The sequence below is a fragment of the Telmatherina bonti genome, assembly GCF_933228915.1.
Source record: "Telmatherina bonti genome assembly, chromosome: 4".
In the NCBI taxonomy this organism is placed as follows: domain Eukaryota; kingdom Metazoa; phylum Chordata; class Actinopteri; order Atheriniformes; family Telmatherinidae; genus Telmatherina; species Telmatherina bonti.
The window spans coordinates 12,384,750-12,439,322 of NC_136622.1; the positions used below are offsets into that span (position 1 = coordinate 12,384,750).

The 54,573-nt window shown below is 38.7% G+C and overlaps 1 protein-coding gene across 1 annotated transcript; it reads left to right on the forward strand.

Moving 5' to 3' along the window:
- The first annotated feature begins 6,575 nt into the window (after window positions 1-6,575).
- On the forward strand, window positions 6,576-38,551 carry LOC306754912 (solute carrier family 41 member 1). Its single transcript, XM_079239075.1, has 11 exons — window positions 6,576-6,731; window positions 9,543-9,895; window positions 20,881-20,988; window positions 24,428-24,499; window positions 25,568-25,712; window positions 29,166-29,312; window positions 30,125-30,269; window positions 31,727-31,806; window positions 34,158-34,292; window positions 35,759-35,907; window positions 38,344-38,551. The coding sequence occupies exons 2-11, from the start codon at window positions 9,587-9,589 to the stop codon at window positions 38,515-38,517; spliced, it is 1,464 nt and encodes a 487-aa protein (XP_079095201.1). The 5' UTR covers window positions 6,576-6,731; window positions 9,543-9,586; the 3' UTR covers window positions 38,518-38,551.
- Window positions 38,552-54,573: the final 16,022 nt, after the last annotated feature.

Below are 54,573 nucleotides of genomic sequence, written 5' to 3' on the forward strand. Positions count from 1 at the left end.
CATGTGATTGTTCTGTTTTCCTCACATGAACTGTTGTAAATCCAAATCTTCTCCAACATGTTGCAACCTTCTTCAGCCTGACAGGCTTCAACAACAGGCTTGAGAACTAATAGTTCCACCCTGATACATGACACAATGCATAAATGTACATTGTAAAGCACACAAACACCAGTAAATCCCTCTTCATTATATGAACGCACATGTAAATTAAGAGTCCACAAACACTGAAAGAAAACACTGAAAGTGTCTGCTGCTGAAGTCACCTTCAAGTAAACTGTTAATCCCAGATGTTCAGATGCTTTTGCAACAAAGAGATTCTCTATAAGTACATTATTTTAAACAATTCCTCAGTAGTGTATTGAGATATTCACCTTTCAATAAGTTTAATTTGAGACGCCTCCATGTGTCGTGACCAGCCCATATGAAAGCTGTCTCTCTTACCACCTTAACTGTGAGTGTGTGTGTATGAGAAGGGGGGGAGGGTGATGAAGTTGCTGAAGTAAGAGTATCACAAGGCCAACAGCTGCTGGTGTGAGCAGAAACAGGTGCTCCAAGGTAAAACTTTAAATATGTACACTGATAGCTTCACACTTGAAAAGCAGCATGTCTCTCCAGCTGCAGCCAATGCGTCAATAAACAAGGCAGTATGTAGTTATTGAAGGATATTAGGCTCAGACATTTAAACCATTCAGTCCTTGTTTCAGAGTGACAGTTTAACGACTTACAAGCCTGCAGACAGAGTAACAGAAAGCTTGAGATGAGAAGGACGGGACAGGACACAGGCAGACCAGTCACTGACAGACTGATAGCCAGGCTGGCAACAGAGGGCAGGGAAGTGTATTTATAGCAGCATTACAAGTTTCCATGATGGTTTCCACAACACGGGCCAGAGACATAACTATCTATCAACCACTTATCATCACACAAGTACCATGCTCCTGGTGGGAGAGTTTATAAAACGCAGTGTGGACAGTTTTGACTTGTCCTTAATTGCAGGTCATTCTTTTATTTTTCTTAGTGGATGAAATTATCAGGACAATCTGTTGTGTCCAGACTGCAGCACTCCTTTTCCAGTCTTACAACAACGCATAGCATTTCTTTACTGAATCAACCGTGGTGCACTTTCAAAACAACCAATGTGTTGATATCCAGTTGCTAGGATGTGATAAGATGCTGCAAAGCAAAATGCAATGGTCGCTTGTTGCTCTTGGCTGGAACAACATGTAGTCAAGTGGGTTTTTTAAGCCTCAGGCATCTAAATGAGTCATAAAGTTGAAAAATGATGTAGTGCTTTAACTTGCGGCCAGGTTGTTTTTAAGTTGAATAGATGAAAAGAGTATTTCTAGTACCTTTATCTTTTAATTGAGCATTAAAAACTCCTTTTATAGTATTCATAGATCAGAGTGGAAAAAAGGAAAATGGACTGATAAAGCAGTTACTTTTAGTGGAGTGACAACTGCCATCTATCCTCCCAGAACCCATCCTAAGATTACCTGCAGGTGTCGTCCGCCTCTTCCCAGAAGACTGAAGCTGTTCATCGCGAGTCCCTCTGGAACTGGGGTGGGACACTACAGTCCTGCCAGTGTTGGGAGTTTCCCTGCTGCAACACACCTGACTCAAATCAACGTGTGATCAGCAGACTTGTGTAGAGTTTGATGTCGAGCTCTGCTAATTAAGTCTGATGTGTATCAGGTGTGTGGCAGCAGGGAAACACTGGCAGGACTGCAGTTCTCCAGTTGGCCACCTCTGCTGTGGAACATCGTTTAACAGAGACGGACCACCTGTTGTCATAATGGTACCAGTGAAGACAGACAGGCTCATGGCAGTTGAGCCCTCAGCTGAGGAAAAATATAAACAGTTTCGGATAAAATTGTGGATGTAATCATCTCTAAGTCCTAAATCAGTCTAGATAATCTGTTTGGTGAGTTGTAGCATTTTATCTTACGAAAAAAAAGAAACTCAAGGCCCTTGTTGATATGTTGAAAGATAAGTGAAGCAATGAGTTCAGACAGGGGATCATGTGGGAACACTAGATGCTTCTTTGGTTTCTGTCCGGCGTTAATTCTGCAGGCACAAGGTCCAACATGGAATTTATTTATAGGTAAAACAGTGGGTATCTTATCTGGTTAAACATGTGATCCATGTGGATCCGGGTTGGATGTCTGAAACAAAAGATTCCATACCTGGGCAACAAAAATGGAGCCAGATCAGCTTTTCTGCCTTTTTATTACAAACAGGGGCCAAACTTAACCCAGCCTTGCAAGACCAGTATGGTAGGAAACTGCCCAGATATGTGCAGGGTCAAAATATTGCTTCTCAGTAATAATAGCTTAATAAAGTAAACTGTGAAATTAAAAATTCTGTTAATAACATTAGATTTTAATCATTAATATATAAGTCAAATAACACTAAACTCCTGCTGCTTGATTTTCAATGAGGTTGAAAGTTTTTGGTTAGAAAATGTAAGAGTGAGTTGAGAGAATTATTTTTAATAAGCGTGTCCATCTGCACAAATGATGGGTTCTTGCCTCAGATGTTTCTCTTAGTTCAGTTTCACAGAAATAACTCAACTTTCTTTTACATTATTATTATTATTTTCCAGACTACACAAACATGGTGTGTGAAAGAAACTCTCACACACATGCACACACACCAAAAAAGTGTGTCAAGTAAAATATGTTTACATTCAGCAGATAACCTGCTCAAGAGGCGGCTGAAGAAACCCACCCAGATATGTACAAACCCAATTTTGTATAAAAAGCTCCTTTATATTGAAAGAAAACTTAAACAAGATAAACATTACATACCATCGACCATCAGTTTCGATTCATTTAAATCTATGTTTTCAGTGATTTAGTGCCATTTAAAATGATTATATATTTAATTGTAAATGTTTATTAGATATGTTTCTGTATTTGTCTCATGTGGTGACAATATTTGGTGTAACTGCCGGTTATTGAAATGTCTTCTTTGAGTTGGGAAGTTGGGGTCAGAACTAGTCATGGAACAGCCTCCCTGCAGCCGAATGGCTCCATGGTGGCAGGTTGGACCCCTGACATGCTGATCGGAGACCTACAGCCACAACTGCTAGCAGAGGCTTGTTGGAGTGTTGCTGTTAACACTTTGAGGAGGGATTTTTACTTATTTTTGAAGATAGGAAATAAAATATTGCAACAGGTGGCTTAACCAATCTATGTGTGTGTGTGTGTGTGTGTACTTGCCAATTTGATACTGAAACTAGTCACTGAAAACTATTATTAAATGAGGTCAACATTTATCTTTTCTTGTGGTTCATTCTACTTTTCTTTTTCATTATTTTCCCTCTTTAATTGATATTTCATGACATGACAGAGACAGAAATGTCTTTGTTTCTGTATGAAAGCGTGAAAAATGGCACATCTCAAAGAAACCCGCAAATTCCATCCAGCAAAAATAAAGAAAGCACATCAGACAGAACGTACAGGGAAGCACATGGACCGGCAATAGGTGATTCCTGGTTTTCATTATATTTAATATGAGTTAAAAGTGTAGCGTAAAGAACTGTAAAACAGATTTCTATAACTTCCAGGAGATTTCCACCTCTGAAAAGAGGGATAAAGTATTCCATAACTATAACATGGCTCAAGTTACTGTAAACCTACAGTGAATAAGACCCAGGTTTAAAGCCTATTAGAGACAGATCATCCTAACAGACCACCATGTACAGTCGCTGCACCTGAAGCCTTTTCCTTTGCTTCTTCTTTTTCAAAGGTCTTGGAAAACTCCTCATCATACTTGTCAACTCTAATATATATTGTGCATTTTTACAAGCCTCTTTGTTTTGATTACAGCAATTTGAGAAAAGCCTAAAGAGTTAAAGTACACTTATAAAAACAAAGTTTCTTCTCTGGGGTCTGTTTGTAGCTTTAGTATGGTGTTTCAAGCGAGTAGGAATTTTAACAGCAGTATCCTGAAAGTCCATGTTTGGGTCTTCTCACTCTTTGATCCAGGGCACCACCTAGTGGTGGAGCTGTGTGTTACCAGTGTGGGCATGAGGCAAGACCGCTGTCATCAAGGTGGTCCAAGATGGAGCAACAGAGTAGAATGACTGGAGTTGAGTTTATTTGTTGAAAGTATGAAAAAAGGTAGAAAAAGACATCATATATATATATATATATATATATATATATATATATATATATATATATATATATATATATATATATATATATATATATATATATACAGTATATGTATATATATATGCTATATATATATATATATATATATATATATATATATATATATATATATATATATATATATATATATATATATACAGTATATGTATATATATATGCTATATATATATATATATATATATATATATATATATATATATATATATATATATGATGTCTTTTTCTACCTTTTTTCATACTTTCAACAAATAAACTCAGTATATGTATATATATATGCTATATATATATATATATATATATATATATATATATATATATATATATATATATATATATATATATATATATATATATATATATATATATACAGTATATGTATATATATATGCTATATATATATATATATATATATATATATATATATATATATATATATATATATATAGCATATATATATATATACATATATATATAGCAAATATAGCATATATATATATATACATATATATATAGCATATATAGCATATATATATATATATATACATATATATATAGCATATATATATATACATATATATATAGCATATATAGCATATATATATATATATATATATATATATATATATATATATATATATATATATATATATATATATATATATATATATACAGTCTATGTTTATACAAACAGAAATTTTCCTAAACTGAGTTTTTCCTCTCCTGTTTTCTCTACATAAAAAATAAAAATTGAAAAAAACAAAAAGGAAAAATCATGTTTACATGGTACTGCTGACAAAATTATTAATCTTGCCAACACCGCCTGAAAGTGTGCTGGTCAATCAAAAGGCCAAAAAAAATCTTTACCGCCTCCAGAAAACCCAAACAATCAGCCTTCTTTTATGCAGCGATATCCTCCTTAATTACATGTCATGGCAGCTTTGTTGTTTACTATAACCAGAAACAAATTTCTATGCAAGCATATAAAACATGCTACTCACAATCTTGCCTGCTTCTCCCATATAGATAAGGAAATTAATGTTGAAGTAAGTCGTACAGATGGTGACCCTGCAAAGAAACACTTCCAGTTATCCTGTTCACTCATATAGAAAACAGAGAGATTGTCCAAAAGATGCTTTCCTAACAGTTAAATAACCCGATTCCCTCGCTTGGCTCTATCCTTCATATTGTAAGGTTAAGTGTCCTTTTTTTTATCAAGAAGAAATGTTCATCAAACCCCTATGGTGGATGTGTCTAAGGGGCCATGGGTGTAAACTATAAGTTGACCCTAAAAAGAAAAGGGGTTCCTAGTCTACCTTCAAGAATAAAAAGTGTAAATGGTAGGCCACTGGCATTAGGCAATTTAAGTAGTGGTGTTTATAAAATCAAATAAAAGATCCTTTATTCATCCCCGAGGGGAAATTCAAGGTTCAAGCCAGCTCGTACAAGGTTTGACATACAGAGATGTAACATTAATGACAAAACACAAGCACAAAAAGCACAAATTTAGACAATAGACAACACACACATGGCAATATTTTTTCTAGCCAGAGTAGTACCCACATCATTAACCACAGTGATGTCTTCCATATGACTCATCTTCATTATGCTAAATATACAGAAAGGCAAAATGAATTTATACAATCCAGTCCAGTTGCCATTACATCACTGGTGTGATGATATGAAGCTGGTAATGTGATATGTTTCATTATAAATATAGAGGGAATTCCCACCTTTACACACAGGAATGAAACTGACGTTTCAATTTAGACACACACCGCTAACGTATTAGCAACATGGCTGTGACATACCACAGCAAACACATGGTGTGGTGTCATTTTGCAAGCAGCAGTATAGCAGACCAACATGCTGTTCAGTGTGAGATAAATGTCAGTGGACGTCTCATGATTTGACTAAATTACCACAACACATATCCAGAAGTGCGCTTCCACTTGATATTGTCCACTAAATAGAAACCACACAAACGGAACTGGATACTTCTTATTTTAAAAAGATGTAGAAAAACAAGGAGTAACATGGTTTAAATTTAGTTTTACAATATGTGCAAGTTATTATGAAGCAAGAAGATGAGTTTTGTGTTCTTGTTTTAAAAAAAACAAAACAAAAAAAAACCTTCTAAATTTCACTTAAAGAATGATTAAATGCAAGAAAAAAAAATCTGAAGAATTCCCCAGCGGTGATTAAAAATCAGATTGTTGTGATGAATGAAGCAGTGGCATATGGTGGCCTCTTGCTGTCAGGCAAGCCTAGCAGAGATGGAAAGAGACAGCGGGGGGATATCCTTATCTGCAAATGCCATGTAATTTAAGAAGCTGCCCTATGATACATGCGCACTAGCTCACACACTCATTCACACAGAGCCTGATGAACAAACGTAACAAAATGGAAGACAGATCAGACATGTACCTTTAATTTAGACACTTAAAAAGATACACACAGCAGCATAGCAGAGATAGTTATTTTTGGGAGCTAGTGTTGACCTCAGCTTTGCACAGGCTCAGTCACAAGCTGAAGCAGAAGCCAAATCCAAAGGTAAGGACCATACATCAGAAACTAGTTAGCAATGTGTATATTTGAGTTTTCTTTTGACTATTTGTATCCAGTACTGTCGTTTCCTTGTAAAAGTTGGTAAATGTATGCTGAATGAGCCTCTGGAAATCACACACCTGCTCTAGTTATACCACGTTGTATTATTTGGTCTCAACATCTATAATACAGCCATGAGATATATTCCCATGACACGTGTGTTCCCTGACAGGTTATATTTTTAGTTTTCACCACTTCCTTGCATAAAACAGCGTATTTTTTCCCCCAACAAATCACAGTTGTTTCTCACATGTAAGCAGCTGCTCACTCACTTCTCGGGAAGGCGGAGCCACATGTCGTAGCTGATCCAATCAGAAGGTTCTTCGTTGTGTCACCGTGGTTACCGGAGCAGATGTATTATGGGATGTACACATGGCAGAGGGAATGAACGTCAACAGAAGGATTTTACTCGCGTTTATTGCAGCTTCGTGGCATTTGCAGATGAGTTTGGACGTTTCAAACGTGTTTCAGGAGAGCTGGTGGATAATGTGTGTATCTGTAATGTTTTAATTTAGCTTTCAACCGATTGTAGCACATCATTGATCTTTTTTGTTTCTTTTTATAGTCAGTTTGGCTCATTTCTACAGAATAGCGTGCGGTACGGTCACTTATCGGTTTGGGCTTTTTTTTTTTTCTCGTTAAAACGGCATACTAGTTAGGTCTAAGTCAAACCGTATTCCTAACCTAAAAGACATAACAGAGAAACTGTAATGTTTGTATTCTGTCACGTTTTGTGAGCGTGGTTTAGCCACATTCTGTTGTACACATGCTCTGTTTGGACCACTCCACACAGGGCCGGATTAAAAGTGCACAGGCCCCAGGGCCCAGAGTGTTCCAGGGCCCCCTTCCCCACCGCAGCATTTTGAAAATTGTGAATGATACAATGGAAAAAGGGACATTTCTAACATTTCTCAGCCAATGGTACCAACAGCAATACACTACCCACTGTGGTGTAACAATCTGGCTTTTATGTACATTTTGTTTCATGTCCAAACTGCTGGTATACGCCCCACATGGGCCCAAAGTGGGTGTGGGCCCCTAGGCCTGTGCCCATAATGAATGGATAATCTGGCCTTGACTCCACATACAGTCTATGCTCCTCACTGAATAAATCAGAATATTGACAACTATGCACCAGAACTTGACATACTCAAAGTAATCAATAATATGTAAAAAAAAAATTAATATTTGTTAATGTTGAGCCTGTTATGCTTTTTCCTTTTATTTTTTAGCTGGTAATGGTAATGTAATGTAGTAATGTCTTACTGAATTACTGCCTTCAATTATGAAGGGAAAATCACTGAATAATTTAGGTTGATAATCTAATCCACTTGATTAATTTTCTTTTTACACTAAACAAAACGTACAGTGTGCTGATCCCATCCAAAGCAGTTATGGTGATCGATGATGTAAACACTTGTAAACACAATTGGTTCACAGCATCCAGTTTAGGAGATAAAAAAACATTAGTACTAAATTAAATTGATACAACCAATCATTTTTTGTGAAACATAGAAGAAAGAAATGGTAAAGTAACTGGAACAAACATTAATTCAGGTAAATGCAATATCAGAGCAAGAAAGTGATGAAAGGGAAAAATGATTAATACCATTTGCGAATACCAAAGTACAAATTTTTGTATCCAAAGATAAAAAGAAAACACAAATTACTTACTATTAGTTGATGAAATATCTTTAAGTGTAATTTTGTTTTTCAGCTCTTTAGTCTTTCATATTTTAGTTTCTTTTGTGGCACAGCATTCTGTATGGGGTCTGACATGTTTTGAGATAAGCTAGCTTTTTTAATTTAGCCAAACAAGTTGAGCACTAGCTTTTTAGCTAATGGAAACTGAAACATTAATATTTAATTGCAATGTAACAATTTACCCAGCTCACATGTCCATGTGGGACCCATAATGGTTAAATTTGGGCTTCAGATAAGAGCCCCACAGGGTTCGACTGCAATTTCCACAGTGCCCGCATCTCTGTTTTTCCAAATGAGTTTCAAGTTAGTTGTTCCTGGGTTTCAGCAGGGGTCCAACTCTTGGCCCATTTAACCAGCGCTTGTGGGCTTTTTAGCTTGCCCTGTGTATGCCCATTCCCACTTAACCCACCTGGATCCCTTATGAGGTTCCTACAGACATCACACATAGGCTTCATGGGGTCTAAGTAATTGAAACCACATCAGATTTGCAAAATTTGCTCAGTTAAAGCCCATACCCACTCAGTACCCACATCGTTTATATGTAACCCTTATGGGGCATGAACATGCTATCTTGGGTGTGGTGCTTACGTGGGTCTTGTGCAACTCAACAAGTTGGGCCCCACTCAGCTTATACATTCATTCATTCATTCATTATCCTAACCGACCAGTTCGATCAAGGATTGCGGGAAAGCCGGAGCCCACCCTAGCAGTCCCTGGGTCAAAGGCAGGGCACACCCCGGACAACCCGCCAGTCCATTGCAGGCAACTTATACAGTTAATAAAAAAACGTATGTTGAAACTTTTATGTATTAACCCTTCTTAAAAGAAGTCAAAGTAAATATTGGTCTCAAGTCGAATGAATGTTGGTTTTTAAAGCAGTTTATTGTAAAATAGAGCAACAGTTGACTTAAAAGCAACTTAAATGAACACACAGCTTTACAAGGATTAATTAGTTGACAATCCTTGCACATCATTACACTGTCTGAGAGATAGAGGCAAGTGATCAGACCAGATCTGATCCAGAGTGTGTCCCTTTGTGTCCTCTTTTCTCAGATTAAGCCAACACAGCTTCACTTGTCACGTCAACCTCTGACATCATGCCCGGTGAGGATAAACCGCCACAACCGACCCGCCACAGGAAAAAGAACAAGAAGTCCCGCTCCCAGGGAAAGGGTCCTAGTGGAAGTCTCAGTTCCCACCTTGGAGGCACCTTAGATGGACAAGATGACTTGCTCTTACCCCCAGTTCTCCAGCCTTCTAAAAAGATAGCACAGGAGAGGCCAAAAGCTCCTGATGCTAAAGCTGAGGAGGAGTCCTCCATGGCTATCTGTCTTCAAGTGCTTTTCCCTTACCTGCTGGCTGGGATGGGCATGGTCATGGCTGGCATGGTGCTGGACAGCGTACAGGTGAGTTCCTGCTTACAAAAATCAACTCAGTCATACAATTTCAGGTTAATACCTTTTCTCAGCAAAATTAGCATGCACACCATGGCGTTTTTGATGTTTGCAGCCATTAATACCTAAAATCGAGTCCTTTAACATCATCAAGATCAGGATGTGTTTCCTTCAATACTTCCTCTGTAGCCAGAAAGGCTGTCTGCTTTATGATATGCTGGTCCATCTGTCCTCTGCTGATAATTCCATGTTTATCCTCACATGGCTTACTCTCCTCTCTGCATCTGTTGCTCATCAGTATTTCCTCCACCCTCCAGTCTAGAGTATCTGTTACCTCCTGTGCTGATGGAGGGCAATTAGTCATGAATTTGGCTGAGAGCTGTGTCCCAAAGCACAGAGGACATTAAAGGACATGAGACAATCAGATTGGAAGTCAGATAAAAACAAAACACGACACTAAGCCACGCATTGGCTCCTGACTTCGAACATCCACGTCTTGTTGTCAGTCCTGCCAATTTTTATCTTACTTGTTACATCTTGCTTCTCAACTGACTTGTTCGGCTTTTGACCTCAGTTTGTTTAACTTATTTTTATTAGATTTTGTCAGCATTACATTACTAAGCGTCACTCATATGCGTCCATAAAAATATCTGTTGGACTACAGTTGCAACACTTCATCGTCTTTACAGGAAGATAATATAGACATTATGTGCTTAGTAAACTGAAATTGTGGTGTTAAACTAAGATGTAAAGCTGTCTATTGTTGCAAAGCCTCCCAGAAATCAGGCTGTAAATGTTTTGACAAAACCTCGATGTATGTTTTATGCCAGACAACCGCTGTCAGGCTACAGCACGCTTTTCTCATTCACCTGTTAAAAGACAGCTGATTTGAACCAGCTGATTAACTCACTGAACTATGTATACGAAAATAATGCAGCCAGTTCTCACTGACAATGGTATAAACTGTTGTAGTAAACCTCCACAACCTACTGCTATTATTCTACATTGACCTGCAGCCGGAGCCGGCTGAGACTGGCCGCCTGGGAGTGCTTGAGGACGGGACGGGTTCCCACTGCTCCTTCCTTACAGTAACTGCAGAACAATATGTGCCTTCAAGTCAGTCGCCAAAACACCAGAAAGGTCTCTTAAAAACTCCACTAAAAGTTGCTAGATTTGTCGCTAGTCGCTTTTAACAAAAAAAGTTGCCAGATTTAGCAAGAACAGTGGCTGAAAGAAACCAAAGCGGCTGTGGGAGGAGTTTACAGCACAGTGGTGCAATGCCAGTGACGCTTGATTAGCAACTGAAGACAGCAGGAGAGGAAACTGCAAAGAGAAAAATAATCGCACCCTTTTATTTTTATGATCGCTGAAAACCCAGACCGTGATCGAGATTAAAATCCGATTGATTGCCCAACTATATATATATATATATATATATATATATATATATATATATATATATATATATATATATATATATATATATATATATATATATGTATATATATATATATATATATATATGTATATATATATATATATATATATATAATATATATATATATGTATATATTATATATATATATATATATATATATATATATATATATTTATATGTGTAGCGTTCATTTATCACTCAACATTTTCCATACAGCGCGGGCTGTTGGAGAAATAGTTACACGAAGGGATCTCATAATTATTTTCCAGTGTTGTGGTGCAGCTGTATTTTCTATTCTTGACATGACTTGCTCTGATCAGTCTTAAGCTTGTTACATCCTCCACGAGAAGCTTCGTCTGAAGCCAGGAGGGATCAATGCGGGCAGCGATGTCTGTTTTTTGTGCAATGAAGCTGGTTATTTCATATTTAACGAGCAACTTCGTCCGTGACAGGGAAAGTTGTGCACATGGCAGGGTTTGTGTATTTTAATGACAGGTGTTGTAAAAATGTTCATATTTTTTGTGACCTCGATTAGCTGTTCAATCAAAACAATCCGTTTTACCTGCAACAGGCAAAATGCGGACCTCAAATGTCTACCTCAAACATCCAGCCAATCTAATGACACTTAACTGGCTCCTCATAAAAGGTGTGCGCGGTTGGTATTTAGGCAGCTTAATGAAGCTTTAACCACGCGTTCACCCCCTGGTGGTTGGCAGACTACTGGTTAAGAAACTGAGTGATGAGATGCATGCAGCAGAGCTCGCGTTTTAAATGTAAATATTGTTGATGATCAAGTTTATTTAATTGTGGCCACCAAAACCATGATCATAATCAAAATCCGCTTAATTGTGCAGCCCTAGTTTGTTCTTGTTGTTTTGCAAAAGACAGGTGGAAAATGAATCAAATAGATAGAAGATATTTGTGCAGCCTAGTGGTGCAGCATTGGCAATTCTATGTTGATTCTTTTATATTTGGACTTGTTGGGCTTCTTTTGTAAAATAAGAAATTGAGATTTATAGACATATCAGTAGTTAATGACAACAAATGAATTTTTCATTGTTTAAATCTTCTTAATCTCCTTTGTTATTTAGTGGTGGGATTATTCATGTTTCTAAAATGATAGTGAAGGACTCGGTAGGTTTGTGTCCTTTGACTAAAATTAAACTATGTTGATCTTGAGAGTCAGCACCAGATATAGAAAAAAAGAAAAATATAGTATTTGTGAAAGCAAACTGGAACTTTGAAAACTTAAGTAAACGTGTTAGTCTGACTAAACCTGCACCAAACAAAACCTCTCTTTAAATATTTATTATTGATGACATTTAAATATTGAAAAGCCTGTAACATTATGATTTTCCCTTCAGATTCATTTGCTCGTTCATTCATTTTTTTTCTCTCATAGCTGAACTGGAAAAAACCCAGATAGAGTTGACTGGCTTAATCACTCTGGTATGTTTATGCACAAACAGGCTGAATGCCGAATGTAACACGGTGATAATCCACTTGCTGCATTATAATAAAATATCCACATTTTCTGAAATAGAAAAATATAAAAACAATCTATGCGCACCAATAAATGTCAGTGTTACCTATGAAACACTGATATTTAGCAAACAATTTTAAATTTGAAGTTAAAACATTGTGTTTGATGGGTTCTGAAATGTGCTTGAAAATATACCTGATATTAGGGCTATAAAGAGTGAGACTCTGGATTTGGGATTCAACAGTAAATGAGATGCATCACAGCTTCAGTTTGTAAATCTAGAAAAGGTCACAATTCAAAGTGAGATAAAGGGAGTAAAAGAAGAGAGAAAAGCAACGAGAGCATCTGACGCAGACAGAGGGATGTCACATGGTTTTGGAGAGAGGAAGGATGAGAGCCATACACGCAGCAAGAAATGACGAAGCGCGTGTGAAGCGGTAAGCCGGTCGCTTGCACAGTGCAGACAACCTGCTACGTCACGACTGAGCGGAGTCGAGGGAGCAGGACTGCCGCGATGCTGACAGGAGGGAAGGAGCACTTAAGCCTGCCAGAAGCCGGCTGCTGCATCTTTTCAGTGGATCTTTTTTTGGCTTTACCGAGCTCATTTTGTTTTTCACTGGGAGCCTTTCAAACAAGACAATAGACTGGAATAGAGAGGACATAAGGACTTCCTTATGAACTGAAGACATATTTGGACTATTCCTCATCTTCTGATCCCTCTGCCTGTCAGTCACTGAGCTGCAGGGAACAGCAGTGCCTTCAAACTGGAGTTAAAGTGGATTTCAGACTGGATCAAATTGACACTTTACTCATCTGAAAGGATTTTGAACTGAATCAAACAAATTTGGGAGCAACTGAAGCTTAATTAGACCTACTTGAAACCTGTGTTTGGATGTTAGAAGCGTAGTTGAGTTTTTGGCAAACCTGCCTTTTTAAGCCAAGACTATACATCGATTGCAGATGTTCAGCATCTGCGTATGTTGAACACCATGACTTATGTATTAGAGATGGTGTCGGTGACTCTATTGTCCAATAGTGATGACAAATAGATGCCTCATCACTGCTGACTCACCACTGGCCAATGATGTCTTGCTCCACTGCCCTCAAGTCAGATTGAATGTCTCAAACTTTGATTTTGACTGGAAAAAGGGTTCATTAATTGGAGGGAATGGAAAAGGGATCAGTATCTGAGGACATTGGCAAACACAGCAACAGCTCATTACCTTTGATTTTCTCTTAGGAGCTGATTTTTTAAGTCATCTTGTAAACCCTTTGATTGCCTTAGTGGCTGTTAAAAATATTGCTCTAGGCTTGTTTTAGACCAAAGACTGCAAAGTTAATTAACATCCTATTCAGCACTCTCCCCGCTTACCTCTTTAGGCTTTTTAAGCTTATTTCAACATATTAGGAGCAAATATCTCTTTACATTTTGGACTGATGTCATCATCATGAGATAACCACAGAGGTGCATGAAGCAGCCACTCATTCAACATGGTGGTAACTCGCCTGGAGCTGGAGCTTCGATACCAGGGCAAGAAGCTGCGTGGGGTGACGTGGAAGCTAACTCGATCAGAACATGGTTTCTTACCGGAGAGCTCCTGGCTTATTGCAGCACAGGTTATGGTCCCTTACCTGATATCAGGACTTGGAATGGTCTCTGCTGGAATCGTAATGGATCTTATGCAAGTATGGAAATCTAAAAATTAAAAAAAACTTTTTTTTCTTTTCTCGGAGAATTTTACTAAATGGATGGATTTGGATATTGCTTGAAAAGTTTAGATACTAGAAGTCGGAATAGCTGAGTTTCGGTGCTATTCCATCCTGCTTCTTGTCAGACTTTAGTACACATAATCTATGCTTTTACTAATCTTTGGTTTTCATTTTCAAAATGTCAAAGTTTTACTTAATAGATTGATAGTGTTTTAACAAAATTGCCAGTAAAATTCAGTATCAATCTGTTGTGTAGTAGCAGCAATCTCTAGCATCTCATACACATTCAGAAGGTTGTGAAAACGTTATACTGTAAATGATTATTGATGCATCTCTTTTTGTGTACAGGACTTTTTTGGCAATCCATAAGTAATTTATTCCTGATATTCTTTAAAGCAAATGGAACAGATGTGGCCAATTAATGATTTGTAATGTATAGTCAAGCTTAGAAAGATATTCGTAGTGAATTCATACAGTAATCAGAATATTGTGAATCTTTGATATAAGGTGTGGTGTTGGCCATTATAATAAAATAATGTATGTCAACACCAAAATATGCAACATCAAGCAAATCATTGGTTCTAAGACTAAATTTAGATAGAAATCCGAAGTGAAGTTGGGATGGAACTTTAAAAAGGCTTGATTAATGTTGTTGCTTGGTAGCAACTAGTTTTTAGCTTTTAATGCAACCAAGTAGCTGTTCAGGAGCTGCACTTTTGGTTTTCCAAGTTCCTCATTTTGTCTTTTCTCAGTGTTACTGAATCAATTTACCTTAAGAAAATCCAATTTTGGAATTTGTGAACTGAATCTTTGTTAACTGAATTTTTACATATTAATTATTATGGTTGTTAAAAAACACATGGTTGAGGTTAGATAAGAAAAATATAGTAGTTGAGGGAAAACAAATTCAATCCTGATTTCAGTATCAAACCTAAAATCTGGTAATGGGACCACTTTACCTTTAAGTGGGACCAGTTTATTTCTGCACCATTAGGTTGCCAAAAATAATCCAAATAGGATGTCATTTGAAGCATCCCACCAAAAAAAATGTCTGAATTTACCATAAACAAAGATGTTGGATGAAGACCAATGAAAATCAGAATGGGCTGCACAGTAGCGTAGTGGTTGGCTCTGTGACCTCACAGCAAGAAGGTCACCGGTTTTAGCCTCGTCTGGGGGGATGTTTGAACAATGGCCCCTCTGTGCAGAGTTTGCATGTTCTCCCAGTGTATTCATGAGTTCTCTACAGGTATTCCGGTCTCCTCCCACCATTCATGTCAGGTTAATTGCTCCAGTCCTTAATATCTAGCAGCTTTTTGTTGTTTCCCGGGTCCATTGCACCTGATTCAAATCAGATGGATCCAACAGCTTTTCTCAACCCTATCACTCATTTTGATCAAGTGTGTTGGAGCATGGAAACAACAAAAATCTGCAGGATACTGGCCCTTAAGGACTGAAGTTTGACACCTGTGCTCTAAACTCTCTATAGAAGTGATCCCCAACCCTGGTCCTCGAGAACTGGTGTCCTGCTGGTTTTCCTTGTGTCCCTGCTAGAACACACTTGACTCAGACTTAGACAAGCTCTGCACATGTCTGCGTAATACACATTGATTTGAATCAGGTGTGGTGAAGCTGGGACTCTTAAAAAAAACCTGCAAGACACTGGTCCTCAAGGTACAGGATCCCTGCTCCATAGGAATGAATGTGAGTGTTTGTACCTGTGATGCACTGGTAACCTGTCCGGGGTCTACCTGTCTTTCCTTGTTTGGATGTGCTTCAGCTGAATTGGACTAAGTGGTTAGAAAAATGGATGGATGGATGGTTGGTTGGTATAGAAAATGAATGATAAAGCAGAATGAGTTTTTGATCCTTGACATGTGCTACTTATACCTCAGAACTATTTGCTTGGTATAATAGAAATACAAGGTTTGATACAGAACCTTATGGATGTGTTGGCAAGCAGTTGAAATGATTGATCTTACATAAACAATATGCATAAATAAAAGTGAGATTGTGTCGAGATGTGGGGGCTCATCCATACCACATACAGACAGCTGAATTGATCCCTGATTTCTGAGACTGTAGACAAGAGTTAGAGGCAGATGAAACTGGTCTTGGCTGACATAATTTTACATCTACAAGTTGAAATCAGGAACATATTGCCTTTGGTCTTTTAATGCCAGTCAAGCTAAATTGCCTTTTTTATGAGTAGGGATTCTGGCAGAAAAATACATCTTAGTTGCAGACACTAAGAAAACAGAAGGTTCATATAAAAATAAGGAACATTTTAAGACTGACAGAAAACCAAATGTATGAATATGATTAGGGTTCATGCCACCATAGCCTCAACACATCTCCTTCCCAGTTTTTTATGCTTATATGTAGCATTGTGTAATGTCTACCCCTCTGAGCTTCCTAAATCAGATTCAACCGTGAGATAGAGAAGAGCCTTGGATAAGTAAATCACATAAGCGGTTCCCAGGAAGAGAAAAGAAACGATCAAGGGAAGAGGTATAGATATATTTCATGTAATGGGGAGATTTAGAAGAAAAGCTTTGTATTTTAGAGATATCTGGCTCATAAGGAATCATTTTTACAGTCCAGATAGCCTAAAATATCAAATTGTTGAGTGTCAAAAGACCAGGTGATGATTGACATTGGTGTCAGCAACAGCACCGGCAGTAACATCAGGAATATTTCCTAACATTGTTCACTTTGAGGAATCTGGAATAAAAGCATGTTGGATCCTGACACATCACTCTCTGCTTTCCACAGAAGTGGGCCATGTCCCGAGATAGCCTCTATGTATGACAGCCATCAGCTCGATGTGCAAGTCCAGAACCTGAGCAGAAGGTTTTTATGCCTATAAATAGACACACACATACATATAGAGTGCAGAGATTACAAGCCAAGTTTTGTTGAAAGTGTAGTTCAGTTTAAAGAGAAAATGAAAGTGTTGTGTTTTGTGCGCCAGCTTCCTTATGATGTGCAGGTGGAAGGGATCGAGGCATTGATAATAATTTACTAACGTTTCTCCTCTAGTGACCACACTGAGCCCTAGTCACTGGCCAAATCACTGCACGTGAAATAATGTTGGAATAGGCTGTCCTAGTTCTTCCACAAAGGCACAGCTAAGGTTGGGGAGGCGTATATGATAACTGATGTTGTTTCATTCACCTATATGAATTTTAATTAAACCTGGTGGATTATTGGGGCATAAGCAGAGAAAGAACCTATTAAACTTTGGTTTGCATTATTTTAGTTGGTGATGAACATGTTGGTTTTTGTTGAAGATGCTCTCTATCTGCAGAAATGGAATATTATTCTACTGCTTTTCTCATATTAGAGCAGCTTGAAAATAATTTTTATTTCCTTCGAATGAGCAGTTTACACCCCAGTGTATGAGCAGGTTGTTCTCCTAATGAAGATTACCCTTTTAATGACTAACCCTTTCTCCTCCCAGTTTGCCACCCAGCATAACTCGTTATCTACTTGTTGAAGTGGAGCCTTTTTAATTTTAACTTTCCATTTTCTATTGGCCAAGTTCAATTCATTCTCTGCAAGATACCTTTATGGTCCAGTCTCATTAAGATGACGACCACCCTTCCTTAAACACCTCTCCTATGGCGGTCTGTAACTGTGCAGTGAAATACTGAAAAGTTTAACTGATTTTTGGAGTTTGATATTTTAATTTGGGTGAAAAACACACAATCTTCCAACACACACACACTCCCATTTATGTAGACACCATTCTGTAACTTTTTGACCTTAAAACAGCACATCCTGGACTTGTTTGATGACACAGTGACATCTATCGTGTGCATTTCTAGAGCCGCTGCTACCAAGCAGCATCCCGAGGCTGAGAAACCGCACCACCAACTTTTACATCTGGGACACGACGTGACGTTTCGCTTTGCGGTAAAATAACAAACTGGCTGTTTTGAACAATCTGTATTTGTACAGAGATTAGATTTCACACAGGTATACTCTATTTAGTCATTTGGCCAACATTCAATCATTCAGGAGTCACCGGGCAACTTCTGAAGAGAAAAGGGAGCTGAAAACCTTTTGCACACTACACTTCTCAGTTTACTTGTTAAAAATATAAAATCATGTGTAGTTTTTATTGTACTTCACAATTGTGTGACACTTGGTGTTCTTTCACATAAGATTCCTATAAAATATATTTATGATTGTGTCGTGTAATGTATCAAAATATAAAAAAGTTCAAGGGGTACAAATACTTTTGCAAGCCACCGTATTTGCTTTAATTCCAATTTCAGATTTTTGCTACTCACATGTTTGTGTCAGATACGACACAAAAGGCCCATTTGTGTTCCTTTTCAAACGCCACTGGGGACACCCGTTTCAAACGTCATGGTGTGTTGTCGCCCTCATGCTGTACTTTCATCCCTCCACAAGTGGGCAGCGCTGCGTTCAGAGTCGGTGTTTTAGCACCGGTTCATGGTTTTAGTTGCAGACACAATCACACAGCCTCTCTGCAAATATCCCTGCCATGTCTACTAGGGCTGTGACGATATACTTTTGTCCTGTTTTGATTCAATTCCAGTTTTTTGGGTGCCGGTTCAATTGCGACTCTCACAATTCTTTTATATTGCTGATTATTATAGACTTAGTAGAAAAAGTACAAAACTTTTTTTTGGTTTCAGTTTCCTTGATTTAAATGAGGAAAAAACAACACAGTAGCCAAACCATCATTGTGCTGCTATAATACCCAAGAAGACAAGTAAAAAGGTCAATAAAACCAATAAAAACAACAAAAATTTTATAATGGATTGTTTTTATTTATTTGAAAAAATAAATAAAAACTGATTTTCTAATTGTGAAGCACAAAATCCCGATATTTAAGTTTTTGGGTTCGATTTCCCACCTCTAATGTCTACAGTTGACGTTGTTGTTCTCCCCAATTTATCCTTCTTTGGGTGTTGTTTATTTGGTGCATTCTGTGTTGTTTTTCTTCATGTTCCTCTTCTTCTTCTCTGGTTTCTTCCTTTCGTTTATTCCCGGTCAGCTATTCAACTCAACACCACTACAGTGATTTCCCGTGGTATTGCTCCATTTTCTGCGTGAAGTGGCGGATAGCTAAACCACGTAAAATTGAATCAAATAATACATGTAATCGAAACAGAAGGTGGATGAAACTGTCCCTCCGTCTGCACATAAATGGGCCTTTACTGGAGTGAACCTGCTGATCTCTGAAGCCCTTCTTTCCATTCTCCCTATATGCTCTCTGTTCTTCTTTCAATATCCACCCAAACCACATCCCTGAAATATTCAGTGCTTCTGTGATATTATCTATTTTTATCTGTGGATTATCTAGTGTGAAATCTATTTTGAGAATTACTCAGGAAATGTATTTATCAGTAGAAGTGATGAAGTGTCTTTGCCATCTTTCATTCTAATGGAGCTTAACTCTGTCAGATAAGCTTACTTGCCAATCTAACAAAGAGGAAATTACTTTGACTCAAGTAATAATGTTGTCCATGTAATAAACAGCTTTATATGTTGTAACAATGTGAGCATTAATGTTTGCCCCCCCCCCCCTCACCTTGTGCATAATGAGGGACTTTTAATCAGTTTCAGTAGTTTTGTCTTTCTACTTTTTACATTTCATTATATAAGTTCTGATTCTACTGAACCTCCGTTTAGACGTTGAAACGTGAGAAGCACCTTTCAGATCAAGCTGTGGTCTCTGGGCAGCCATATTTGCTGAAGAAAGGAATAATTTTAACTTTATGCATTGGCACATTGTCTGGAAAAACACGAGAACGAAGCAACTTTCTTCTAACACTCAGATCGAGCTTGTTCACACTCACACATGCCAAACATGAATAATGCATGAAGCTTTTTTTCTATATTTTTTACTGAGGTGTGTTTCTGCTTTGCTCTCATTCTGTCATGGAGATCTCTATATATCAGTACTTTATCCCATTTTCACCTCTTTTATTTGTCACGTTTCTGATTGCTCTGTAAATCCCTGCTTCCTTACCCGACGGTGAATCACATCACTCTGCTTTGTGTGTGTGTGTGTATTTTTGCCATCTTGGACCTGCCAACTGGAGCAGCAGTCAAGAAACGTGCCAGAATCTGTGAATCTCAGGAGTGTTGAACACACTGAACCTGTGTGGCATGATGGTGCTCAGAGATGTAGAAAGTAGGCTACTGGGTTAGTCTTGAATATGTGATGGCCTTATTTAACTGCATTAAAGTTCAGACGGTACACGTTAGGAGGCGGAAGCTTTTTAGGACACCAACAAGTCAGCTATAATCTGAAATGACTGCTGTCTTTGGGTGTTTTTCTGCTTAGTAACAGTGTCTTTAATATTTCCCACATGTCTGTTCCAGCACTGGGAAGTGTTCAAGGTGATAACAGAGGTTTTCATCCTGGTTCCTGCTCTGGTTGGACTCAAAGGAAACCTGGAGATGACTCTAGCTGCTCGCCTCTCCACTGCCGTAAGAACTTACTTACTTTTAGGACAAAAACAAAAGTAAAGTAATAATTTCTTCAATGGACTTTAATCAGTATCATCCTTAAAACTTCCTCCTATAAAACTGTATCTTTTTAAAACTGCATTAGTAAATGTACCACCATACATATTTATACAGATAATATATATGCATACTTGTAGAGTCTATGACATTACATAGTAACTAGGGCTTTTCAATGTATTTAATTTTGATCTGGTAAGGATTTTTACTTTAATTACAAAAACAGCAATGTTGCCAAAAAATTATTTTTACCCTCTTTTTTTTTTTTTTTTTTTAAATCACCTAATGACAACCTAGCTATTTTCTCTGGTGTTATAGAGATTTATGGAGACTGATGTGAAAGCATGTATTGTTCATAAAGCAAAAATCCTTAAGCAGGGGTGGTCCTGACTTGAGTTATACCCTGATGTAGTGACTCAGCATAATGAGTAATTATGTTGTTGAGCAGAGCTTGATGTTGTGCACAAGTTTTCTAATTAACCTCTGATTTGAGGCAGGTGTGTTGTAGCAGGGAAACTACAGGGTGCCAGCACTCAAAGACCAGGATTGAGGATCCCTGAAGTAAAAGTAAATGTAAATGTTTTGAGTTTAACCTACTTATGTTAATCATTTAGGTCAGCGGCTGTCAGTTTGACCCTTGTTGCAAATTTACAACAAAGTGCTTCTGACCTGTTCTTTATTTCTTTCTTTTGATCTAATTTTATATTTTATTTTACTATATATCAGGTTTTTACTGTATTTACTTTTGTTTTATGTAATAAATAAATAAATTTTGACATTAATAGGGGTTAAATGAATTTTTGAGTCCATGTCTTTGTTAATGCTTCCACACTGTCAAACGTAACTAAACAATAAATATTCAGCTGATAGGACGTAGTGACGTAGTCGGACGAGTCTGTGTATGAACCACACACTTATCGTTTATGTCTTGTGAACCACAGTCTGCTGGTTTCATACAATCTCCAACATGCAGTGTGACCCACAGGCTGCATGGTGGCATAGTGGTTAGTACTGTGGCCTCTCGGTAAAGAGTCACTGTTTGAGCCTCAGCCGGGGGGCGACTTGAACTGTGGTCTTCGTCGTGTATACGTGGGTTCTCTCCAGGTACTTTGGCTTCTTCGCACCTGCTATGCATGTTGGCTTAACTGATCACTCTAAATTCTCCTGAGGAATGAGTGTGAATGGTTGTTTGGATCCGCTGGACTGGCCTTTCGCCCAGTGATTGCTGGGATAGACTCCAGCTGCCCTGTGACCCTTAATTGAACTAAGCAGTTAAGAAAATCAATAAATTAATTCAACTTACAGCCAAACTGTCATTTAAATGTCAGCTTACTTTCATTTCTTGAACAAAAAAATCAATATTATTGTTTTGATTGTAGTGAACCAGGGCAACTTTTCTAATTAACTTAGTGGAAATTCCATTTTGATGCAGGACTCACAAGCAAAAATGGATGATGTCCAAAGAGAGTTTAACTAAACAAAAAAAGCATTGTGGCAGGAGTGGGAACACTGGAAACATAACTGACCAAACTGGTGAAACAGATTGGACCAACCGGTGACAAATGACAAACACAGTGGCAGTGAAGCAATTAAACAAAGGGGTAAATTTACACCAATGTGAACTAAGACCAATCTCCATGTTGGAGATTGGATGAAACCAGCAGACTTTGGTTCACAAGATGTGAATTAAGTCTGTGATTCATTGAAAGACTTGGTGGAAAGCAGCATGGACGGCTAGTAGATGACCAACAAAAGGAAAAGTTTTCAATGTGGAAAAATAAACTAATGTGTCATTTTTGTTGTTACATCTTAAAACTCCAATTGAATTTCAACCTTTCCAAACTGTTTTTAGTTGTCCATGCAAGCCGACAACCATTTATGCCAAATGTTGTTTTAGCTCAGCTTCAAATCAAGTCCCCATCTAGAGAGAAATGTTCAACTGTGTGTTGAAGCAAGATCAGTTATTCAGAATGACAGAATTATGTTTCTTATGTTATGTTTACAGTTTCCACAGCATTATTACCGTTCTAACATCCCTCCTGTCTCTTATTCTTTTCTCTTTTTTGGCCGTCTTCTTTTTGCAGACTGTCGTTCCAAATGTTACAACATTACACCAACACAGTCCTGCTGGACTACAGTCATGACTGTCACAGTTTTATGAATCAAATTCCCCCGATGTTTTTATTTTTTAAAGCCCACATATTGTGTTGGTATTCGTTTTAAATGGAAATTAAACTAATCATTTGCTACCCCTAGTTAAAAAGGTTATGATTGGAGAGTGAGAGCAATGCTTTGTAAGTAAAAGATATAAAAATATATTATTTTTTGCATATTCGATCATTTCAATGTTAATTATTCTTTTAATACTGATTTATAGTGTATAGGGTAATTAAGGGCAGATAATAGAGTGCTTAAAAATAAAGAACAGCAGGATGTGGTTGGAAAAGTGTTTTTAGCCTCAAAGATAAAACTGCAAAACGGTCATGGTGCAAATGAGCATGTATGCTGGTTTGGGGTCCAGTGGAAGTTTGGATGACCTGCCATAGTTTCTGCAAAAGCACTACTGGCCAAGTCTGAAGGCGTTTAAAGCCTCATTTACTGTTTAACCGCTGATTTATAGTTGGAAGTTAAATGGTTCAACCTCTACTGCATATTAAGTTTATGCGCCTCCACACACCCGGTCTGTCCAGTTATTTGGGGTTTTTTAATCCTCCTGTCTTGCTAGTTAGTTGTTAAAGCATCCAATAGCAAAAGTACATTTGACTTTTAACTGTGAAGCTTTCATCTTAAGCTTTTGAAAGTGCATCTTCTGTCATTTTTCCCTGCTTGTGATATGAAAACACATCTTCTTTCAATCATGTGGAACATTCTGTTGTCTTAGCCATGTGCTATGCACTTCTAAACAGGCCAGTCATAAAGGATGGTGTGCTTATATTCTGACATAAATCGTTTGACAGGCTTTGTTTCATGGAAGATACAGTATGAAGAGAAAGCACAGGTGTATTAACTACATTTGTCTCCTGCTCCTGTGAACATGCGGAAAATAAAACATCCTCATTAATACGGCTGCTGTGAAAAGGGATAGTTATTTTCCAGGGTGCTGAAAGATCGGTCATGTTTAATTTGGTAAAACGTGAAAGATTGTCTATTTTATTGTCTTTTTTTTAGCTGTTTATAATGCCATGTGTGATGCGCTTGTAGGAAACTGCTGAAAAGTATTCTGTTTTTACTTTAAACTTTGTCTGCAATAAAGGATTGAATCATTTTCATATAAACATATTTTTTATTAGCTTTTGCTTTTCCATTAGCTTTCCAATTACTGTTTCATTGAAACTTTGTATGAAGTGATGCCACACTAAGCTCTGCATTGCCATTAAAAAGACTTTTGTTTCCGTGTTTTCAGGCAAACACCGGCCAAATGGACGACCCTGATAAACAGTGGACCATGGCGTGCAGCAATCTGGCGCTTATACAGGTAGCAAACTGGGCAAACTGGGAATTTGCAACATGAGATGATGCAAATGCAGGAACCTGATTGAATAATTAACTCATTGGTCAGGGCATTAGATGTGTTTCCACTACACCTAGGATTGTGAAAAAACTAAATATTACACTAAATGGAAACAACTGGATTTTGAAAAAAGGCTCAAACATCACCAAACGTTTTTACTCTCTCATGAGATGGTTTTTCAGACGTTTTGAATCAGAAATATAGCACAAAAGTGTAATGGAAACTCTTTTTTTGTATTTGTGTGTCCTTGAATGTAACGTAAGTGGTTCATGAGCAGTTTCTGGTAAAAATGCCACAGTGTGGAACATATAACAGCTAATTTCAGAGTTTTAGAAAATAAAATGAGGGAGAAAAGCTTTGAAAAACTGTAGAAAATTTTCCGCATCAACTAGAAAATCCCAAAATAATGCTACGTGTCTACCCTGCATCAGCCGCAATTCTTGTAAAATCTCATGAGACGGACGAGATTTATGAGAACTGAGGCTTATGCGCTAAACACTGTTCAATAAAAACACCAAGGTTAGTGTTGTTTGTCAAAATTTACAAATATTGCTTTTATTTAGCAAAAAAATGTAATGGAAACACAGCTATTGTTGCAGCAGAAAGCCCCGTGCGTTCTGGAGAATTTTATCGGTCTTGACTGGGAATGTGGGGGGGCCGGTTTGACCAGGTGCGAGCGTCCGAACATCTTCGGGGTTCACCCTCTTAGCGCATTCACAACATGTTGGGTGTGCTCTGAGTACAGGCTCAGGGAGCACATTTTTGAGGAGTTTTGATGCGCGCCCGGTCAAATCAGCTTTCCACACATGGAAACAGCAATAGTGCAAAAAGAAGTCTTTGGCAGCCAATGACTTAACAGCTTTTTTTTTTTTAAGCAGCCCAACAGGACGACGTTGCATCTAATAACATTTCTACTTTTACTTCCGACATTTGCTGTTTTTAAACTTGCTGAAAAAAAACAGCTCACTTCATTGATGTCAGCTTTCTGAATGTTTAAAGTCCTCGGTGTGTGAATTTGGTCTCTTTCTGCAGGTTCAGGCCACAGTGGTGGGATTCCTGGCAGCAGTGGCAGCTGTCTGTTTAGGGGCAATTTCTCGAGGAGGTGTTGAACTGGATCAGGCAGCTGTCCTGTGCGCCAGCAGCATCACCACTGCCTTTGTTGCTGCTTTGTCCTTAGGTAAGGTCATGCATCTCTCTTTATCTATGATATACTACTTGTTCCCGTGCAGGGATTTACAATCATGCACAGTACACTGGTTAAAGGTGGGCATTACAGCTCTATAACCATATACATCTCATATAATCATATATTTAGCATCATAAAGGGTAAATGGCCCTTTTTCAATGTGCGCAAAGCACATGTGCACAACAAAGTAGATAGTGAGGTAATAAAGGCTGGCAGAATAAGCACAAATGTGAGAAGTGTTTGTGAGAGTATCATGTAAAGGAATAAAACTTTATCTCCATCATTTATATCCTCAAACTAATAGTATTAATATTCATGATGAAGTTATTAATCTCATGATGAAGTCAAAGAAAAATGTCAAGTAATGCATAATTGATAATGGTGATATTAGTAACAATAATCAGTACATCAGTACAATAATATTAACTTTTATTGTAATCAATATATCTAATTAATATCTCAATCACTTTACAAACTGTAGATGGTGTGTGTTTTTGTGGGTGTGGGTGTGGAGGTGGTCTCCTCTGCCATGCGATGTGATTGCTGTTAAGTGTTATGTGATTATACTTTTGCTTATTATATCATAATCACTATTACTGTTGTGATGGAGTTGTACAGGGTATTTTTAGTTATGTCATCGGGTTTTACTCTGTATCCCTGTGTGTGTGTGTGTGTGTGTGTGTGTGTGTGTGTGTGTGTGTGTGTGTGTGCATGTGCATTAGGACAAAAGCTCATTTCAAATAAACCCCTGTGTTTTGTAAACAAGGACCAAAGGACAGAAACACATTACACCAGTGATAAAACGGCTGCGTTGGGTCCCTGTGTGCTCCTGGGTTGATTTTAGGATTCTTTTATTTGTTTTTAACAGCCTTAATGGTTTATTTATTTATTTTGTTTGTTTTATTTAGTCTATATCTATTTATTTATTTATTTTGCAGGTTTTCCCTCTCACAGGTTACTTCTTCCTTCCAGCTTGTACAGACACTGTTTCAAGCTTGTGGACTCCTTTCTCACTGTTCATTTTTTTGGCATCTCAAAGAATTGCCATGCCAGCCAAGAAAGTAGTACTTCCAGCACATCCAGACCCTCCTCCCAGTTGGAGGTGCAGGACCACCTCACCAGAAATTCAGGGGGAATCTTTAACAGATGTGACCTTTTACCCCATAATAATGAAAGTTTGACAGTCTACAGTCATAATCAACGAAACACATGGCATTTAGCACAAACTTCTCCTTGCTTTTGGCTCTTCAGGGAGGTTTTTTTTAAAAATGTATTTTCTTCCTATTGGTCTATCAGCATGCCAGTCAAGATGTGGAAGCTGTAATTTACAGATGGCTTCAATAGAATCTCTTTATTTAACCCACATTCTCACTTTTTCACTATTTCATTTAGATACTGAATAAATACTAGTTAGGCTCTAAAATGTAGTTGAAATATTAAAAAAAAGGTAATTTTACCCTCCTTTATACCTCAGCAAACCGGACAATCAACCAGACTATAGCCACTTTATTTAATAAAAGTTTATGTCTCAGATAAACATCATGTGTTTTCAAAACCCTAGCTCAAGAACTGTTCTGAAAAGCAGAAAACTACAATCATGGTGCAGATTTATTTTGATTTATATACACATTTGCATACACACACAAATACACATACAAGCCAATCATAGATTAATTGTGCCTCAAAGGAAGAACAAAGCCATCAACTGTCAAGAGCACCAGAAACTAACAAGTTAAATCAGAAAGACAGAAAGAAAACAAGCTGCTGTTAGTGAATAAACCTGCAGGTGACTCAGTGACTGTGTCACATGCAGAACGTACAGAGTGGAACGTGTTCAGAGAAGAGTGATCATGCCAATGTGACCCCGCCTACTTAAAAAAAAAGAGGCAGACCAGGAGAACCCTGAGACCTGGGCAACCGGCAACCACCCCCGAGCACAGACCCCAACCGCCCCACTCCAGAGCCAGCCACACATCCGCCCAGGAGGTGGCGGAGGGGGTCCCCAGCTGGAGTCCCCCGTAGTCAGGGGGAAAAGGCCCAAGCAGGGCCCAGACTGGCAAGACACTGGCCAACCGGGCCAGACAAAGTGCGGGCGCCAGAGCCTCAAGAGCCCGAAGGCAACCCCCCCACCCCCAGCAGGCAGAGGGCCTATCCATGCGAAAGAGGGCCAGGACCCCCAGATCGCCACCGAGCAGCAGCCAGGCCGCACCCCAGTGCACCAGTCGCATTCCCCAGGCTCAAGAACCCCCCCCCAACCACACTCACAAACACACCTGCACATACTCCCTCCCTGCACACACCCTACCCGTCCAATCCCTAACACACGCTTTATCTCACATTCCCCCACCCCATCTGCCCCCACTCACATACTCCCCTGTACACACATACACCCCCCCCCTCACAAGCCCTTCTACACACCCTCACACGCTTCGACAGGCACCTTCCCTACTCAACCCCATTCACACATTCCTCTCTTTACACACACACGCCCCATGACAAATACACCCCCATCCCACCACCACTCACCCACTCCTTCCTACACACACACACACACACACACACAAACACACCAACACTCCCCTGAACATCCACTCATACATTTACATGCATCCCTCAACTTCTAATACCCACACACACCCCATCAAACACCCCCCTACTCCGCCCCCACTTACACACTCCACTCTACACAAACACACACACTCCTATACCCCCTCTATCTACATTCACGGTCCTCCTTGAACACAAACACACTCCATCATACACACACCCAACCCATCACGCCCCCCACCCACTAACATACCCCCTACATACACACCCCCACCCAATCACAAAGACTCACCCCGTACCTAAATTCTTTCACCTTGATTTCTCCCCTTATCTTCCCCTCAATTCTCTCATCTTTCATTTGCAACTTCATCCATTGCTCGATCAGGGCCCCCATGACCACCGCCCACCACTCCCAGCATCCCATCACCGCCCCGCAAATGCAGCTGACCCAGCACCCCCCAAAGCCAGCAATCAACTTTGATCGCTGCACCCGGTATCGGCTCACCTCCCAGTTTTAATTACACTTAGTCATCATAACACAATAAACTGACAACACATGGACATGTTTTGGGGGACATGCCATGCAGTGTATGGTGGCTTAGGTGGTCCCTCTTCCAACTCGGTGTGGTTACTCCTCCTCAATTTTAATTGCAAATAACCCACACTTCACAATCATTCATTAGCCGGGAGAGGCAGGGGTGATGGGGTCCTCCCATGCCCCTATTTCAGGGCTTTTCCTGGGGGGTTCAGGCGGAGGAAAAGTGCTGTCCAATAGGCCTGGGTCTGGGCTGGCTTGGGTTGGGGGAGTGCTGCTGATTTTAATAATCAATCCAGTTTTTTTAGCCTTACATATTCTGTCATCATTCTCCTTGTCTCTCCTCCATCCTCTCCCTGCAGGTCTTGTAATGATTGGAGTGATCATAGGCTCCAGGAAGGTGGGGATCAACCCCGACAACGTAGCCACCCCCATCGCTGCCAGTCTGGGGGATTTAATCACACTATCGCTGCTGGCTGGAGTAAGCAGCACTCTGTATGAATACATAGGTGAGGAAGCCCTAATTGATGCTTCTGGATTTTTTCTTCCTTTTTTGCTTTCTTATTTCTTTCCAAATATTTTGTGAGAAATAAGATGATTGGTGGATGAAATCTGATCTAACCCTATCATGACATGATATGACATGGGATCATGTCATGTTCATCAGATATGCTCAACTCAAATCTCTCCACATGATGGCAGCAAAAATCAGCTTTAATAACTCAGATCATTATTATGATAGTGTGCATGTTGTGTGCAGGTTGTGCTTTAACATCAGAAACTGTGCCTGCATTCGCTGGATGCTTTCTCAGGTGCTTTTTATAAATGAGTTGTGCTCTAACTGCTACATCCTTTGAGTCCTAAACCGACCCTCAGTTTGTGAGAGGGTACATTATCGCTTGTGTTGAAATGTGTTTATGTTGCTTTTACACCACAGATGCATGTTTAGGATCAAACTGAACCTTGTAAAAGCACCTTTTAAAGTGATTTTAATATTCATGGTTTGAAAATGTGGTTGGAAATCTATTAATGTAAAATGGTGTTGAAAGTAGTCATTAAAGCTGTAGTTGCATAGCGTTATATATGACCATGGCTCAGGTGCTGGAGCCAGCCTGAAGCAAATGCTGAAGTGTGGCTGCTACCTTGTGTGGCTACACACAGTGTTAGTATCTATGCATAGTGACTGTAAGGTGCTTTTAGTAGCGTATTCTCTCCTGTCTGTAGGTATAGCTGACTGTTAGCATCTAGGCAATAAAGACTAAGTATGCTAGTTTATTTATTATTCAGATTTTTTATTCACTTCTACCTTGTTTCTCCACAGATATTTGGTACCTGTCCCCCCTGGTGTGCCTGGTCTTTTTGGCTCTGATCCCACTCTGGGTGGCAGTAGCACGACAGAGTCCACAGATCAGAGAAGTTCTTCGCTCAGGGTGGCAGCCTGTTATTGTAGCCATGTCCATTAGCAGGTAATACACTTAAATTCGTCTGTTCAGTTTAATCATTATTATCCATAACTTCACACCAAAGTTAATAATTAAGAAGCAGCGCTTTGCAGAAGTTTATTTATCACTGGATCCTTGCTTGATTTGTGCTTTACATGCTGGATCTGTGTATATGTGAAGCCTTTCTGCTACTGGTTTCAGAGTACTGGCCTGATGTTGACGCTGATCTGCGGTGATAATCTGTCATATAAAGCAGTTTGACACATTAAAGGAGACGTTTCAGTCTATTCTTACGCAAGCTGACACAATTTCCACTGGTGTCAACATTTGTCTGACATGGTTTGGCCCAAATACCCAGAAGAGACGCTGCAGTAGCTACTTTTCATTCCATCAGTGTACACCTCTTTTCATGCAGGTTATTTTGGGAGTGTGGGGTGACCCACCAGACTGCTTTAAAGATCTGTAGTATTTAATGACATTGCGGACTACACAGCACACTGATAGAAAAAATGCTTCATTGTAAGTTTATTCTCCTATGTGCATTTAAGCCATAGACAGTTATTAGGTTACTGATTTGGTCTCATTGGGGGTCACAGGTTGAATGGATCCATGTTGTTAAAACACACCCTGCCGACCAGCTGGACGCTTTCTACGCATCATAATTATTTTCTTGCTCTGTGTTAAGTTTTGTGATGATTGTTACTGTACTTAATGGTGCATTCAATGACCAATTAGAAGTCAGAATTTTCAACCATTTTCAATCAGTCATTTATTTCTTTATATCTGTTGTGTGAACTTTATAACTCATGAATTTGATGTTAAGCAAGAAAATAAAATTAGAGTTTCAAGTTTCCAGGCATCACGAATGTTTAACCATATGAAGTTGAAGATAGGTGGAGAAACTGAGGGATGAGGTTGGGTAACTCTGTAGACGTTTTACCCTGAAAATGTTTTAGTTTTGGAGCTAGCAGTGACTTCACAACACAGACAAATGATCCCTTTAAACATCTGTCTTTCCATTTGTTTTATGATGACAGAAATACAGTACATTGATCACATCTGTTAGAACATTTTGATGGCTAATGATGATAAAAACTGTAGCTTCTACCAGGATGCAGGGCACTTAAACTATGTTGAAAAAATACCCAGAATCCTTTACTCTGCAGCGGCTGAAAGAGACACAAATATATTCACTAAGGTACGAAAAAGCCTTTTGAAAAGACGGGATGGCAACAAAATGTGATGGAAGGTGTCAAACTTCAGTCCTCCATGGCCAGTATCCTGCAGTTTGATGTTTAATCAAGTGTGTTGGTGCAGGGAAACAACAAAAACCTGACGGATATCCGTCCTCGAGGAGCTGAATTTTGACGCACCTGTGAGAAAAGCAGCGCTCCCCCCTCCCTCCTTCTCCTCCCAAAGAAATAAAAACACAAAGTTATACAGTGTCTGATATTTTCATTTCTTTTTTGTGGTTTTTCTAGTTTTGGAGGTCTCATACTGGACAAGACAGTAAGTGATCCCAACTTTGAGGGGATGGCGGTTTTTACACCTGTCATCAATGGTAAGCTGAAGGGTTCGGATGTCATCATTGTAGACTGTTTATACAGCAGCGTTTGCTGGCATTTGGTGTGTTTTCTGGGTGTTTGCTGTGTAATTCTGGGAGGGATTTTGTTCCTTCTGCCTGAACAAAACCGATGCACTTTCATAAAATTTCTACAAGTTAGAGATACAGAGAGGGACGATTAGATTCTGTGTGACTGGATCTGAAAAGCTTATTAACAATGAATTAAAGGTTTAACATGTGTCATACATGACAAGACGCAGTGATGACTTATAAAAACCACCATGACCTTATTTTCTGAACTGTTCTCTTAATTTTGTGTGAATGTGAAAGGGCGTTTCCCGTCATTCGACGCTGGTTGTTCCAGTAGTGCCTTGCCAAGTCATCTGGTTGAGGCAAAGATAACAGAAACCCAACAGTTTCCTCTGCTGCTGGTGATCTGGATGAGTCATACACAAACCAGCATCTGATTTACAAGTCTGTGCAGAGCAGGAGGAAGGGTTAGGTTAAAGCAGGCATAACTTGTTCATGTTTCGGTTGTAATTGCACAATTTTCCTAAATTAAACAGTGAATATTCATGCCTGCTGATTACATGAAAGAAAACATGGTCAGGATCTTCTTATTTATCTTCTCTTGTGGCCTCACAAATGGATGACATGGAAGTTGGTTCCAAACATATTGTTGAATAATGGATCTGTCTCTGACATCCAATAACTACAAAGAAGCCTCTAAACTATGTCAAATAAAGCTATGAAACTAAAGGTTTGTGCAATAACATTTTTTATGATCTTCATGCACAGGGAGCAAGTCTTGCAACTTGTGCATGAGATGGTGATTTAGGGAAGCGTGATTAGCTTGTTGCACAATCAGTTTTATTTAGTCAAAGGAAGCCAAAATCTTGATAGAAATAAAAGCGCCAAACTGATTATTCCTGTTTTATTTTGGTAACTATACAGTCTGTAAATGTCATCAGTAGCTAAAATCTCTATTAAAGCCCCCCTACTATACTTTGTCAGATTTTGTTACCAAGGCGTCCCCCAACGAAGGCTAATTCAGCATCTTGTGTCCTGTCTCTTCTCTGAGCTCTTTCTAGCCAGTAAAAGTCAGTTTAATGATGATTTTTGTTGAATCGCTTTTTTCTTTCCTTTTCGGTCTTCCTAAAATATTGTCCCCTTGCATTTGTCAGCTGAATCATTCACGGTGACCGTTGAAAATGGCCAGCTTGTTGAAATCCAGTTGCGACATAGTGCTGGAAAGTGAAATTCTACTGGGAAGTGATGCTCCAAGCAGGACGCAGCAGGGGTGCGGTGGTTCCAGGAAAATGCATGGCAGATGTCAGTGTGACATCAAAACAAATAGTATAGTAAGCAAAATGTTCTGGAAAGGATGTTTAAAAAAAAACCAGACACACAACAGCGGTGCTCAGATGAAGTGGTTTGGCTGTGAGGTGATGCATTCAAAGGTCCACTGAGTAGGGAAGAGAAGTTGTTGTAAAGTTGGTGTACACCCAAAGTCCTCACACAGCAGACGTGGCTTTTAATAATCATTCACTCTGTGTGTGTCTCGTTTAGTTTCCACCTTTTTCCTGTTGTTTCTCAATCTTTTCTCTCTGCACAGCTCTGAAGTTTTGAGTTTGCCAATCTGGTTTGAATTTCTCATCTTTCCTCGCTGGCTTGCATAGAAAACCAGTATAATGTTTCACTCAGAGTCCCCCCCCCAAATTTTTTCCACCTCAGAAAAGCATCTGTCTGGGTGTTTTTATTATTATTATTATTATTTTTATGAGTAAATACTTGGGAAGGTCTTGAAAAACTGAGTTAGTCACAGCTTTCTTTTTCAACCCCAAAAATGGAAATTACCTTTTAAAAAGCAGCTTTAGGATAAAACAACTCCACTTAAAGGAAGAGTACAACAATAAAGTCTTATCTTTATTGTTGAGCCCATCTGTGGCACATTAAGAACTCAGACATAATGATTTTTGCAGACCCGGAGGCTAAAGGCTGCCCGCCGTTTAACTTATTTCTATTCACACGTGTTGCAGTTCTCAGTACTTTGTAGTGTCAAGTGAAGCTTTAGTTTCTGTTTTAAAACAGTCGATTTTCCAGTTGTTTTATCTCCACAGGGTTGGATTTAGCCTGCATTGGTCTGAATCGCTCAATGACACAAACTGAGACTGGATCACATCAGAGCCAAAAGTGTGCTGCCATTATTTAGCCACAAAACTGCTTGTCTTTGATTTTAAAGTAGAAATCTCCCCTGCTGTGGTCCAGAACTTCATGTTTCAGCTGACAAAATATCAGTGTCACCTTTGCAGACCTATCAGTCCTCTGTGTGTTCTTCCCATGTGCAGGAGTGGGGGGTAACTTAGTGGCCATCCAGGCAAGCAGGATTTCAACCTATCTTCACTTTTGGAGCATCCCAGGGGTGCTTCCCTACAAGATGAGGCAGCACTGGCCCAATCCCTGCATCACCTTCTTCTCCACGGGTATGCTAATGCTGCTAAAGCAACTCAGGATTATGAAGCCACAACTTGGAATAATGTCTTGAATTTTACATTCTTCACAGCAAGTGAGGAACAGAGCTGCCTTTAGGTTTGCAGGTCGACAAATGCTCCTCAGCAGCAGCATAATTCACCTCCCTGAAAGAGAAACCATGAAATTCCCAAGAACTGTGTCTTATGTTGTATTAGATTTAAAAAAAACAAAACATGTATGGTGAGATGGTGTAACATGTTAAATCACTTAAAAGCAAGTATTTTTTTTTATAAAATCTGAGTTTGTTTCAAATTAGATTTTCAAACAGAATCTGTTTTAAAGCGAAAGACAGAAATATGTATGTTTTAGTCTTTAAGAGTGAACGCTTGCAGCTGTGCAGTCATAATCCTCCAGCCTCACACACACATACACATCTGTTTGTACGCACCTGTTTATACAGTACTCTCACTGGTCACCTTATTAGGCGAATCTGCTCAACTGCTTGTAAACACATTCAGTCATGTGGACATGGTCAGACGACTGGGTGAAGTTCAAAGTTAGCTCCAGAATGGGAAAGAGTGGGGATGCCATGGCTGAACGTGGCAAGCATGTGGGCACTAGACGGGTTGGTCTGATTACTTTCACACAACGGTCTGAAAAAGAAAAAATATGCTGAAAGACAGCTGTTGTAAGACTGTGTGCAGAAGAACACATCCAGCATCATCCTGTCCCTGGAGCGGCTGTCTGGGTGACATGGAGTTAAACACACTTCAGACGCGTGTGCCGTTTGCGGTTCGTAAACGCATCATAAAGAAACCAGAATCATAAATTCCAATTAGCATTTGTAATTTTTGAAGTTGTAACTTTTCAAATCATGTTTGACTGACTACACATTAAAACATTATACGTGTTTTACACATTTTACACAGACAAGAATTTACGGTTCTTTATTTATGCTTAGTGTATAAATAAATATGCACAGATGTGCATTTCTGTGCACAAATCCTGACTGCTAGTAGTCAGACACCATAGGAAATGTCAAGTGAGCAGTTGCCTGGAACAAAATGCTTTTTAAAATAAAAAAAAAAAAAGAAAAATATTAATAAATAAATAAAAAACAAATTTAAAAAATATTTTTAAAAAAATAGAAATAAATAAATAAAAAACAAATTTAAAAAAGTATTTAAAAAAAAAAAAAAAAAAGCCCCCTTGAGGCCATCATCATACCTAAATGCTGCCGTATGATTTGCTGATCAGCTGCTTATGGTGATAACAAACTTAGGCAGTGTAGCTGATCATTTTATATTTTCTAAGTTGATTATCATCAGACAGATGTCAGATGAATGAAGTCAGCCATTTATTTATGCAAATGAGATGTTACCACGAGTAAAAATCTAAAACCAGATGCTGCCAGAATAAAGCCGCGCTGATTTCACTAAACATAAAGAGTGACAGCTCTTTGCTTCGTGTTTCTCAGGAGTGAACTCTAAGTCAGCTCGGGTGCTGCTGATGCTGGTCATTCCCGGTCACCTCGTCTTCCTCTACGCCATCTCTCTTCTGCAGGGAGAGGAGGCTCCGATCTCCCTCCCCTTCACCATCTGCTATCTGTGTGCGGCTCTGTTGCAGGTAAAACACGCCCCCCTGCACACATCATGTGAGGTGTTTTCATGTCCGAGTCGGAGGGAAAATAAATCGCTGCTTCGCCTGTTGAGGCGGTTGACTCTCAGGTTTCTCATCAACTCACTGGTCCCCAGTTGACCCTGAAGCTCCTCACACTTATTCTACAACAAACTGTGAAAACCAGCGACCTGAAGGGACATGAGCAGACTTTGTTTAGTCTGTTAAAAAATGGACACTACTACCTGTAAGCTAACTGTGAAATGACCAAAGCTCAGGGTTGGTGTTTCAGCAGCTCTTAGGTATAAACATTTGCTCCAAGTCAGAACCAGAAGATACCACTGACCCTCTCCCATCTCCACTCACTACAGCTCAGCTCTTTACAGGTGCACTGACTGACTGTTGCAAACTATGTGTGTGTGTGTGTGTGTGTATGAAACAGAAAAAGAGCAGGTGTGACTTTTAATTGTTTTATATTCTTTGCATCATGCAACTGTTATTTTTGTCACTTAAGGCCACTCATGGACGGAAAGCGTTTTATAAATAAAACACTTTCATGTAAATTCTGATCATCCCACCTGAAAGGTGAAATAGGGACTCATCAGACCAGAAAAACATTTTTCCAGACTCATTTTATCCATGTTTGGCAAATCTGTTAATAATAGTCCCAGTTTCCAGTTATAAGCTGACAGGAGTGGCACTCGGTGGTCCATCTACTTTAGGGTTGTGTGTGTGGAGATAGTATTCTCTAGGGCTGTGATGAAATGCCTTAGTCCCGATTCGATTCAATTCGATTCCGATTTTTTGGGTGCCGATTCGATTTAAATTGTGATCTCTTATTTTTGTAGATTAAAAACAAAATAAATGTATAAAACTTTTAATTGCTCGTCATTTTTCTTGATTTCTATGAGGAAAAAACAACCCAGTAGCCAGACCATCATTCTGCTGCTATAATGCCCAAGAAGACAAGTAAAAAGATCATTAAAAATGACAAAAAATTTATGGATTATTTTTATTTATTTGAAAAGAAAATGGATTATTTTATTTTAAAAAAAATCAATTTTTAAATTGTGAAGCAGAAAAAATCCAGATTTTCGATTTTTCGATTCGATTTTCCCATTCCTAGTATTCTGCATACTGTAGTTGGAACCAGTGATCATTTAACTCACTGTTGCCTCTCTAATCCTCTCCAACCAGTCTGCCCATTTTCATCTGACAACAAAGCATTTGGTCCAAACAACTGCTGCTGACTGGATACTTCCTCGTTTTCAGACATATCCATCTCTATAAATGCTGGAGATGGTTTGTGTGAAAATCCCGACAGATCAGCCGTTTCTTAACTATTCAGACCAACAACTATACCGAAAGTCACCTAACTTCCCTTTTTTCAGTCATCTAACCAGCAGTTCTCAACCTTTTGCAACACAGTACCCCTTGTAAAATATTTTTTCAGCCTATTACCACCTAACCACTGCAAAGTATTTTTAGTTAAGAAAACCCATGAAATGCAGCATTTGTCATCTGTGTTTGGTTTATTAAACTTTTGTTTGCGTTGTCATGGCAACAGTGACTGATGGATATGATTTGGCTCGTAACAGGTGGGGTTCAATTCAAGTCGGAATGTGGGATTTTAGGAGAAAAGAAATGGTGTAAATCTAAATGTAAATTCAGTTTATAAATGTAAACTTACATTTACTGAAATATATTAAATATTTATATAATATAATATTTATAATATTATATTTAAGGATGTTTTAAAAAAACATAAAAGATGTTTCCAAATAATTCCAAGTACCCCCTGGAATGCCCTGACGTACCCCTAGCGGTACACGTACCCCCATTTGAGAAACAGTGATCTAAACCATGTCTGCATCATGACTGCCCCGCTGCCATGTGATTGGTTGATTTGCTATTTGTGTTAAAATGATTTATTCCAGTGACGCTATGAAAGTGGCTGGTTGAGTTTATATACAATATTCATAACAGTGATAGAAACTCTGTTTTAACTTTCATTATTACATTATTATGTTGTTGTTTCTGGAACTGTTTCAGCTATTTATTCACTGCTTAAAGCCAAAACTACATTTACATTTCAGATCTTTTGTGAAAGTCGAAGCTTTTTTCTTTCAAAGTGACTCTGATCTGCGCCATATTTTAATGTGTTATTGATCGTGCGTCACATTTCCTCCATGTTTCATGACGTGTAAACTAGCCGGCTGACAGAAAATTAAACCACCCATGTTACGGATTATGAACCTCTACTTTTCAGTCTCTAGTTTTTGCACCGCACTTACCAAGACTTCCAGTTTGCCCATTAACTTGAAATAATATTTACTGTGCTAAACCGAGGAAGCAGGTACTCCACTTGGTGTTGCTGTGGTGTGTTTTTAATTCTCTCTTTTCGACCTGTTCAGCACGGCTCTCCTCTCTCCTCCCCTGCTTCAGGTGGCCATCCTCCTTTATGTCGCCGACCTCATCGTCCGTTTGATGTGGCGAAGAAGTCTGGACCCAGACAACTTCTCCATCCCCTACCTGACAGCTCTGGGGGACCTGCTTGGCACCGGTTTCCTGGCTCTCTGCTTTCGTAGCGTCTCCCTGCTTCAGAGTTTAAGTCTATAAACTCTCTCTCGTTGCACCATTTTTCAATGCCTGATTGCACAGTAGAGTTTTTTTTTTTTAAATCTTTAATAATGTGGTAGTTAATACTAAGAAATCAGCCTTTGTTACAATTCACACTTGTGCAGACATTGCAGTTGACGCCACAAGGTTTTGTGCTTTATCTAAACTACCTTCAGCTTTACTGATTTTTTTTTTTTTTTTGTAAAATACTTCATACTCTAAAGACAACCAATAAAAACTGAGTCTTCCTGCATTAACTAAACGTGAGGTTGCCAGAGGAATGTGGAGCAACTTACTGTTGCAGTAGGACATAATAACAGCGTGTCAGCTGCGTAGTCTACATAATTTTTTATTATTTTTTTAAGATTGACAGTCCATAAACAATTAGCCTGTTTATGGACGGTTGTTTGAACTTAAAAGAACATAAACAGACTTATTAAAGCAGCTCAGGCTCCATTGAGCTGCACTATGCATTAATGCTGGAGGACATAAAGATTGACACACCTCCAACGCAAACTGGAACATCAAACAAGCCTGAGCTCATCTGGATTTATTTTTTACAAATGGTGCGGAAGTGGGTTTTTTTTTAGGGAATATTTAATCATCTCATGAGAATCCTTTCTCTGTTATTACGCCTAGAATGTGTGTAATCCACTCAGCCTTTAACTAAAACCCTGCTTTGAACTAACTTTTACAAAAAACTGAGACACTAAGACCAGATTAGTTTGTAGGACCAGCTTTTGTTCAACTCATGAACAGTTTTTTTTGGAGACCTTTATCCAGTATTTCAGAAAGATGACGATGAGAGAAAGCAGTACTCCTCTCACCTACTTTTTTCACCTGTAAATACAATCAAGTGTTCCAGTCCTCCCTCTCTCTCAATCCATCACCTTTGCCTTTATCGCTTCTATAAAAGCAAATTAAAGTGAAAGCATGAAAAGATCGTGATCACTGTAGTTTGGAAACATGAAGATGATGCTAGCAGCGGATTCCTCGGCTAGACGGGTTTCACAAAAACAAATAAAGGTGACTTCCTCAACAAAAATACATTAAAATGCCTGAAGAAGCATATTAATACAAAGTAAAAGCTTTCTCAAAGAGGTCGTTTTAAATTTGTCTTATGAACAGACGGAGGTGTGAGCATTTTCCCAGCAGAAGACTGAAGCTTCGACGGTGGGGCGGGTTTGTGTGTGTCCGTACGCCACGTTCCTCACCACCTCACCCAGCTCATCCATAAAACCATCTGTTCAACCATGTAGAATCTGTCATGTCAGCAGAAAAGAGGAAATGATAACTTTCACCTTCACGCTTCCCTTTTCTTTGAAATTTTCCAACCAATTACGCAACTGTTCCCAGACGCTACAGGAGTTCTTCCTGGTTGATGTGTCGAGAACAAGTTGCAAAAATTCCCAAACCAGGGCTTAAAGGAAAAACCGACATCATTAGCACCCTCAACCACAAGCTTCTGTGTTTCTGCGAAGGTTGTAACGGCCTGCTAAAGATTGACGATTGTAACGGTAATCTACTAAAACTCATGGCTGAGATTCCACTGCAGGAAAAGCGGAACGCGGTTTATTTAGAGATGTTTATGGAAGCTGAGAGCAGCTGTGCTTGACTCATTATTTTTAAATAATTGTGAAAACCGGGTCATTAACCTTGTTATTTTGGGGGAAAAAGTTTGATTTCTTGTGATAACAGATGATTAAGGCTCAAAGTAGTTTCTCTTCCACCAGATTTCACTGGTAAAGCCGACCCGTCGGCTGGGAGGGGGCTACAGTCATGGTGAATGAGTGATTGGTAAAACCTAACAGTGAGATCACTTTTTCAGACTTGATGGAATGTATTGATCAGTGTGGATGTCCTTTTCGTTTGAGGCTTCCCAGTACAGAACAACCTTAAACCCACCAGTTAGGTGGTAAAAGAGAAAATAACATCTAAGCTGTCATCCATGTTGAAGGACAGTCCCTCGCTCTTCCTCTCAAACACTGCCTGCAGAGCTCCTTCAGAGACAGACTACTGCACCTAAAATTTGGACGGGGCAGGACTTTGGTTTTTATAGCAGCCGGACTGGAAACCAGTACTTTCAATACACAGTCAATAAAAGCCAATACAATATATTAATGCACTTTTTTTTTTTTTTAATTTTATTTTTGTAAGTCTAATCTATAAACAAGTATGTTTCTGGGTGGAACCTGCGTGTAGTTTGCGTGTTCTCCATCTGTACGTGGATTCTCTCCTGACTTCTTCCCACAAACACATGCATGTAAGGCTGACTGGATGTTTATCTCTCTCTGTTGGTTCTGTGATGGACCAGAACCAGTTCTAGCCCTCATGCAACCCCAGACATGAATAAATCGTTATCCATAATAATACTCTTATCACAAGAAAACCTTTAAAAAACATGCAAGCATGACCGCTCTCGGCTTCTGTACGTGTTTACTTGGCGACAGTTTAATGGAAAATAACGCACATGTGAGAGGAGTCTAAGGCTACGTTCACACTACAGGCTGAAGTGATTTAAATCCGATGTTTTTGCCCCTATGCGACCTGTAACCGATCTTTTCTTAACAGTCTGAACAACACAGATCTGATATTTTCGAATGGACTGGATATGTGGTCCTAAATCCGATATGTATCTGGTCTTTTGCCATGCGACTTCAGTCTGAACGGTCAGGTCGCATTAATCCGACCGACGCGTCATTGACACACGACAAACGTCATTATTCTGTGTTTGTTATTTATGAAATCTTTATCGGTAAATGCGCTCACATCACTCTCCCACCAATCCTGGCTGCGACCCGTACCCAAACGTTTCTCTCTACAGTTGTTGCTGCCACAGCTCCACAAAAGTCCTTGACCAAAACTTTTACTTTCCTCTTCTGTGAATGTCTCCTTAAAATGAACCCATTCACAATGTTGTGGCTAAGGTTGGACAAACTTTTAACTTTTTTTTTTTTTTTTTTTACTTTTACGGTTGGACAAAACTTTTAACTTTTTTTTTTTTTTTTACTTTTACGGTTGGACAAAACTTTTCACTTTTTTTTAATTTTACTTTTACGGTTGGACAAAACTTTTAACTTTTTTTTTTTTTTTTTTTTTTTACTTTTACGGTTGGACAAAACTTTTAACTTTTTTTTTTTTTTTTTTACTTTTACGGTTGGACAAAACTTTTCACTTTTTTTTAATTTTACTTTTACAGTTGGACAAAACATTTCACTTTTTTTTTTTTTTTTTTTACTTTTACGGTTGGACAAAACATTTCACTTTTTTTTTTTTTTTACTTTTACGGTTGGACAAAACTTTTCACTTTTTTTTTTTTTACTTTTACGGTTGTACAAAACATTTCACTTTTTTTTTTTTTTTTACTTTTACGGTTGGACAAAACTTTTAAAATAGCAAATGCTCTGCTGCCATTCATATTTACTTCTGCAAACACAAAGACGTCACACGCACACGTCACCGTGTCTTCTACGCTTCTGGTGCGCATGAGGTTCACACAGGAGATCAACATACAAGTCACATTTGATCGGAAATGTGAACAGACTTTTAAAAAATGTGGATTTCACAAAAACATCCGATATGAGCAGCAAGCCCTGTTGTGTGAATGTAGCCTAAGTGAGCCGTAGATTTGCAGGTAAACTATCAGCTGTAACCCCCAGCTGGTTGTACCTTCATACTGCACATACACTTTGATCTTTTCATGTTTCCTAATGCATCTTGTTAAGGCTCCACAGAGAAAAAAGAGCTGGTTACAGCTCATTTCCTGATATTAACATGTTCCCTGCCATCCAGGTATTCACACACCTTTCGTTCAGCTGTACCTGTGAGAGAGACAGAAAAAGAAACTTGAGCTTTACAGTTCAGTCTGGCCATTTAATTGGACCATTGTCCTTGTACTTTTTATCTGTGTTAGGAGACATGTTTACGCAGAAGTCAAATATATTTGTAGTTTTTTATGTGGCACAATGCAGTGATATTAAGTTCCAAATTCTCCATCATCAGTCGTTTCACCTCTCAGTCTAAAACACTGTGAAGCCTGAAAATGTAGCTCGCCCAGCAACCGCAGGAGATTTTTTTTGCTATTTTTACTTCTTTGTGCTGCCACTCAGTGAATTTAAGTGTTCAGCACGTACCTGATGAGGAGAACTGCTTGTTCCAGCTCACGTTTCTGTGTTGATGTTGCAGCTGCAGAGGATCTTCAGTACTATCTCACTACTTGATACAAGCGCTCCTTTTAACTGGAGCGATTAATTAAGCCTTACTGTTTGTATTGAAGTTTTCAGAACCATAGAACCTCGTCTTAATCACAGTGGGTGCATATGCATGCACGTTTTCTTTCCCAGTTTCCAGTTATCATTTGCACAAACTGGACTGCTGGACTGTTTGACCTCGCACCACATTCACAGCTTACCTTTAATTTCAGTCCTTATCTAACAGTTATTTATGGTATAAAATCATAAAAAGGTTCATGTTCAGATGGTTAAACTGTGCATGGATAAAAACTGTAAAACAAAAAGGGAGTTTTGAGGCTAAAAGAGTTGCGTAATTCTCTTTCAGCCTAGTATATATGAATTTTCAATATCTCAAAGAACAAACACTAAGCTTGTGCATATAAAATTGTCATTCAAACATTTTTGCTGCAGGTAGTTGCACTTATTTTTTAACTAAACCTCAAACCCTGAGGTGTCTGAAAGCATCTCACTTCATCAGTGACTGAAAATCTCAATGAAGTGTTTTAGTGTTAGCAGCGCTTCGCTTCAAATGTTCATTGTGACACTTTTACACACTGCAAGGTGATGAAATACACACATGTACTACTTGAATTCTGCTTTATTTCACTCAAGCTTACTGTGTGAGATCTGTCTGTTTAACTGTGATATTGTGAGATTTAGGCCACGGTTAAGGTTGTGTTGTACCAGCACTAAATTATGTCTTATTCTAATCAGCAGGGCTGCATGATTAAACCTAAAAAACCTAGTTAAGACAATTATTTTAGAGAAAACAATGAATGTTTTAACAGTAGCAGTTTTATCCAGTTACACTCTGATCAATGGAGTTCTTAAGCATCCGGTTTATCATGAAATTACTGGCTTTTTCTATCTGTTATAACTCTTCAACATAGTTTTGGTCATTTTTAATTTATTTAAATATGTTGTTAAGAGTGACCATCATTTAAACCAATCTTTGTGTTTATATCAAACATATAAAAAATGCTTCATCACATGAACAACAAACGTAGACATTTTTTAAAACTAAGAAAGTAATGAAATAATTGTATTAATTACATTAAAATATTGATTGGTAAATATTCAGTTAACTCCAGTGATTTTAATCGGTCTTAGGCCAACTAAAAACCCAAATAAAAAAATAAGTAAATAGTTAAACAAAGATGGTGATTACCATACATTTTATTTATTTATTTTTTCAAACTCCTTCAATAGTACATTTAGCATAAACCTTAGACAACTGTTAGCCATGCTAGCCCTACTTAACTTAAATTTGTTACAATAACAAAACTAAAACAAAGATAAAGGGTTATGAAAAAAACAATCTTTTATGAAAAAAATCTTTTGTTCTACTGGTGAATGTTTTTCAGTATCGACTGGTATGGTGGTATTCCTCGGACCTTGAATACCAACAATGCTACTTTAGCACAGGTGTTAGTTCATTTCTGTGCAAACAAAGCTGCTAACAGCATTCAATTATTGTGTCTATTTGCCCTGTAATATTTTCACTTACTGTCAGACAAGCTAACTAAAAGTATACTCTCTGACAGCTGGTGATTAACTTAGTTTAGCTTAGCTTAGTTTAGGAACAAACATGCTAACAAAAGGGTAGCTGTACCAACGTTTTAGCTAGCTACCAAGGGATTAGCTCAGTATTGCTCATATTTCAGATAACCAGGATGAAAATAAAGTAGGCATGCCCTGTTATTTGTTTAACAAAAAATGAAGGCAAAATGCAGAAACAGAGTAGGAAAAACAAAATGCATCCTAGGTGCTGCATTTGCTTAGTTAATCAGATAATGAGAACGCCTCTGTAAAAGTAGATGTTTAGTCACTTTGTTGGTCCATGTTCAGGTCTGATAACAGAATACCAAGGGAAACAAGCATTGGTAATGATCTCTTAGGCAGTTGTTGCTGCTTGTCAATCTTAAAATAATGGTACAGTCATGCTATCCAAACAATTTGGAGCCTCTTTTTCTATAGTGAGAAGGATTTGTCACAAGAGTTGCTAACCTTCTCCATGGTGAGAACCATGTTCATCCCAAGCTGTGCATTGTGAGAAAGACAAAAGACCTTATTTAGCATGTTAAATGTAAAAGTTTATGACTGTATAATTTGAAAGAGACCGACTAAGTAAGTGAAGTTATTGCTGCTGAAGAGTTTAATAGCTCTTAAAACAGGGAATGATTTATTCCAGCACTGCTTCTGGATTTTGGTGCAGGTTGGTACAAGCAACAATGTAGTATGCCATGCAAGTTTATTCATGTTTTTTTTTCTACATACTTATGCATAAAATCCTAGACTAAAAAAATGATTTTTACCACTGATACATACTTTAACTCAGAGGTTCAAGAAAAGATTTAGTTAATTATGAAACTGAAGCTTCAAAGTCTTGCGATGGACTGGCAAGCTGTCCAGGGTGTACCCTGCCTGTCGCCCAAAGCCAGCTGGGATGGGCTCCAGCTTCCCCGTGACCCTGAATGGATTAAGTGGTTCAGAAAATGAATGAATGAATGAAAGCTTCAAAGTCCTCAAACCAACAGACGTTGTCAAAATCTGTCATTTTAACTACCGACTATCAGAAAGCAAGGCAACTAGGGGTTCTTCAGTAGGACATTTTGAAAGACGGCTTGTCAAACAACCACAAATAAGCAATTTGTTTTACAGAAAAAGAGGTGTTTCATCAGTCAGCCCTGTTCATTAGAACAATGAGTGATTATCAAATCATAAAATTGTTGTCAAACGTTGCCTTGAATTTAAGATCAATGTAAACTGTTACAGGTTAAATCTCATCCACAATCATGTCAGTATTTTTTTTTAAGTTTTATTTTAATGTTGCAAGTCTTTTGCTTTTAAGTAAAACTTGTACTGTATTTCAATGTTGTCACTGCCACAATAAGAATTTACAGCCTTAAAAATGTTTTTCTTGCTGTGTTTCCTGTCACCTGAGCTTCCACACCAATACATGTGTGTTAGGTGGTGAAATGTGCACCAAACAAACAAAGCAATCAAATAAGAGCACATAGGCATCTGTTTATGTATTTATTTGCAGTAGGATTATTCATATATTTACCATTACTATTCCCGCTGAGTTGGAGCTAGTTTTATCACATCTGGAACCACATTTAGCATCCTAATAAAGCTGAAGACATTGGCTGAGCAAAGTATTCATGCAAGTAGATTAAACTGCAAACTTAAAATCCTTTTTTTATGCTTTTGGGGGAGGAGGTTGCAGTTCTTTCCTTCTGGGAAAAGAAGGTCTAAGTTATATAGTTGCTGTGTGGTTCTCTGCTGGAGTGGGGGGTTTGTCTTCTCATATCGGTGTATTTTCTCCCTATATCAAAATACGGGAGATTATTGGGAAATTAAAAATACTGGACGACGTCGGGAAACAAGAAAATAATGTAGTTTCCTGGTCAAATCGAGAGACTTGACAGTGATGCCAAGTCACTGCTTAAGTCCCTCCTTGTGTATTCTTAATCTGCCTACAACTTGCACATCATCAGCATCAATAATGGCAATAAATATTTGTGATATCATGTTGTGAGTCAATGATTTAATAACAGTGTAAATAAACTCATGACATGGCTTATAAGAGTCCCATGATCCACCATAAGCATTTTTAGATCACTTGAATAAACACAGTGCAGTTTTTAACAATATATTAAGTCATCTTGTAACTTTTACATCATCCCAGAGGTATGAAGGGGGCAAAAAAACGGTGCTGGAGTTGGTTTGTTTGGCAGAGCCAAGCTTCACATAGAGACGAGAAGGCAGTTTACTCATTTCCAGGAAAACCAACATAAAAATGATCTAAAAAATCATCTCAGCTCATTACAACCCCTTGACATGATGAAAGATCCAACTGTTTCTCTTAATACATACCATCAATAATAATATACAAACTATTGTATCTTTAATGGACTGGTTTGAAACCAGGAATATTGGTGAGAGCTGCCGTTAACCAGCTAAATACTGGACAGAGAGGAGAGACATAACTTACCTGTTACACAGCTGAACAGCAGCTTTCTGCTGGAGGCTGCAGACGCAACTCACTGCATTTATTCTGTAAATTAGCAAAATTTCCCCTCATGCAGTCTTTTTATACTCTGACTGCTGTGAGACGGCGCGCACACCTCAGTAAAATGCAACGCAGATTACAGACCTTAAATCTTTCTTGGCTCGTTTGCAGCTAACAGTAAATAATTACAGCGAAGTTTTCTGCAATGAGCCAATAAGCAGCGAGAGGTAAGGGACCAGATTCTCTGCGTGTTTAATAGTTTCTCTAATGCGACTACCTAAAAGGAGTTCATCTGAGAATATCGCCTCGGAGGCCGTGCACCGATGTTTATTCATGTAGCTAATGTGCCTTGATGGATCATTCTAAGTTTACATTCACACCCTTTGTTCCAGAAGTTTGATGCTTGTTTGAAAGGATGCAACAATACCACTTTTTTTTCCACACCAAATACAAGTACTTACATTTGAGTACTTACAGATACCAAGTCCCAGTACAGACCATTGGTAAGGAGTGTGATCCAGAGGTGACGACTGAGTGGTTAATTGTGTAAAATATCAAATGGGTGGTCATCGAAATGGTCAGAATCCTGACATATAAGGAAGACTGTTTTTTATAGTGGATTAAGTTGACAACTGCATGGCAGCCATATGCCCAAAATCAGCTTCTCTTGCTGAGATAAAACCAAACTCAAGATTTTTAAAATAGCACCAGTAATGACTGATTCTGGACACTGTGTGATAAAAATGATTAATTCATCTCTGCAATTATTTTCACAGCCCCAATGCAACGCTGACAGTCGTATCGGGTTCTTTCACATCAGAATACTTTTATGAATGCCCAGTACAAGTACATACACATAGTATCGGACCAATTATTGATACTGGAATCGATGCAAACCACCAAATGAAGAGCAGAATCCAAAAAAAAAAAAAAAAAAAAAAAATGGTGACATAGAGGATGGCTGCTGGAAAACCTGGGAAATGATGGCGTTTCAGCTCAGCTGCCAACTGAAAATGAAATGAAAACTTTGGAGCAGAAAGTGGGAAGTGAGACCTGTTGATGCAAGACTTGGAAAATCCCCAGGCGTCCAGCGATGAGAGTGAGTCCAGCTGTGTAAACACAACTATGATAAACAAAGCTGTTCTGGAGATGGTTTTGTTTTTTCACCCCATAACATCAAATGGAAGACAGGATCTGCACTGGTTCCCCACGCGGTGAAGGGTTTTAATAGAAAGTCATTTTATGTGCTGGATGTCTCGTTTGCCAAGACCCCTACAGAGTCACGAGCTAAATGGAAAGCTAAATATAGCCTCCAATATGGACATAAAGCAGCGTGTGCAGATTAATCAGCCTGCTGCTTTTCTGCTAAAGATCCACAATGCAGGTATCGCAGTAATATTTAATAAAATATGACTTATTAAGCAGGAGATTGTTCAGTAACAGGCCTTCCTGTGGCACCTCAGCGCCATTGGAAGTCATTCCTGCCTGCTCTTCTCAAACTCTATAACATCCCCCTCAGTCACGTATATCGCATGACTTATGATGTATGTTAACTTCTATAGATTTCTGTAGAAATCCAAGGCTACATAAAGAATGTGCTATATTTGATTTTTTTATACCATGTCCTATCCAGCATCATGACAGAACAATGATGATGTCAGAAGAGCTTCATGTTTGCCTTTATTCTTAAATTGGTTTATTGCTGAATTCACATGTTAAGCAGGCAGACACGTCATTGATCCTGAGCTTATTTGGTTTACAAGTCGTCCCATGTAAAGACCCAGTCACTACTGGTGATAGTACTGCAAACACTCCTGGTCGGCCTTTAAGCATTGGATAGAAATGTGTGAAAAATCACTGATTTTAGACATTTTGTTTATGTTCATTCTAGACATTCTATAGCTTGCTGGTTTCCATGCATGCATTTACAAATCCATCCGTCCGTCTATCCATCTCATAGCTGCTGATCGTGTTGCGTTGTGGGGGTAACAACCAGGTAACAACACAAGAAGGGAAGGAGACTTTCCTCCTCCTGCCACGTTTCCCAGCTCATCTGGTGAGGAACCTGAGGTGTTCCCAGTCCAGCTGAGAGATGTAATCCCTCCAGTGTGTGCCGGGTCTTCCCTGAGGTCTCGTTCCGGTGGGCTTTGCCCAGATTACCTCTCCAGAGAGACATTCAGGATCACCTCATCTAGCTCCTCTCAAATGTACATGTAATGTTTACTCTGCCCAGTCAACCATTACCTACAGCTTGCTGCTACTTCCTGTACAGATTACTGAGCAGATTCTTAAATCTGGTTCATTTTTTTATACTGTTCCTTCTTATTTCGCCAACGGAGAACTTCTACAAACAATCTCTGCTGAGGAATTATTGAAGCTTTTCTAATTGTGATTCTCACCTGGGAGAATCCATTAAGTATCCTCTGGTAACCTACAGTACCATGCATGTTTTGGGACTCTGAGGGGGAAGCTGGAGTACTCCGAGAGAACATGCAGGCACACAGAAAGGCCCCATCTTTCTCGCTGTGACCTGACAATGCTAACCAGCACATGACTACAGCTGTAACCATGTAGCATGGATCAGAGTTGAGCATTTCTTCAGGAATCATTAGCAGCAAACAAGAAGTGCAAAAATGTTTCCTTGGTTCTCCTGAATCGAACAGAAATTTAATCATATTGAGGTTGTGATGTAAAAAAATCTGCTCATACTTATGATTTGCACATCTACACACCACTGCAAGCCCCACCCATCATTCTGGAGAGGAACAATAGTTCTATACATTATAAATATGAGTTGCTTAAATACACATTATTACCAATACTGGACTAAATGTGGTCAAATAACTGTAATTATAATGATATAACTATAATCAGAGAGAAAAATTATGCAATCAGATGTTTATGTTTGTTGAAATATCAGGGTAGTTATCACAAATGGATTTTAGTTATCACTTGACAGTCGTGCAGCACAGACTGTGCACTACTTTACCATGAGCAACCGAGTCGCAGGTCTGCATGTAAAAAGTTTCTCCAGTGTCTGCGCACTGTTTAAAATACACGCTGAAAGAATAAATGAGCACCCTGTAATCCATGACTGAAAACCTTAAGTTACCTATAAGTCACCTATAATAAAACAGATCTCAACACACTACCTATAATAACACACACATATATTGCACCACCAGTCCTTGATCCCTGAAAGAAAAAGAGAACCATACATCTTCCAAAGGAAGGCTTAGGGTCAACCCAAGGAACAGGAGTCAGCCTTTTGTGGTTCAGTCTATTACTCTGACCAAATCCAGTTGTTTGTGTCCGTTGCCTTGACCAAAATAAGTCACAAGTGATTGCGATTACATTATTTACATACAAAATGACACATCCTTTAAGATCCTCACCTCCTCCTGTAGGAGCTGATTTATTGCCAGTCATTGCTTATTATTTTTAAGTCAACAGAACAGACAAACAGGTGAAGATGTGGTTTCTCCTGGATGGAAAAAAATGTTCCCTTTGTAAGCGTCTGCAACAAATCAGAACTGAGAAGAAGGAAAATCCACATTTCAGCTCAAGTGTGTGAAATCTGTCTATGGTAGACTTTAATTAGCCACATGTTAGTTAGCATAATTAATGTGTAATTAATACATGTAATTTATTTAATGCAATAACACACTTTTATTGGTTGAAGTTTGCTTGTCGCTTTCATGGTCAGATGCTTATCCAATCACCTGCTGCGATTCTCCAGCACAGCAGCTCGTTTAAGTCATATTAAGAAGAAATGGTTTCCAGTTAGAGGTTCATGATTTGTACAAATTGTTTAAACTTTATTGTTTAATACTGCATGTAAAAAAATAACTTAAAAGCCAAATTAACTGATTCATGTAAAGAATCACATGTAAGAATAAAATAAGAGACGTTTCCGATGAAAGAAAAGATTTTTACTTGTCACTGTAAATATTAAATGAACAGCTGAGGAGGAGGTTGGCCTTCCTGAAATAGCACTGACATATCAGCAACAAGGGTTGCTGAACTGAGGAAATAAAAAAGGTTTAGATATAAATGGAGAGAACAAATTTAAACCTTAAAAAAGCTAAAAAAAAAAATTAAAAAAAAAAAAAAAGTTTAAATTTTCCATTTCTGTCCACCGATGATGGACACGTTGAACATTAAAGCTTGAAAGTGTGACGACACAAAACGTTTTAAATAAACTAAGACTCAGCAGCTCCAACACAAACATCTGGGTCTGCTCACAGGTTAGGCTGCTGGGACCTTCTTTCTTCACTGTCAACATGCTGAAAAGGCTCCAACTAGCTCGTTGTAATGTAGGAAGAAAATACACAGAACTGACTGTATCGTTAGTAGTTCGTTACTTCTGTTGTGTTGCACATATTTTAATATAATTTACTAAATTTAGTAAATGTACATCATTAGAGAGTTTCAGTGTGCACTTAAAACTTTCTGTACATTTGTGAAGTTAACTGTCGTCATAATTTTGTGTTACATTAAATTAGCACAAAAAAAAAAAACAAAAACAACATTTTTGTTTCATACTTTTCCACTTCTATCAATCAAACTGGTGTGTGTGTATTGTTGGAAAGCCTACAAACCTGGATTGGTCCTCTAAGGTAAAGCCTGTAAGGGTCATCCTTTTGTGGAATAAGCCACTCAGTGAAACGTGAAAATCCCCTGTAAGAGTCTCCTGTCGGTGTTTCCTGAGCTGCCTCGTGATTGGATGGTTGCACTTTCCCACAGTGATGAGAAAAAAACAACATGAACTGCCCATTTTTGTACTTAATTCATTTTATACTGTCAGGTACCTCAGTAGCAGGTAGAAGATCAATACGCAGCAACACCTCCTGCTGAAAACCTCCTCATGCTGGTCCTATCTGACTGGGAAATGGTCAGCCAGTAGGGTTGTGTAGGCATGGACACCACAGCCAAGCACATCCCACAAGTGTTCAGTGGGTTGAGGTCTGGACTCATGGCAGCTCATCGCATCGTACCCACTGCCAAACCCGAAGACGATCGTGGTCCAGTGGAGGAGAGCATCAGCCTCCTGGAGGATGGAGACATGGCACCGCTACTGGTTCCACAATCTAGTTCTGATCGATCTATCAATTAGGGCAAAAACTCATGACAAAACTAGAATCTGAAAAGGAATTCTGCTGAGTCACTGCACAGATTCTACATAAACACAATCCTGACAAGTTATGCTTTACAGTAAGAATGACTAATCTCATTTTCCAGTGATCAGTGAAACACCAACTGATGTTAAAGAGGAGAAATAGTCAATCAAATCCAAATTTTCTTACTTTCTGAGTTAACTTTAGTTCTTTGCAGAAGATTCCACTTGTTTGGGTCAACCTACTGGCAGAAATATAACATCCAGTCAGTGTTTTCTTTTAACTGTGATTTCCCTGTCATCACCTAGATGGACAGAGCTGCACACCACTAGATCTACATCAGTGGTTCAAGCTGGGGGTCGTGATAAATAAACTTGGAATTTTTACCAGGGTTGTCACATTAAACCATAAAGGAAGCAATAAATCTGGGAAATTTGCGCTTTTTTTTTTTTTTTTTTAACAAACACATAAAAAACAAAGTTAGTCCACATCATGTTAAAATATATTCTTTTGCCATCATCCCGGTGAGAGAAGCTGATTTAGGGAATGTTGGTGTTTTGTCACAGTGGTAAACCCCATTCACCAAAAACCACTTAATTCTGCTTATTTATAAAGATTCTAGCAGCTTTCCAGCGTTACATTCAGAGGACGGCTTCCAGATGCCGTTTGATATATCACATAATTAAACACGTTTGTTGTGCGGAGGTGGGGGTGAATCCCAACATATGTTGGTAAAAACATCCACTGCAGTAGATGGTGCTGCATTTTACACAGTGGACTGGGAGGCTGTTTCCACCCTACAGAGGCCAGAACACACCAGCAACATAACACTAATACAAAAAATGACTGAATATTTTCTGTTCTGTCCCACAGTGCCTGCAGTCGAGGCCTCGCAACATTTCTTAACACATTATTTATTTTTAAGTAATTGTGTTTTACAGTTAAAGTTGATTTAAAAGCTCACCTATAGTCATTAAGAAGTGTCTAAGTCTGTCTTTCCTTTACCAGGAAGTAAAGAAATGTTGGAATAGTATAGGCTACAAGTTTAGGCTCTATATAGTGAGAAAACAACATGTTTTTTTACATACGTGTCCCTCCAGCTTCGTCTGTTCTGCTGCTTTTAGAACGTAACATCACTGATCAAAGCTTTATTAAAAACTGGTAACTTCAATGAGAAATTTTACAACTCATTATCTCAGATAAATACCGCTTCATGATGCTTTTTAAGAGTCTCTAAAAAAATCTAAATTGTCCAAGTCATGTTTCAGCTTAACTGTGATGTTGGTCTAACTGCACTCTCCTAATATCACTGTGCGTCATTAACTTGGCATGAGGCATGACGATATGTCATGATGCAGGTGTGTTTTGGCCTTAACACTATGCAAGTGTTGTCTTTTCATGAAGTACTTATGAAGTATTTAAAAGACTAAATTACAGCAGATGCTTACAGTTTTTACTCGCGGTGCACCTGCACCCTGGAAAACCTGCAGGATATCCTGAAAACTTCACTGATTTCCATCTTTTACAAATGGAAAATACATAAATGTATCCAATTTTTTTATTTGTAGCTTTTACTGGTGTTAGATGATTCATCCATTTCATATTAAATTCTCAAACCTCTTTACTGGCTTTTAAGATGATATCCTTTTAATGACTATTTTATATTCACATCTTGTTCGTCTATTTGCTTGGTTTTTACTCAGCCTTGCTTTAAATACTTGCAAACCATATTCTCGTCTCGTCTTCATGCCGCTTATCCGGGGTCGGGTCGCGGGGGCAGCAGCCTAAGCAGGGAAACCCAGACTTCCCTCTCCCCAGCCACATTTGCCAACTCTGCGGGGGGGATCCCAAGGCGTTCCCAGGCCAGCCGAGAGATATAATCCCTCCAGCGTGTCCTGGGTCTTCCCCGGGGTCTCCTCCCAGAGGGACGTGCCTGGAACACCTCCCCAGGGAGGTCCAGGAGGCATCTTGACCAGATGCCTGAGCCACCTCAACTGGTTCCTCTCGATGCGGAGGAGCAGAGGCTCTACTCTGAGCCCCTCCCAGATGACCGAGCTCCTCTCTAACGGAGAGCCCGGCCACCCTGCGGAGGAAACTCATTTCAGCCGCCTGTATACAGGCAAACCATATTGTTCTCAAAAAAGTAATTTTATCCTCTTTACAGATATATTAGTTTACAGAATGCATAATTCTTTACTAGATGTCAGTAGTGTTGCAGCTCACTGAGACACTGAATTCCACTGATCAGGTTTTGCAATCCTGAAAAGAAGCGGTTTAAATAAACAACGTATATAAACCAATGTAGGAAATCCGGATCTGAATGGTTTCCTCTTGCTTGTAAAAAAAACAAACCCATCAACTTTATTAGCAACAACACAATTCAACCACAGACAGACTGAAGATTCAGGTATGGTTTGATCTTCTCGCCTGCAGTAAAATTCCACCAAGTCCTGCAGCAGATGAGTAAAAAAAAGGGGGATTTTTCCCTTCAGGCAGAAGACAGTACGGGCCATTAATAAACCTTTTCCTATATTAAGCCCTGAATTTTTTTTTTCTCCATAAATTCCAACACATTTACTGAACAAGGCTCTGCAGTACAGATGACTGTAGGTGGGTTAACCCTTCATGTGCCTGCATGCACACCAACAAGGACGGCTCTGATTGGGGTAGCGCTGGGCTGGACCCAGCTATT

What these genes read in the sequence shown, in the direction of transcription:
- LOC306754912 (XM_079239075.1), top strand. Translation starts at nt 9,587, where the DNA reads ATGCCCGGTGAGGATAAACCGCCACAACCGACCCGCCACAGGAAAAAG. An exon ending in CACTCTGTATGAATACATAG is followed by an intron (nt 29,313 to 30,124) that starts GTGAGGAAGCCC and finishes GTTTCTCCACAG; the next exon opens with ATATTTGGTACCTGTCCCCC. An exon ending in TTTTACACCTGTCATCAATG is followed by an intron (nt 31,807 to 34,157) that starts GTAAGCTGAAGG and finishes TCCCATGTGCAG; the next exon opens with GAGTGGGGGGTAACTTAGTG.